Here is a 72,089-nt window from a genome sequence, read left to right as displayed (position 1 = left end):
AGTCGTATTGGACCCTTACCAATCAAGGTGTTCGCGCATATGATGGTACACGACGAAAGGTAGTGGGACTCGTTAACCTAACAATAGCCACAGGGCCAATTGAGCGAAAGGTTAACTTCCAAATAGTGGACATTGAAGCTTCCTTCAATATACTTCTGGGAAGACCTTGGATTCACGCTTCCAAAGCAGTAACATCCACCCTTCACGAAAAGATCAAAATTCCACTAAATGGCAAAGTGGTGACGATCACTTTGTCGCCCATCAAAGCAATAATAAAAAAGAAGTCAAATAATCAAATCCTTGCGGATCCAGTATAAGAACTTGGGGGCTTTCAAAGCATAAGTGTCATAGAAAGTGAGTTGGCACCCCTGTACTACGATCCCTACTCCAACTTGGTGGTCAACCACATACTCAAATCCCAGGGATACTTCCCGGGAATGCCTTTGAACCCTGCCCGAAGAAACACCTTCGCACCATACAAGGAAGGCAACTCAAAAAGAATGTCGCTTGGACTAGGATACAAACCCACTAAAGAGGAAGTTCTCGAGATGCTCGCTCAAGTTCAAAGCCGTAAGCACGTAGGAGTCCAAATGCGACCATATCTCCCTACCCTAAATGGATACTTTGTTAGGGAAGGAAGTCAAGAACCCTTTCACGGATTTCCCGAACCTTGGCACTACCTCGGAAGGAAGCTAGCCGGAATCGAGATCTTTCACGATTGCTACTACATTCCTCCAGAAACAGTTCCTACCGTCAAGGCTCGTCAAGCACCTTGCTTACACGAACAAGCTGTTAGTCTACTATTTGGAGAAGATCGATTTGTTAGAGCCGCGCAGGATGAGATCATTACCATGATACTTCAAGACGATCACTTCAACCCTACCGCGTTAATCACATAAACAAACGCGAACCAGCAGAAAGGATGGAGAAAATCAATCAAGTGGACCAACAATCAAGGAAGGCTCTTCAAGCTCACCACTGGAGAAGGGAGATTTTCAAGGGAGAACCAGAAGACGATGAATTCGAGTCAGAGTCAGAGTCGGAGTCTAGAGAAGTTACTAGGAAGTCCCCTCCTGTCGTCGCCCCCACTCCCTTTGTTTCTCCTAGCTTAGCCTCAAATAGTAACGGTAGTTCGGGAAATGTCCCAACAACTGTCCCTTTACCGCCGCTAACCACAGATCAGATGGCTTCCTTGTTTCAACTTTTCTCAAACTTTAATATGAATAAATCAGGTTCTGCTTACTCTTTGTGTTATCTTGAATGCAATTATGTTTACGATGATACAAAGGATGACCCAGACCCAGACTCAATTGAGATACCTCCCTACATAGCCAAGGAAATACTACAAGAGGGGGAAGGGGGACCAGTAATAGAGAACACCGAACCCATCAATGTAGGAATCGAACTAGAACCCCAAGAACTTAGGATATGGACTACCTTGAGCCCTACCGAAAGGGCCAGTTTCATAGACCTCATAAACGAATTCAAAGACGTTTTCGCTTGGTCCTACAAAGACATGCCAGGGATCGACAGGGATATCGCCGAACATAGAATCCCAATTAAGCTAGGTTTCAAGCCCGTGAAACAGAAGCTTCGTCGAATGAGGACAGAATGGGCTCTCAAGATTAAGGAAGAAGTCGATAAGCAATTCAAAGCCGGGTTCATCAAAGTTTCCGAGTACTCGACCGGTAGCCAACATAGTACCCGTACCCAAAAAGGATGGGAGAATCCGTGTTTGTGTTGATTTTAGAGACTTAAACAAAGCAAGTCCTAAAGATGACTTTCCTCTACCACATATCGACATATTGGTGGACAATACCACAGATCACGCGTTACTATCCTTCATGGATGGGTACGCGGGATACAACCAAATCAAGATGGCCATAGAAGACATGCATAAGACCGCCTTTGTCACTCAATGGGGAACCTATTGCTATACGGTCATGCCGTTTGGGTTAATCAACGCCGGAGCTACATATCAACGCACCGCAACTACACTCCTACATGACATGATGCATAAAGAAGTTGAGGTATACGTAGACGACATGATTGTCAAGTCCAAGGATAGAGAGGGGCATATTGCGAACCTTCGCAAATTCTTCTCAAGGCTACGAATGTTCAACATGAGGCTCAATCCTCAGAAGTGCGCATTCGGAGTAACATCTGGCAAGCTCCTGGGATACGTCGTCAGCCAACGAGGTATAGGAATAGAACCTTCCAAGATCAAAGCTCTGATCGAAATGCACAACCTCAAACGGAAAAAGAAGTCAGAGGATTCCTGGGAAAACTGCAATATATAAGTCGATTCATATCAAAACTCACCATGATCTGTGAACCTATCTTCAAAAAGCTCAAGAAAACAGATCACACCATGTGGGATGATGACTGTCAAAGGCATTCGACCGAATCAATGAGATATTACCTAAACCACCAGTGCTCATGCCACCTCAACGAGACCAACCTCTTGGTTTATATCTCACAGTAACCGAAACAGCCATGGGCGCCATGCTAGCTCAAACCGTAGGAAAGGAAGAAAGGGCTATCTACTATTTTAGTAAGAATTTCCTGGAGTACGAGTGCAAATACTCACAACTCAAAAAGACATGCCTCGCTTTTGTGTGGGCAACGAAGAAGCTACGTCATTACATGCTTAGCTACTCCGTCAAAATATACTCCAAAATGGATCCTGTCAAATACCTCTTCGAGAAACCCGTCCTCAACGGACGCCTAGCAAGATGGACCTTGATGCTCTCAGAGTTCGATCTCAAATACGTGCCTCTGAAAGTTATAAAAGGGTGCGCCGTTCTTTGAATTCTTTGCAGAAAATCCCATCAATGATGCACAAACAATAGATACTTGGTCATTTTCAGACGAGGATATACTCCAAACCGATGTAGACTCCTGGGACCTTTACTTTGATGGAGCATCAAACTTAAGAGGATTTGGAATAGGAGTGTTGCTCATTTCTCCTGAAGGCGAGCATACACCGATCTCTGTCAAACTCGACTTCGAGGTGACAAACAATGCTGCAGAATACGAAGCTTGTCTCATTGGACTACAAGCGGCAGTGAGCTTAGGCATTAAAAACTTCCGAGTGCATGGGGATTCGTCCCTGATCATCAATCAAGTTACGGGATATTGGAAAATCCGAAGCGAAAGCCTAGCGCCTTATCAAGCCAGAATAGACCAAGTTGCCCAATTCTTTGATCACGTGACCTATCTACACCTACCTCGGGAAGAAAATCAATTTGCAGCTGCTCTTGCAAAACTTGCATCTTTGATAAATATGCCAGGTGACACGGTGGAAATGCCTTTATGTATCGAACGACGATCAGAGCAAGCTTACGTCCACCAAATCACCGGTACAAAAGGCATTTCCACCGTGTCATAGAGGCATTTCCTAAATTTCAAGCTTGGTTCCAAGCAATCCTAAATTTCAAGCTCAACGGTACCTATCCACCAGATATGGACAAAAGGGGACAACGTGCTATACACCTACTAGCTTCCCAATATGTTCTCATGCAAGGAGAGTTATATAAAAGAACACCTCTTGGTGTAATCCTACGTTGCCTTGATCATTCACAGGCACGGAAAGTGATGGAAGAGGTCCATGATGGAGAATGCGGTCCTCACATGAGTGGGCCCTTGATGGCAAAGAAAATCACACGTTTGGGGTATTATTGGACCACAATGGAATCCGATTGCATCAAATACGTAAGACATTGCCACAACTGCCAAATCTTCGGGAATGTACAGCATGTCCCTCCTTCATTGCTCTATACGATGACATCTCCTTGGCCATTTTCTGCCTGGGGAATTGATATAATCGGGAAGATAACTCCAGTCGGAACAGGAGGTCTCTGTTTCATCCTAGTGGCAATTGACTACTTCACGAAATGGGCAGAAGCGGCTTCCTACACTAGTCTCACGGCTAAAAATGTAGCAAAGTTCATACAAAACAACATCATCTGTCGATGCCCACATGAGATCATTAGTGATAACGGATCACATTTCCAAGCTGAGACTGAGCAATTGCTAGCCAAGTACAAAATTAGGCATCACCACTCTTCGCCATATAGACCACAGACTAATGGCGCGGTAGAGGCGGCAAACAAGAACGTTGTCACAATTCTTAAGAAAATGATTGACAACTATCGAGATTGGCCAAGCAAGATACCCGTTGCTTTGTGGGGATATCGTACATCTGTTAGGACGCCCACTGGGGCCACCCCTTTCTATTTGACCTACGGCATGGAAGCTGTACAACCAGTCGAGTTAGAAATACCATCACTGCGTATCTTACTCAAAAGTCAAATCCCAGAAGCCGATTGGAAGAGGGATAGATATGAAGAACTCATCCTCCTGGATGAACGTAGGCTACGCGCATTACATAATGTACAAACATATCAAGCATGTATCAAATGAGCCTTCAACAAAAGGGTCAAGCCAAGGAACATCAAGGAAGGAGACTTAGTACTCAAGTCGATTAGAGCTCTTCTACCTGTCGACCCACGAGGAAAATTCAAACCTAATTGGGCTGGGCCATTTCTAGTCAAGTCCATACTTCCAGGGGTGCGGTTAGAATCACAGACCTAGATGGGAATGAATTTGCCAACCCGACGAACCTTGACCAACTAAAGCGGTATTATGCCTAGAATAGGAACAAAAACGCGCCTCGCGTAACCTCATGTGTCGCTCTTGTGGCACTAAATAAATGGCCCCTGGCCAAGCTAAAATAAGCTAATGTCACCATGCTCTTGCATTTTGACAAGTTGTCATCCTCATATCATCAAATAAACTAAATTGCACCTCAAGAGTAAGTAAAAAGCTCATGCTTATCTTCTAAGTTCATTACAAGCTCTTGCTTAGAACAATTATTCTTTTACATTTACTCGAACTACGCACAAGGGTTTGATTTCATTTTTTTAATGAATACGTAGGCAATCCTTCGCAGGATACAACCCATTAATTTCAAAATGTAAATAGAAGGACATTTGCAGTTGCCTTTGGAATTCGACAAGAATAATAAATAGAAAATCACAACGGTTTCATAACCAATTAACCTCCTTTATTTCATTCATTTTCTAATAATAATAATAGTACGTTACATAAAAACAATGCTAAAGATAAACAAAAAACAAAAAAATAAAATAGGCTACGATTCTAAAAACCCCACCTTCTTATTACAATCATAATAATAAATAATAATAAAGACTTGGGCTATTCCTCCATTTTCCCTTTGCCCTTGTCATTTTTGTCATATTTCTTGTCACGACCTTGGGGCGGACGCTCCTGCGCCACTTCGGACCTAATCACCAACGGTCTTTCTCGTGGTCTAGTCTTCCCATTCTTGTCAATCACTTTGTCCACGGCAGGAGAGGTCTTCGGTTTCTTCGAAGGATGAACAACTCGAAACCCGACTTCTTCCTCTCCCTCAGTCAGATGCTTCTCTTTCTCCTTTTCCACCTCGCGCACCTTGTAGTCAACAGGCTCGCGCTTCCTCAATCTCCCACGCTCCCCCGGAGTAGTAGCTTTCCTCTACCGCAGATAGGAGTCCGACACCCATAAGGCACTAATAGAAGAGTTCAAGAACCATACGTTTCTTTGAGCCCATTTAATGGCCCACTCCCTTCGACTCTCAGTAGTAAGCGCCACAGCAGTTTGCGGGACGGTGTCAAGCTTCGGGATTGTCTGGTTCAGTCCAACCTGTCTCATCAGCCTCTTCGGGAAGATGCATACCATGAATTCCAAGCCAGGAATGCGCACAGATCGGGTAGGATCCAAGTAAGATACTCCAGTGACAGATTTGAGATGCCACCATGGTACGATCCATCTAATCAAGGGACCATCATCACTCTTTAATTTGTTTTCTCAATAATTGCAGACTCGAGTGAAGTCCACCATGTAGAGCCTAGTCCTCACAGCAATTGAGCGAGCATGATAAGCTAAACCTACCAAAAAGCAGGTGTTAAAAAAAACAAAAAAAAACAAAAAAAAAACAAAAAAAAAACAAAAAAAAAAACGAAAAAAAAAGAAGAAAACAATAACAAAAAAGAAAAAGAGAAGAATTCCTTTATTATTTTACCTGCAAAATAATGGGACTTCCCAAATAAGGTAGGTCACGATTGGCTTTCCTGTTATCCAAACCCAATAGGATCTCTCCTAAACATAAACAGGCTGGGCTCCTGCGCAGTTCCATTTGCTCAACTAGGCTCAAGAAACGGGGATCACCTCTCAAATCCTCATCAACGTGCCCTTGAAGGACATATACATGTAAAAAGCAAAATCTGAATGCCCTTCGCCTAGCAACATAAGAGATGGTGGGGTCGGCCTTGTTAATGAATCGGTCAATAAAGTCCAACATTCGCACTCCTTTCGAGGTCACTAGACGGTCCACCTCAATTCTTGTCAACCCAAGCAAGTCTCTAAATTTGTTCTTATACCCTTGTGAAGTAGAAGGAATAGCAGGCAAGTGTTCTGGGTCCCACCCACTGATCGCAGCAATTTCCTCAGGAAATGGGCAAATGTCACCTCCAGGGAAGGCAAAAACGTGATAATTCGGGTCCCAATAATCAAGACAAGCATCTAGGAATGGTTTGACCACCTTGATAAGCTTCAAACTCAACAATGATCCAAGATTATAAGCACCCATGTCATACTTCTCCAGACTAGAGAACTCATTCGTCCACTCTTTTAGACGAATTTCAAGAGTATTCATGATGAAGGATTGTTTTGAGAATTTTATGTAATAAGACGAAGGAAGAGACGGAAGAATTGTGTGAATAAAACCTCTATCGACGTTTCTATTTATACTAAAATCTGTTTCCTAAAATCCGCCAGGACGGATACACAGGGGAACAGGCGCAGCACCTGCTGCACCTCTTCAAAGGGACGCAGCTTCTGCTGCGCCTCTTCCTCAACAACGTCTCTATGATTTTCCGCGTTGGATCTTTCCTAAATTCCTTAGCGAATAATTTCCTATTCCTACGGGTTATTATTTTGGTAAATACGTCAAAGTTACCATAGTTCGTGTTTCCTAATTCCACGGGCAGGGATTTTGAGGCAATATAAGCATTTTCGTCATTTTAGCACACTTATATATTTCTTTCTATTTTTTCTTTTTCGGGGAATCATTTTTCCAATTTAATGTAATTTATTTCAAACGTATATATTTGTTTTCTCTTTTGGGGAATCATTCCACTCCCGTCCTACATTACATTTCTAACTTATAGGTTTCTATTTGATCATTTTTTTTGGGGGTAACCCTCCCTACCATCCGGTCATTTCCGGCAAATTTTTTGCATTTTGCATTTTTGCACTTTTGCACTTTTGAGTCATTCGTTTTGCGCTAATTTAGGGCAAAAAATACAAATGTACGTTTTACGTGAATTTCTATGTAAATTTCGGCAGCATGACGGCGTAAACCGTCATCTACTAAACCTAATCAAAGCTAACCTGCAGGTACAAACAACGCAACCCAGCAGCAAAGGCACTCAGGCCATCGTATATACAACCAAAAGAGGGATATGTACAACAAACTGGGGGCTCGAGCCCCCAGCAAAATCCAAAATGTCCAAAATGTAGGTCCTAAAATGTACAAATGTGCAAGATACAACCAACAACAAACAAAACAAACAACAACAAAAACTAATGCCGGTCGCCGCCCAACTCCGCAACCCTCGCCTCGAGAGCAGCAACCTCGGCGTCACGAACCTCGAGCTCCCTCAGCAGGCGAGCCGTCTCCTCCCGAGACTGAGCCAGCTCTCGCTCCAGCTCGCGCTCCCTCTACAAGCACAACAATTGGCTCATGTCAATCATTTCAAGCAATCATAAGAAAGGTTAGAAAGTTCAAAAATGAAATAGACGAAAGGTTCATACCTGACGACCTCGACCGCCGACAAGTTCCTCTATGACAGTAGCTCGCAGCCGGTTGGCTACCCACCATAACGCCACAAACCGAGAGGGCGCAACCTGCATTTTCAAATAAGAAGTTCTCAATAATTGGATAAGTTCAATCAAATGTGTTCTTACACAAAAATCATAAAAATTAGAGGCTCACCCTCCGAATCAGATGCTGCCACTCGTCAAAGCCAGCATCCGTCACAGGCACGTCAAAGTCACGCAGCTCGGAGATCGTCGTCCTCCCGGTCGCGTCAGTGTACTCGAGGGTCTCGGGGTACTCTGGGGGCTCGATGCCCGCCGCGTCAACCTCCTGCAAAGACAAAGGATTGCCATTAAATCGATGACCATCCATCATGCTTTCGAAATGGTCATAAGGAGAGTAAATGCTCACCACAACCGGCCAGTACGCCAACCTCCCGTAGAGGAACGCCGAGTAGTCCTCACCAGGAAGCAGAAGTGCATCGCCACCAACGCCTGCCAAGTCAGCCTTCATCTCAACCTCAGAAGGCTCCCTGAACATCGTCCTAGGAGGGTCGATGAGAACCGTCAAGACATCCCGAGAACACTGACGAGCCAAGCGCTCGCCCAAATACCACACAGGACCCATGGACGTCCTCAGCAGCGACCGGCTCGAGCTCCTGAGTCGAAGAACCTCAGCCACGAAAGGAGGAGCGTCAGCGTACTCCGCCGAAGGCCTGGGCACCCACTGGGAAAAGACAAGCAAGAAATCATTCTTATGATCGGTTAAAAAGTAATAAAGAAGTAAAACGAATATAAGTGAGATGCTCACGCTGTCCAGCTGAAGAGCGTTCACGTCCCGCCGGTAAACACCATGAGAGGAACACTTGCTCCTCGTGCGACACATCACCCAATCCCTCACAACGGGATAGGCCTTCTCCAGCGGCTCCGTCCTCTTGGGCGAGAGGCTCGGAAAGTAGGAGTACACCCACGATTGTGAAACAAGATAGTCAATAACGATCTTTCGTAATTCGATAAGGAAAAGAAGTGATTTTAGTCTGAATAAACGTTCATACCTCCAACACTAGTCTAGGACCGACAGCACCAGGAGAAGTCCCCTTCTCCATCAACTCCGGACGAACCATGGCCCTCATGAAGCGGATGCGGACCACGAAACCAGCAGTGACCCAGTCCCAACGTCCTAGGGAGCTCAGGTCAGAAAGAAAGGGAAGAAGCTTCATCGACAGCCTCTCTCCCTTATCTCCGAGGTAGATCGAAGACAAGAACCACCAGAGCCACAAGCGGGCCCTCTACTCACCTGTACAGGGAGGAGGAGACGTCTCCCTCCCATCAATCACCACCGACGTCGGGGTAGTCCCCGCAAAGTAGTCTCGGACGTAAGAACTAGGCATCAAACCAGGCACTGCAGCAGCCTTCGGCGCCAAGTTCCAGCCGACCAACCTCCTAGCCTCGGCCGAGTCCACCCTCATGGCAGTCTCCGGCCACTCCACCGCCTCGGTCCCACATGGCAGACCAGAGTTCATGCCGTAATCCTCCAACATGACTCCTACCTCACTAAAAGGCATGTGAAAAGTGGAAGTCGTGTCCCAAAATCGGTCCAAGAAAGCGCGGACCAGACTAAGGTTAGCCCGCAGCTTCCTCTTCGCGATATCCCTCCAAGCCTGCACCAGGGCGCCAAATGCTCCCCGCTCGATCATGGCTCGCTTCTTGATGTGACCATAATTAGCGCATATTTAGTCCCCGAATTAGCCTTGTTCCCATGCTTTTTAGTGCATATTTGGGTCATTTATTGTCTTTAGTTCTTTGTTTTGCATATTCTTTGAGGTTTTGTGTCCTTGGTAGGAAAGGAGTGCAAATGTTGCATTTTCATGGCAAAATGAGACTAAATTCATTAAATTCAATGACCAAGCATCAAGGAGAGACAAGATTAGAAGGCCTTTGTACATATTATAGTAGATGGGCAATGGCGCGAAAGGATCCTTGCATCCCCGAGGAAATCCCCAAGGATTTTATGAAGGAAAGGAAGAAAAGAAGAAAGAAGTGAAGTTGTCCAGCAATCCGTGCAGATTGACTGGAAGACGCCCGTCCTCCACCTCCACAATCCGGCCGTCTTCTCCCAAAGACGCCCGGGCAGCAAGCCCAGAAGACGCCCGGATTCCCTTGAAGACGAAGGTGCAGAGACCGCTGAATCCGGCCGTCCCGTACCTAAGACGCACGGATTCCAAGACAGCAAGATTTCGTTTCTTCAAGCTTCAATGAAAGACGCCCATCCTTCGAAAAATACCGGCGTTTCCCTGCTCAAATCATAAAAGTGTAATTACTAGTTTAGCCCTTAGTTAACCCTAATGCATCCACCTAATTTCCACTATAAATACCCCATTAGTCTAATTAGAAGAGCATGTTCTTCTTATCAATTCTTAGAGTAGTTAATATCAATCAAATCTCTCTTTAGTTTTGTAATCAACAATTAATCAAGTTTTAATACAAGTTTTATTTCCTTAATCTCTCTTTTGTTCATCCTTTATTTTGGGTAATTGAAGATTATTTGGGTTATTATTGGGAGATTAACAACCTCTCAATCAAGCATCAAGTACTTCTTTTATTCTTTGCTTTGTTATTGGAATCATTAGTAGGTATAATTCTCTTAATCCATTTTTAATTATTGTTAATTACTTTCATTTATTCATCATGTTTTACTTTGTTGGTATGATTGACAACCTTGCTAGCATGATCAACATGATAATGAGTGAGTAGTGACCTAGCTAGGGTTAATGGGTAATTAGGGGAAACCAACATGGGGAATGATTCATGCTTAAATTAATATGCTTTCATGGTTTATTTGCTTGCTTGTTTTGATCTCAACTCATGCACATATTATGTTTGATGAAATGCGAGCCTATGAATCCTTGCATTTTTTACCCATCACCTACCTTTTCAATGAGACTTGTAAGACATAAACCAACTCGAGTCTCATTAGACCATGCATGTTGTTGAGTAGGGAAGACTAAGTCGACTTGTAGGTGTTGTACAATCTAATCGATTCGGCTCCGGGACCCAAACTTTCCTAGGATTGTAAGATATAACCCAACTCAATCCATCACAACAATAATTGCTTGCTTATAATTTGAGAACATGTTTGTATGATCAATTCCCATGATTCCCCTATGACCCCATGATACCCTAGTGCTTTTTATCAATTGTTCACAACCCTTTTAGTTCATCTTGCTTGTTTATTTTCATTGCTATTTAGTTTAGTGACCTTCTACATCAACCCAAATTGTGACACCCCTAAGACACCACTAGTTTCAATAGAAATCTCATCTCAATTCCCGTCCCTTGGGATCCGACCTTTACTTGCCTCTTTACTAATTGTAGAGTTGTTTGTGAAGTTATAAATTGTGTTTTGGTCTAGGTGCTTCCAACGACAATTGTTCCGAAAAATAGAATATAGCTCCGAAATAGTCCCGACCAAAAAATGGCGCCGTTGCCGGGGACGGTGTTATCTTGATTTAGATTTTCTTATATTGTTATTAGTTGTGTCTTTATTTGCCGTGAGGAAGTAAAACTCCTCAAGGTTTGTTCTAATTGTTTTCGAGTTGTTTGATATTTTGCATGTCTAGAAGGTCACAAGGTGATTTGTTACCTTTTGATCGTGAAATTGAAAGAACTTTGACAACCAATAGAAGACTTGCTAGGAGAAATTTGAGAGGTATTAGTGAGGTTGTAGATATTCAACCAAACATTGAGTTCATCAACCCTTTTGCAAGAGAAGGTGGGGAGAACCCAACACAAAATACCACACAAAATCAACCCACAATGCCTAAGTTTTGATCACATTCCGTACCCACCGAGGAGAACCTACCCAATGGTACTCCCACACCACAACATTTGACCGGAAATTTTATTGCCAAATCCGCCTTTTATCCAATTAGCCGAAAGGAGCCAATTTGGGGGGATGCCTAGTGAAGACCCTCATTCTCATATGGAAACCTTTTGTGACTATTGTGATGCGATTTCTCAAACCGGTGTAACTCAAGACCAAATTCGATGGGTCTTATTTCCTTTTTCTCTAATTGGCACCGCGAAACAATGGTTGAAGGGCCTTGATAAGGCCACTCTCGAAATTGATTCTTGGAAGAAGTTGGCTCTTGCTTTCTATAAAAAATTCTACCCTCCGAAAAAGACTAACATGCTAAGAGCTCAAATTACGGGTTTTAAGCAAAGGGATGAAGAATCTTTGTATGAAGCTTGGGAGCGGTTCAAGAGAATTTGTCGCTCATGCCCTCATCATGGACTTAGCGAGTGGTTCTTGGTACAGCAATTTTGGAACGGTCTATATGAAGATTCAAGGAACATTCTCAACATGGGATCGAATGGAATGTTCACCGAAGTTGATGACAATCAAACTTGGAACAAAATTGAGGAAATGGCGGTCCATAACTCACAATATAGTAGACCTCGCAAGGCTACTAGAGGAGGAAAGCATGAAGTGGACTCCGTTACTCAATTGGGTGCTCAACTTAGTGCTCACATTGATACAATCAATTTGAAGTTTGAAAAATCTACGGCTAGACTTGAAGAAGCCTCAAAATCACCAAAGCATCATGTTAATGCCATGACGGCATCTTCATCAATCCCAAGTGGGATATGTGAGAATTGTGGAACTTTGGGACATGACCAAAGTGAATGTAGGGGACCAAATGAACAAGTGAATGCTTTCCAAGCATACAAGAGTGGTACCCCTTATTCCAACTATTACAATGAGAACACCAAATTCCATCCAAATCTCTCATACAAAAGCCAAAATGTTCAAAACCCTCAAACAACATACACCCCCACCTCCCATGAGAAACCAAAATCAAAGACCCTTTTACAACCAAAACCAAGGTTACCAAAATCAAAATCCATACAATCACCAAAATGACCAAGGTTTTGATGTTCAAAAAGCCGTCCTTCAAATGCAAAAGAATCAACAAGAATTTTTCACTCAAATGCAAAAAGATAGTCAAGCAAAGGAAACCACCATCAACAACATCCTAGCTCACACCAAGATGTTGGAAACCAAATTGACTCAACTAGCATATTCAAGCTCACAAAGACAAAAGGGCCAATTACCACCTCAAAGTAATCCCGCAAGACATGAAACGGTTAGTGCCATTCACTTGAGAAGTGGTACAAGGTATGAAGCACCGAAGAAGCAAGTTGAGGATGAGGTTGTGGAAGCTAGTGATAAGGAAGAAATTGTGCAAAACTCCAAGGATGGAGAACCATCAAAAGAAGAAATTTCAAAGAAAAATGAAGACAAGGTCAAGGAGAAGGAGCCCATTGTGATTAGACTTCCTTTTCCAAGTCGTCAAGCTAAGCCCAAATTTGATGACCAACTTGGAAAGTTTATGGAAATTGTGAAGAATTTGGAAGTCTCAATTCCTTTCACGGAATTAATCAATCACGTGTCGGCCTATGCGAAATACATGAAAGACATCCTCACGAAGAAGAAGTCGACCCGGAAGCTTGAGACTATCGCCTTCACTAAGGTGAGTAGTTCAATACTTCAAGGGAGTTCACCTCCAAAACTCAAGGATCCGGGAAGCTTCTCAATACCGTGTACCATTGGCGACACCACGATCAACAAAGCCTTATGTGATCTAGGGGCTAGTGTGAGTGTTATGCCGTACTCGGTAAGTAAAAGGTTGGGGATGGGAGAGCTTAAATGCACCAATATCACACTCCAAATGGCCGATAGATCGACGAAGACACCATTAGGGATATGGGAAGATGTTACCGTACGAATTGGGAAGTTTTTCATCCCGGTGGACTTTGTCATTGTTGATATGGAAGAAGATTCCAACATTCCAATCATTCTAGGAAGACCTTTCTTACACACCGCGGGTGCGGTGATTGATGTGAAACATGGAGAGCTCACTCTAGAAGTGGGAGATGAGAGTATAACTTTCAATCTTGACAAGACTATGAGAGCTCCCCGTTTACATGAACCATGTTTCATGATTGATCATTATAGCCGGAAGGATGATAGGAAGAAGTCGGAACTCCAATGGAAGAAGAAAATTGAAGATGCTCCATTCAAAGAGCAAGTGAATTGTGATAAAGAGAGCTTGCAAAGCTCATCAAAGTCAAGCAATGAAGAAGATGGCCTTATTGTCCAAGAAAAGAAAATGGGAGAGTTGTCTCCATCAAATCAAGAGATTTTTAATGACCAACTTAATGAAGTTTGTGGTCTTTGGGACGACGAATTTGAAGGGATTTTCAATCCCTACATTGGTAATGCCATCGATCAAGACCGACAACAAGGGCCAAGGTCTATTGAAGACCTTTATCATGACAATGAACAAGCTTTTGATTACTTTTTCAAGGTGTTGAGCAACATCAACAACACCTTGGATATGCCCCCTTGACATCTCATCAAGAATGAGAGTTTGGTGGAGTCCTCCCTAAACCACCATTTGTAAATATTTATAACTCCCTAACTCGCATTTCAATTCTTATATTGCATTTTTGTTATTTTTGGATTTTATACTTTGATTAAGATAATTATCATGTTTGAGAGAAGTGAGGGAGGGACTAATAATTTCGATTAATGTGTAGTGCTTTAGCTTAGTGTGGGGATAGCAATTGCCTAGGCTATCCATGCCTTAGTAGTGCCCCCACGATGAAGAACACGAGACTTTGAAGAATGGAAAAATGACAAGGGATATGCAAGGTACACGGATGGAACTGAATCCGGGTAAAAGGGGTCGAACCCGAGCGGTTTCAGGAGAATCCGCCCGTCTTCAGGAATCCGGGCATATTGGGCAGAAGTCGCCCGTCCTTCTAAGCTGAACTTTTGAAATTTTGTGATTGTAAGCAAATCCGGGCGTCCTGCAATAGAATCCGCCCATCTTCAGAAAGACGCCCGTCCTAAAGGGAAGATGCCCGTCGTTTTGGCTGGGGAAAACAAGAAAAATCCCTGGAAAGGAATCCGCCCATTTTCTCTTAAAGACGCCCGTCCCGCATTTTCAAATCCGCCCGTCTTTGTTCAAATCCGCCCGTCTTTAGGCAAGAATTCTGAAACCCAGAACAGACAGAATCCAGGCGTCTCGAAGGAAATCCGCCCGTCTTCCCCCTGCATTTCAAATTTTTTGGGTTTATTATAATCCCCCTCCCACATTCATTTCTTCATTTGTTCATTCAAAACACTACCCATAAACCCCATAACTCCAAAACCCTCATCCTCTCCATCACAAAAACAAGATTCCTCAACAAAATTCATCAAAATCAAATCAAAACATCCTTTTAACAACAAATCAATCACTCCTCTTTCAACAAAAATCAAAACCAAGCACAAAATCTTCAAACCTTTGAGTCGATTTTTGAATCCATAAAGGCAAAGCCTTTCATCTTTAAATCGATTTGCGTGCACTAGAAATTGAAGATTTTTCACTCTTTTCTTGGTTTATTCATCAATGGCAAAGACAAAGGGAGCAACAAAAGCAACAAAGGCAAAGGCACCAAAGGCAAAGGCACTCTCATCAAGACAAAAGAGTCTTCAAGCAAAGAAAGCATTGGCTATGGTGGTAGCTAGCCCAAACATGGAAATGCAACAACAACAACCTCCCATGGAAGCAACAACATCTTCTACTCCGGAAATTGCCCAACTTTCGAATTATCCGGAGGTAATTTTCATTTCCAAATCCCCATAGAGACACTTTTGCCAAGTTTACTAGTAAATCATTTCTATCCACCAAGTTTATTTGTGAAGATGCCTTAGATAAGTTGGGTGTCCTTGAGCAAACTAGAGCCTTAAAGCCATGGGGTTGGAGAAATTGTTTGAATCAAAAGAATTGACATACCCCTCCCTTACCTTAGAATTTTAGAGTTCTTTTAAAGTTAACAAGGTTGAGACTATGGAAAGCATCGAGTTTTGCCTAGCTAATGTTAGTAGGCGCATCTCCTTTGAGGAAATGGGCAAAGCTTTGGGTCTTAGCGATTCACCGAGTTATTTTAAGAATGTTGGCAAGTACGACCCCGACCCTCTTTGGGAGCCGATTTCCGGAAGGAAATTCGAGAGCTTTCATGCTAGTCGCGCTCTATTAGTCCACCATCCGGGCATTAGAGTGTGGCACAAGGTTGTAGGGAACACCGTCATTGCAAGAAAAGACACCAACCATTTCACCAAACTCGATTTTGTTCTTCTTGAATCGGCTTTGAACATTGGAAGGGAATTCACCAAGCCTTTCAACTCTCTAAGGCTTTTGGTGGATAGATGGCTAAACATTGATTGTGGGAAGCAAGGCACTACCGTTATTGTTAATGGAGGTCTAGTCACTATCTTAGCTAAATACTTTGATCCGAACTTCAACAAAGATAACAAGTATGTGGCAAAGAAGGGTGGTCATCTCATTGATATTGATACCATGATGAACAAATACAAGTGGGTTTCTCATAACCCTTTTGACACCAAGTATGGATGGCTCACTAGTGAGGCTAGATGTTTCACTTTGCCTTCGAAGATTTATCGTTTAAGTGTCCACCGGACCAACTATTTACTTCCCCTATCAAAAGAGTTCGAATACATTATCCGACAACAAAAGGGTGAAATTGAAATGACCTCCTCTTCCATTGTCACACCACCCTATCCTTTCGAGTACCAAGAGTTCAAGCCCAAAGGTGTTGAAGCAAGCAATGATTATATGACTCTTCTTATGCAAGAGATGCACAAGCAAGCCTTCAAAGATCGGAAAGATGCTTAATTAGCCCAATATCCACCTCTCCTTCACTTAGCTAGGCAAGGACTACTTGACCCTTCATGTCCTTTGCCTAGTTGGGCGGATAGGGAAGTCTTCTTTCCGAGTGCATCTAGGGGTGAGTTTTCGGGTGACGATGAGGTTGTCGGTGATGCGGTTGATGATAACATTGATGAAGAAGCTAGTGAAGAAGGAGAAGAGGATGATGAGCAAGGTGAACAAGAAAGTGAAGAAGAAAGTGGTGATGAGTCCACTTCTAGTGAGGAAGATGATAATAGTGATGATATGATGGAAGATTAGCAAGCTTTGGAGGCTCCTACCCTCTTGAGGTTTGTCTATTTCTCTCTTTGTTTTATTTATTTATCTTGATCATTGTTGGAGTAGTCCTAGCACCATAGAGGACGACCACCTCGGCCCCATTGAGGTGTTCTCATTTTATTGTTCCCAACTTTTGAAAATCCAAAATGACAAAATTAGTTTCATGCATTGCATCGTGTGTGCATGAACTACACCCAACCTTAGGACATTAGCAATAATATCTAGCTCGGTTTGGGGAAGTACATGCATACACAACGGGAGGTAATCTAAATTATCCTCTCCATCATAAACAAAAAAAAACATGCATCATGTAGTGTAGATTTGTGTAGCTTGCATTTAGTGTAGAAATCATGCATCGTGTTTGCATAACTTCCCATCATTTTGGCCATTGAGGACAATGCCCATATTAGTGTGGGGATGGGGAATTCTAACTTAACTCTTATTCAAAAATCCAAAAAAATTGAAAAATTTCGAAAAACCATAAAAATTTGAAAATTGAAAAACCAAAAAACAAGTTCATTTCCTTTATAGTGTAGTCATGTATATATTATTGTATATATTGTGTTTGTTCTATCCTTGTTCACATTGATCGACTATGCCACATCCGAGACATGAGGATCATGAAGACCGCATGGTATGATCTTTCCAATCTCATTTTTCCTCTTTATGTTAATGACTATGTGGCTTTATTTTGATTGATGCGGTATAACAATGTGAACTTAGGACTTGCATTTAGTTTATATGTCATATTAGTTGGTAGAATCACTTGCATTAGGATGTATATAATTGTGACACCCCCATTTATTCGGGAGCCTTTAGCTAGACATTCCCAAGTAAATGAGAGCGTTACCATCTCGGTTTCCCGAGGTAGTGTATAACAAAGTACAACAACCAAAGTACTTTAAATTAAAACTTTAACGATTACATGTTTATTACAAATCATCCAACTAAAACTTAGTATAAAAATAAATACATCTCGCAGCGGAAATAAATAAAGTGATATAACTATATATGTGATCTAGACTTCTTCTAAGGTTCCAAGTCGAGCTCTCTTCCCAATGCTCCCAAGTCAGCTAACTCAAAACCTGCTATTTAAATCTGCTCCCCATTTAACCGGAAATATTAAATGGTTCACCACAGGATGCCATCAATTAAAGCAGGCATCAATTTTATTTTTGACACAGAAGCAAACACGTCAACCAATGGTTGAGTAGGAATAACCAACAACAAGTCAAAGTAAAATGATATGATAAATAATACAAATACAACTGAGCTCATCACCCGAAACACCCATTCATCCCGCCAATCCCTGGCCCGGGGTATTCATCATTCCAACCGAAGTTGAAGTATTCACCATCCCAACCAAAGTTGAGGTATTCACCATCCCAGTATAAAACTGAGGTATCCAACAATTACGATATATAGCAATAATAAAGAACCCATCTCAACACGAGGCTGAGGTATCCAATCCAAACAAATTTCCAATATAAATAATTAAACGATAAACAATCCGACAACATATAATCCACATCCATTAATTCACCGGAGTCCACAATACTTTTATAATTTCCACAAACCAACAAAGATAAGACGAGTTGAGTAGTTATCCTACCTGGCAAGCAATTCCAATTACGCAGCTCAAGCAATCCAATAAATAAAGCAATCCGATTCGATTATAATTCTTCACAACCGTCACCTAATCAAAATATTATAATTCAATTCAATTATTTATTACTTCAAATTACTATTTATAAATTTATATTTATTATTCAAATTTATTATTTATTATTATGATTAAAGGTCTACGGTACTTAAAAACCCGATTCAATTATAACCCGAGTTACCCAAAATAATTAATTAAAAACCCGTCACAAAACAACCACACATCACCCCATACATGGTTTATAAACCGTGACCAACACCCCTCACAAAACTCACCAAACCCGACACCACAAGCCACCACAGCCACCACCCAGCCTCGACACCATCAGCCTGCAACCCCACGCACCCAACTCACCCTAAACCACCAGCTAAACCACCACCAACAACCCACAAACCCACGCCCTATCACACGACACCAACCGCAACACCACCTGACACCCCCACAAAACCCGTCCCAAAACACCACCTACCGCCCCCTATGCTGCCGCCTACAGCCACCAACCAACTCACCAATCCACCCTCGACAACAACCACCCAAAACCACCCCAACCCATACCTCCTACAACCACCAAAACCCCCTCGAAAACCGCCTGCTTAGAACACGGGTTAATCCCCTGTTTTCGCCACCACCGCCATAAACCGCCACCTGCCACCATTCCGCCACCACCAAAAGGACCGACCACCTTCCCCCATCACAACCCCTCTATACCCAGGTCAAGTCGAGGTCAATTAGGGGTTCAATTACTCATTCTAATCACCCACAACCAACCCGTATAACCCCCCTGACCAGCCACCTTTAGCAGCCCTAAACACCACCCTAGCAAGGTCCACGTCGGTCAAATAAGCTCAGGTCAGAATCTCGGCAGTGCAAGGTTGCTCTAGGTCCAAATTTCGAGTCCTATGGTGGTCTATACAAGTCATACGGTTGTCTTAAAGATGCTCACATGAAACGAATATAAATTGATTTAAGACGGATACTTACCTCGAGTTGATTAATTGGTTTATGTTAATTCCTTCCTCTTCCGTCTCCTAAAGCTTCTTCTTTTTAATTGTGAATTATTTCTCAGATTTGAGGTGGTATTTATAGTGTAAGATTTAGAGAATACGAGGCCAATTAGGAAACCATGTAACTTTCCTTATTCTAATTAGTAGTAGGAATTGTCATTATAATTAAATCATTATTATTTATCATATACTATTAATCCTATCACAATTATAATTTCCTCATATAATATTTACTATTTTATTATCATTATCATAATTATAATTACCTTTATATAATATTATTCCCATATTATTTATTATTAATTCCCGATTACACTCGTACCAACTAAATAGATTTCGGTCCAAACAACAATGGCACACGGCCCAATGTCAAATATTAGCTAACCCAATTCCCGACTTGCATTATTAATTTATTATGTAATTAACATCTTATTATAATTACTATTAGAAATGTCTTTTAATTAATTACTAAATTACATAAATTATCTTCACAATTTATTACCAAAATACGGAGTATTACAGTCTTCCCCCCTTAAAATGAACTTCGTCCCGAAGTTCGCCCACAACTCCCATCATCCAACATTACCATTCAACACCATCATCCATTTACGATTATCATCCATACCAATCGCATCACAATATATCACAACAACAACTCAAAACATTCGTAGTATTACATTCCTTCCCCCTAAAATTTAACTTCGTCCTCGAAGTTCGAAATATCAAACAATGGAACAACCAAATCATTATTATAATATAAAACGTGAAACACACATTTTAATATAAAACAACTTTTATTTCCAACACTAATTAATGGTTAACTGAATACAAAACAAAATATTTGATTCACTTCCGAGTAGCAAAAACACAACTTCAACTAACTTTATTTAAACTCCTGGCGAATACATTGCCAAATAAATAATACACAATCACAAAAGCTAAGCATAAGTGTTTAGTTACTTTTCTTAATTCAAATGACCCTTCTAAGTCTATTCCCAAGACGAGCCCATTTGTGCTTCCTAGGTTTAGGATCAGGTGTATACTTTTGTTTAACGAAAATCACATCATCTTCCATCTCATAGTCTGAGGCTCTCTGCTGTCGAGGTTGAAGTCTATCATTATCATCATCATAAGGTCCAGTCCACATAATATCTACCTCTTCCTCCTCCTCCTCATCATCATCATCGCTAATCTCTATCACCTCACAAGTTTCACTCTCCTTTTCCCCAAGGAACATACAGGACTCCCCCTCTTCATCACTACTCCCAATAGCATGATCAAATTGTTCAGGTCCACGGTTGATACTATGGTTATCAGCCCAACATACATATACTAGGTATCTTAATCTGGCTAAAACGACATCATAGGTGAGATGTGAAGGATAGATAGGTCCATAATAATGACTATAATTCTCATGCATCCTGTAGTTATCATACTCAGTCATGTAATCTTCTCTTACTTTCCCTAAAGGTCCAGAGAAAGGTAAAGTGTTAACCAAAGTGTAGGCTCTAAGATGAGTGTCACTTAGGTACTTCGAATCCACTAAAGCTCCATAAACATCCATTTGAGATTCCAAGGCTTTGCAATGCTCGTTCAAATCTGAGTTTGGGTACATGAATATGTTCTCTGGGTGCAAATAAGGATCCATCCTAAGAAATATAAGGGAATCAAGTTAGGTTACGGAATTCACATGCTAGTGTTGTGCTATATGGAATGCATATGGGTATTAGATGCATGCTTGGTATGCATGAAGATGCTATAAATATGTTAACTACTGGTTTGGTATGACGGTCACCTAATCTATTGAGGTACTACCCACCCTTCCTTCGCCATTGATTTATTATTTGTTCATTTTAGTTTCTATCATTCATTCAAATCTCTATCAACATCATCTAACTTAAACATAAAGGCATAATTGGCTTAGGGCAACACGTTCCGCATATCACTAGACATATTATTCTACTCCACATAGTTGATAACATCAAAATATAGAAAGTATATGAACCATGAGAAAAGAATCAGATCAAAACTCCAAATGATTAATTTATAATGCATTTTTTTCAAGTTATACGGTCGAAACAGAAATTTAACAGGAACTTGTCAGAATCTTAGGTCAACTTGTAAAAATCACCATAAATTGTCAATATATTTTCTTAAAACGTGGCTTACCAATTTAGAAACATACATGAGTCTAATAACCAGTGGCGTTGGAATTATAACAAATAATTAAGTAGTTTTTAAATGGCAAATTTTACAAAAACATGGCGCGAAAACATCACTGTACGGGAATATTTCGACTACTGTCCACTAAAATATTTATTTCTCCTAAACCGTATATTATTTGAACATGAGACCAGTGGCATATGAAAGCTAACTCATAAAGATATTACTCATAAATTTTGCATACGAGAATTTTAAACAGGTAGTAAATGGCAGCCAAAACAATCAAGGGTAAAATTTCGAGAAATCAACCAAAATCGCATTCTTCACAATTTCATGTAATTCTTTCAACACTTCACATATTAATCATACTCACACCTCCCACATACATACCAACATACCTTCCCCATATCAACATGCTCATATCAATACTTAAAAGAAATCATCCGCAATCATTAACAAAACAGTCATTCAAACAAGACAAACAAATTTCTAAAGGAAATATACTATATTCATTTTAAACTACCCCACACTGAAATGTCTCTCAAGGTTCCCGGTTCAAAGCTGAGAGGGCCATGGTACGAATTAAGGCGCGCTTCTTAACCGCACTAAGAGGGGCTCCTAACAGTTTCTACCCGGGGTTCATTTTATTTAGACACATCCTATGTTCATTATTATTCATTGGTTAGGCCTGAGGATCGTTTCGCTCTGATACCACTTTGTGACACCCCCATTTATTCGGGAGCCTTTAGCTAGACATTCCCAAGTAAATGAGAGCGTTACCATCTCGGTTTCCCGAGGTAGTGTATAACAAAGTACAACAACCAAAGTACTTTAAATTAAAACTTTAACGATTACATGTTTATTACAAATCATCCAACTAAAACTTAGTATAAAAATAAATACATCTCGCAGCGGAAATAAATAAAGTGATATAACTATATATGTGATCTAGACTTCTTCTAAGGTTCCAAGTCGAGCTCTCTTCCCAATGCTCCCAAGTCAGCTAACTCAAAACCTGCTATTTAAATCTGCTCTCCATTTAACCGGAAATATTAAATGGTTCACCACAGGATGCCATCAATTAAAGCAGGCATCAATTTTATTTTTGACACAGAAGCAAACACGTCAACCAATGGTTGAGTAGGAATAACCAACAACAAGTCAAAGTAAAATGATATGATAAATAATACAAATACAACTGAGCTCATCACCCGAAACACCCATTCATCCCGCCAATCCCTGGCCCGGGGTATTCATCATTCCAACCGAAGTTGAAGTATTCACCATCCCAACCAAAGTTGAGGTATTCACCATCCCAGTATAAAACTGAGGTATCCAACAATTACGATATATAGCAATAACAGTAACCCATCTCAACACGAGGCTGAGGTATCCAATCCAAACAAATTTCCAATATAAATAATTAAACGATAAACAATCCGACAACATATAATCCACATCCATTAATTCACCGGAGTCCACAATACTTTTATAATTTCCACAAACCAACAAAGATAAGACGAGTTGAGTAGTTATCCTACCTGGCAAGCAATTCCAATTACGCAGCTCAAGCAATCCAATAAATAAAGCAATCCGATTCGATTATAAGTCTTCACAACCGTCACCTAATCAAAATATTATAATTCAATTCAATTATTTATTACTTCAAATTACTATTTATAAATTTATATTTATTATTCAAATTTATTATTTATTATTATGATTAAAGGTCTACGGTACTTAAAAACCCGATTCAATTATAACCCGAGTTACCCAAAATAATTAATTAAAAACCCGTCACAAAACAACCACACATCACCCCATACATGGTTTATAAACCGTGACCAACACCCCTCACAAAACTCACCAAACCCGACACCACAAGCCACCACAGCCACCACCCAGCCTCGACACCATCAGCCTGCAACCCCACGCACCCAACTCACCCTAAACCACCAGCTAAACCACCACCAACAACCCACAAACCCACGCCCTATCACACGACACCAACCGCAACACCACCTGACACCCCCACAAAACCCGTCCCAAAACACCACCTACCGCCCCCTATGCTGCCGCCTACAGCCACCAACCAACTCACCAATCCACCCTCGACAACAACCACCCAAAACCACCCCAACCCATACCTCCTACAACCACCAAAACCCCCTCGAAAACCGCCTGCTTAGAACACGGGTTAATCCCCTGTTTTCGCCACCACCGCCATAAACCGCCACCTGCCACCATTCCGCCACCACCAAAAGGACCGACCACCTTCCCCCATCACAACCCCTCTATACCCAGGTCAAGTCGAGGTCAATTAGGGGTTCAATTACTCATTCTAATCACCCACAACCAACCCGTATAACCCCCCTGACCAGCCACCTTTAGCAGCCCTAAACACCACCCTAGCAAGGTCCACGTCGGTCAAATAAGCTCAGGTCAGAATCTCGGCAGTGCAAGGTTGCTCTAGGTCCAAATTTCGAGTCCTATGGTGGTCTATACAAGTCATACGGTTGTCTTAAAGATGCTCACATGAAACGAATATAAATTGATTTAAGACGGATACTTACCTCGAGTTGATTAATTGGTTTATGTTAATTCCTTCCTCTTCCGTCTCCTAAAGCTTCTTCTTTTTAATTGTGAATTATTTCTCAGATTTGAGGTGGTATTTATAGTGTAAGATTTAGAGAATACGAGGCCAATTAGGAAACCATGTAACTTTCCTTATTCTAATTAGTAGTAGGAATTGTCATTATAATTAAATCATTATTATTTATCATATACTATTAATCCTATCACAATTATAATTTCCTCATATAATATTTACTATTTTATTATCATTATCATAATTATAATTACCTTTATATAATATTATTCCCATATTATTTATTATTAATTCCCGATTACACTCGTACCAACTAAATAGATTTCGGTCCAAACAACAATGGCACACGGCCCAATGTCAAATATTAGCTAACCCAATTCCCGACTTGCATTATTAATTTATTATGTAATTAACATCTTATTATAATTACTATTAGAAATGTCTTTTAATTAATTACTAAATTACATAAATTATCTTCACAATTTATTACCAAAATACGGAGTATTACAATAATAGTTGCATCATGGCATATAGTTGCATTTAGATGAAATATTTCGAAAAGTGCCTAATTGGGAACTTTGACAAGAGCAACTAAGCCATTACAAATACTTTTTCAACTTAAGACTTCGCCTACTAGAATGGTTGTAAAACACCCTAGATTGTGTCATACTAGTGTCTTTCGACCCATGACCCAAAGCCTAGTCAAGGGTTTGCATGTGAGTCACCTATTCCAACCCCGTGATGCGATGTGGACTTGGTTAACTTGTCTAGGTGACCTTGATTGACCTTGTGGTATGGCAACCCAAAAATACTTTTTATCAATAAGTTTGAAGTGCTCATTTCAAAGATTTTGTATGTGGAAACGTTTTATTGCCAAGGAAACCTCAAATGTTATGAAATGTTGAAATGTTGAGAATTTTAGTTGTTTTGATGGAGGCGTACCACTTCGATGTGCTTTGGAGAGGGATCCATTGAATTGGGCCCCCACACGGTTGTGAATTCGACCGCCCAGAGACAGAGTGACTATCACCCCGAAAAGCTATTGTCTAGAGGTTAACCGGTTGCCTCATAAGCGATTGGCGAAAGGAAAGGACATTAGCACGGAAGGGACAAACCCCATCTCTAATTTTTGAAATGTGAAAGTTGAATGAGGTCAATTTTTGAATACTAGTCATATCCACCCTTGTTTATAAAGATTTGAGCATTTCATTCCCAAAAAGCCTTTTTGTCAAGCCACTTTGTCGAGCTTGGGACGATCCATGACCTTTACTTTTGTAGAGAACTCGAGACTTGTCATGTCATATGCTACTAGCATCATGGGGATCATCATTCCATAACCATCCGATCGCTCTTGACGAAAGCATTTGGAAATTAAGGACGAAAGTAGTCTAGTTTAAAACCATTTGGAGGTGATTTAGTGCCATCCTCTTAGCCTTAGTAATTTGTTGAACTAGTATTTGTGGCGGATTATATGCTCTTAAATTTGTTCTCTTTTAGTTGCCTCCGCCACTTGATGAGGAAGTGGCTATTCCTTTTGTAGATGCATCCATTACTTGATTTTTTGTGCTTAATGTTTGGATGTGTCGCCATTATGGCAAGACCCACCTTGCCTTGCAAGAAGGCATCCTACCTCATGGTTGTCTTGTTGTGAGTTGAAGGGGCAGAGTGAGACTCGCTAATTGTCTCATGTCGGCTATGTTATTAGGTTAGTTTAAATAATGGTCCTAGTCTTTGTCACCTCTTTACTCGGGACGAGCAAAGGTTCGGTTTGGGGATATTTGATGTGACCATAATTAGCGCATAGTTAGTCCCCGAATTAGCCTTGTTCCCATGCTTTTTAGTGCATATTTGGGTCATTTATTGTCTTTAGTTCTTTGTTTTGCATATTCTTTGAGGTTTTGTGTCCTTGGTTGGAAAGGAGTGCAAACCTTGCATTTTCATGGCAAAATGAGACTAAATTGATTAAATTCAATGACCAACCATCAAGGAGAGACAAGATTAGAAGGCCTTTGTACATATTATAGTAGATGGGCAATGGCGCGAAAGGATCCTTGCATCCCCGAGGAAATCCCCAAGGATTTTATGAAGGAAAGGAAGAAAAGAAGAAAGAAGTGAAGCTGTCCAGCAATCCGTGCGGATTGACTGGAAGACGCCCGTCCTCCACCTCTATAATCCGGTCGTCTTCTCCCAAAGATGCCCGGGCAGCAAGCCCAGAAGATGCCCGGATTCCCTTGAAGACGCCCGTGCAGAGACCGCTGAATCCGGCCGTCCCGTACCTAAGATGCACGGATTCCAAGACAGCAAGATTTCGTTTCTTCAAGCTTCAATGAAAGACGCCCATCCTTCGAAAAATACCGGCGTTTCCCTGCTCAAATCTCAAAAGTGTAATTACTAGTTTAGCCCTTAGTTAACCCTAATGCATCCACCTAATTTCCACTATAAATACCCCATTAGTCTAATTAGAAGAGCATGTTCTTCTTATCAATTCTTAGAGTAGTTAATATCAATCAAATCTCTCTTTAGTTTTGTAATCAACAACTAATCAAGTTTTAATACAAGTTTTATTTCCTTAATCTATCTTTTGTTCATCCTTTATTTTGGGTAATTGAAGATTATTTGGGTTATTATTGGGAGGTTGACAACCTCTCAATCAAGCATCAAGTACTTCTTTTATTCTTTGCTTTGTTATTGGAATCATTAGTAGGTATAATTCTCTTAATCCCTTTTTAATTATTGTTAATTACTTTCATTTATTCATCATGTTTTACTTTGTTGGTATGATTGACAACCTTGCTAGCATGATCAACATGATAATGAGTGAGTAGTGACCTAGCTAGGGTTAATGGGTAATTAGGGTAAACCAACATGGGGAATGATTCATGCTTAAATTAATATGCTTTCATGGTTTATTTGCTTGCTTGTTTTGATATCAACTCATGCACATATTATGTTTGATGAAATGCGAGCCTATGAATCCTTGCATTTTTTACCCATCACCTACCTTTTTAATGAGACTTGTAAGACATAAACCAACTCGAGTCTCATTAGACCATGCATGTTGTTGAGTAGGGAAGACTAAGTCGACTTGTAGGTGTTGTACAATCTAATCGATTCGGCTCCGGGACCCAAACTTTCCTAGGATTGTAAGATATAACCCAACTCAATCCATCACAACAATAATTGCTTGCTTATAATTTGAGAACATGTTTGTATGATCAATTCCCATGATTCCCCTATGACCCCATGATACCCTAGTGCTTTTTATCAATTGTTCACAACCCTTTTAGTTCATCTTGCTTGTTTATTTTCATTGCTATTTAGTTTAGTGACCTTCTACATCAACCCAAATTGTGACACCCCTAAGACACCACTAGTTTCAATAGAAATCTCATCTCAATTCCCGTCCCTTGGGATCCGACCTTTACTTGCCTCTTTACTAATTGTAGAGTTGTTTGTGAAGTTATAAATTGTGTTTTGGTCTAGGTGCTTCCAACGACAATTGTTCCGAAAAATAGAATATAGCTCCGAAATAGTCCCGACCACTCCTCCGCCGACAACCTCTCGTAGCACGTCATCGCCGTTGTGTAGCCCGAGAACAATCTAATGTTCCCGGCCTCCTATTGTGATTTGAAACAAAAGCTATCTTTAGTTTGAATGAAATTGGAAAAGATATGAATAAATGAAACAAAAGAAGATGAGTGATGAGTGATGAATTCAAGATTACCAAGCTCTTCACCGTCCTATAGGACAGGTGATCCTCCGCAGCCCAAAGCAAGTGCCTGCTGTCCCAGGTCTCAGCCCACGCAGGTGCTACCCTCAGCTGACGACCACCTCGCCAAACGTTGGCCTACCTCGGGGCCTCCTCCTCCTCCTCCTCCTCCTCGAGGACCTCGTCCTCAGCAACCTCAGCGGCTGCCCTAATAGCAGTGAAAGCCTTCTCGAGAGCACAAGAAGCATCAACGGCTGTGTCTATATCCATGGGAGCTCTCCCAGAAGTAGAAGCCTCGTCACCTGCAACGTGAAAGTAATTTTAGGCCGCGTCAAGTGACGACGAACCTTGATTAGGGGATTTTCGAGTTTTAGAAGCCCCGAAGTCGCTCTTTTCTCGCCATCTTTGGCCGTATTCCCATAAACCCGATCACTCATGTGATAATTTGGGTTAAGCAAAGCCTAATTTGAAGCCTAGTCATGGGTTCGAGTCGAAATTTCGACAGCATTTCGTTATAACGACGATTATGCCCTAGAAAAGTGTCCTGAAAAAGCCATCACAAAACAAAATTCCGAGATGGTAGGAAGTTTACCCCTCATCCAAGTATTCCAAATATCAAGTTTCATCGCAAACGGGCATTCCTAAGGCTATGTTCGAAGCAATTTACGGTTTAGCTGTGAAACCGTCACAATTTCACTCAAATGCCCAAAACTCAACGAAAATTCAAAACAAATACATGGTTATGATCCTTATACTACCAATTAGTCATTTACAAGGTCAATTTTGCAACGCAAGATCATTTGGGGGAAAAGCCCCAAATTTTCGACATTTTAGGGTTGAAAACCTTAAATTTTGTCGATCCAATTCGTCCATTATAGAAGATTAATGCAAGAATGATATACATACCTCAATTAGTCATGAAAAATGCAAGCTTTTGGATCAAATTTTGGCGGAAATGGTTGAGATTTGAGAGAGAAATTGATGATTTGTGTTTCGAAATAATGAAATGAAACCCCTGTTTCATCGCGCTTTTACGCAGGAAAGACACCCCTAGGAATAGACGCAGCAGGTGCTGCGCCTCTTTCAAGAGACGCAGCTCTTGCTGCGCCTCTTCCTCAACTTCCCTTCATACGAATTTTCAAAAATTCGTTATGAGTTCGTTATTTGTGGGCCCATCTTTGGTGCGCCTCTTCCTCGATGCCATTTAATCTTTTCTGGTCCGTTTGACGATTATTCTTCGCTCAGACCCGCATTTCTAAGCCAACTGCAGACTATCGTACATTTATTTATTCCAAGACCTTGCTTGTCACTACGAGCAAGTATTCTCTGACAGATGTTTCGACACGCCTTCATTATATTCCCCCAGCGAGAGTAAGCGGATAGGCAATCCCTCTCGAGACATGGAGATCAATTCCCGATAAGGTTTTCCCCAACGAGAGTTCACGACATACAATCGTCCTTCTCAAGTTCTTCTGAAGTTTGTTTGAAGACGACCCAAGCAGATTTCTCCCAGCAGTTCCCGCCTGTGTCCTGCTACTCACAATATTTCTTGTTTCCCCCGAAGTGCGATGAAGGTGTCGTTCTCCAGAAGTTCCCAGACCGGCAGAGTTCTTACACTCGAGCCTTAGTTACCTCTTAGGTTGAAATTATATTTGGCCTCCTCCTCATCGATGCTTTACTTTAGGGTCCCACACCCTAGAGCATAATCCTTATATATCTTTTAGGTCTTACCCTTAGCTCCTATGCTTACCTTTAGCTCCTATGCTTACCTTTAGCTCCTATGCTTACCCCTTAGCTCCTATGCACCTCCGGAAGCATCTCGAGAAAGAAGTCTCAGGTATGGTCTCTTCTTATGGCTGGCGAGCTTCCTTACGAAGTCTAATGGACTTTAAACGACCCTCCTCGATAGTCGACAGACTCTAAAATGTTCCCGACGACAGGTCCTTGGCTCAGACCTCTTGAGCCGCCTCGCGTCGCCATAGTCGTCGGGTTGTAATCTTCGATTGACCTAATGGCTATACTTTGACTTTCGCCTTGTCGAAGCCTCAGTCAAAGTGGGGGCTCTGTAGATACCTCATTTCTGCACCTCCCGCAAACCACCCGGTGATGATTGGGCCGCATGTTTGGTACGCGGAATGATTTACGACAGTTCGTAAGTTTATTGTCAAGTGATTGCTCAAACATTTATGTCTACCTCTTAATTGTCATCTACGTGCCGATACGGTCGTTTTGACAGTAATTAGAGTACATTTGGAGTCCGGGCCTAAAACCGTCTTCATTTTCTGATAACCGCTAAATCCCGAGTAAGAATGTTCTGGATTGTTCCGGATATTTCTATTCCATATTTCACAATCTTTTAATCTTTGGTAAAGAATTTCCCGTAATATTCACACAAAATATTAAGGAAAATAAGATTAATCCGTTATTCCATAAATTAAACATGGAAATCTTTCTTCCGCAGGAGGAAACCACTTGGGAACAGACGCGGCGATTCTTTGCGCCTCTTCCAAGAGACGCAGTGCCTGCTGCGCCTCTTCCCAAGTCCTTTTCTGCGTATTTTTCGTATCTTTTCATATCTTTTCGAGATTCACTTCCAAAGTCTCTCCGAAAACCCTAATTCCTTCACGTGATTAGTATAAATAGGAGCCTTCGCTCCTCATATTTCTCACGCGAGTGTCCGCCCTTCTCTTCTCCCTTTGCATTCTAGACCACGTTCTTAGTTTTTGGCGTCTACGTGCTTGAACTTTCGACCACTTAAGCTCAAATCCTTCTGAGTACCAGCCTCGTTTGCATTACCGACCAATTTGACCAACTCCACCATAATCAACTTAATTAATCTGTTCGTTTTCCTCTTACGAGGGCACTTCCGTTACATTCTAGTCGAGCATCACTAAAACATAAACTTAGTTCATCTCGTTTCCTCAAACATGTAAGTCTGAGGGTGTAAATCCTTCTTTATTTATTGTTATTTACTTTTTGTAATCATCATGTAAGGTTTATGTCGAAAGTACTTCTAAAACCGATTTGTAAAACCATGTTTAAAACCTTTTTTTACGGCTTATCAGGAGACAGACGTCGAGAAAGGACGCAGCAACTGCTGCGCCTCTTCGTGAGGCTGCCGCAGTTCCTGCTTCCTTTCTTCTTCCTTCGTCCTCTGTTAGTTTCGTTTCTTTGTTTTCTTTCGTTATTTTAAAAGCGGTTTTAAACGAGGTTTTTAAACGGTTTTAAGCTCGATTTTAAGACGATTTTAAGCTCGATTTTTGAACGGGTTTTAACACGAGTTTTGAGGTAGCTTTGGCACGTCCCCCCATCCCTAGGTCCTGGGTTCGACTCCCCATGCACCCACCATTCCCCCTCCTTTTTCCACGACCCAAACCCGCAACCAACACCCTCTTCCCCTGTTTTTCCCGAGCCTAACCCGCAACCATACACGACCCAAACACCAGTCCACCTAGCCCAACACCACACCTATCACCTAGGCCACTATACCAACATCTATCCTAACCCAAAACACATGCCCAAACCCGCATCAAAACCCAACCAAAAACCCCCAACTCGTGCCCTGTTTTGCCACGTCAAAACAGGGACTTCCCGAGTCCTTTTCGAGCCCTCATCCAAGCTAACTCCCTTCCCTATCTTTCCTTACTTACTCCCCAAGCAAAGGAAGATATTTTGGTCATCTAAACAGCTATAAAATCTTCCCAAACAACCGAAATAATCTCCATTGTTTATCCTTTCCAAAACCAAACTATATCCTTTCATACTCCATATTTCATCCAAACTCCCTTTCCCCTTCCACAAGCCAACTTCATACCAGCCAAATAACCTAACCCTAGCACCCCATCTTGTTTTACTATATAAATACACACACACACACACACACACACACACACACACACACACACACACACACACACACACACACACACACACACACACACACACACACACCAAGAAAAAGGAGACGAAAAACAAAATACTCATACACGGTTTTGGAAGCCATCGAAACCCTAGAAAACTACCATCAATCTCACGTAAAAAAGCAACCCTAAACTCCTTTCATACTCAGAAACAAAGTACAAAGTTCACACAAGAGATTAGACGAACATTAGAGCATCGATTTGCTCTCTTATTCGTGTTCTCTCGCGTTCTAGACAGCACTTGTTCTCATTCATTTTGAGTCGTTTTAAAACCATTTTTACCTTTGTTTTCTAAATTTCGAATATTTGGAGTCTAAGGATTCTATAACATCTTTCGGATTTAAATTTGAGTAAGAAACGAAGTCACAATCTTCGTTTTAAAGTCGCTGCACAAAGTGCTTTTTACGCGAGAAATTGTTTTTTTTTCGAAATTGTTTTCGTTAAATTGTTTTGATTTTTGTTTTACGATCGTCGAAGACACGCCTTCTAAGCAACACTTGCATACGAGATCCCGAGTGGTGTCCAAGTTTACATGTAAGTTGAGGGTGCATAAAATCCCGTCTCTTTCCTTCCTCTTTTGTCTCGTGTATGTCACGGCCAAGTTTTACGATCATTGTTAAATCACAACTTGACCAAATTAATATGTTGAAAGCATGTTAAATGAATTAGACATTCATAGGTCATACAAAACCCGACATAGGATTTTAAATGAATTTCTTTAAAGAATTTAAATGAATTCAACTTTTCTTATGACGATTTCTCGGTAGTTGAATTGCGCATGCTTAGCATCCGATTCATTGCACTCGATGACTAGAATATTCAATATTGACCATTCGTTTTGGCTGTATGTATGGTCGTGTGTGTCTCGGCCTTTGTGCCAATTTTGGTTCGGTTTGTTTTGTTTTATTTAATTACTGCGATTTTATTTCAATTGTTATTGTAATTTAATCGTTGTAATTATTGTAATTTATTTCAAATAAACTTTAAAATATGGGTCAAGTTAGTCCTTTATTTTAAGTCAAAATGATTTTACAAAACCTTTGTTTTAGTTGGTTAAATTGAAGTATTTACTCAATTAAATCGAAGTGAGTGCGCAAAGCTATGATGAGGCCAAGGACGAGGTCCTTGTGAGCCATGGCCTCACCATATGGCACGAATTCCAAGGCCTTAGTAGGCTAGTTTGTGTCATGTGTCGTATGTCATGTATAGAAATTGTATTTAGATCGAGTTGTATCTTTAATTCAATTGTTTGCAAATCGAGTTGATGAGAATCGTCTGGGTTGTAATAGCTAGTTCCCCAATGGCTCCCCCCACTCCCGTCCAATCCATGTTTGTGAATGCTTGTTAGCATAGTTCAAATCAACCTCACATGCTAAATCACTTGGACAAAGTACATTAGATGCATTAAATGATTAGAAACCAAGATCACATGATAGGTTTAAAATGGTGTATTGCACTCTCATACAACAAATCATAGTCTTGTCCAATTAGCCATCATAGTCTCAAGTAGAGGCCGTTATTGCAACGGGCGGGGGTGGGTGTTTTATTAACGAACTTCCCATCATGTAATTTCAACAACGAACTCAAATCTCATTTTCAAAATGGTTCTCAAATTTCCTTAAATTTGGTGGCGACTTCAAACAATTTTCAACCCCGTGGATTATACAATCAAATCCCCACATCCACACTATGGAAAGATATAACTAAGTTCTACAGAAAGAGGTGAGACAAACCGTGCATAATTTATATTTTTTTTCACAATAATGAACCTTTATATGGAAATAGACGGTCCATATAGAGGATAAGCAACGTTAACCAATAGCAAAGCTTACAGACCAATATAAATGAGAAGCACTTAAACTACAAATGTTACAGTTAGAATTAAATTCAAACTATCTAAGGCAAATTTTTATGAGCAAATTAACTGTTTGTTTTACCACGTCTTCATGAGTCACCTATTTGAAGCATGGCTATGTAGTGCTTATAGATTCTATTTATAAGATCTACCACTACAAACATTTTTTAGTTGAATTAGTCAGTGTTACGCTAGCTAGAAAGAGTTTTACTATAACATAAACCTTAATTGAGAAGGAGACAAGCTAAGCTGGTTACATGGGCACTAAAGGTATTGTCGTTATTGTTTGATCGGCGTAGTTGGCCATCTACCATTTTTTTTGATCACGAACGAGATCTAAAAGCAGCTTTAAGAATATCTACCCAGACTTTTACCATTTGGTGTTCATTTTTCACATTAATAATACAATTGAGGCCTAAGAAATAAATCATGCAAATACTTGGTTATAAGGATAGTACTTAGGGACGCATTGTATGTATTAGTTAAATACTTAGAGGACACTCGGTGGTCTAATATTGATAGGTTTGCGAAATGCTTTAGTAATCAGGTTTATCATTTTAGCAACACGTCTACTTCTAGAATTAAGTCGCTTATGTTGTCCTAAAGACTTGGTTACTAAACTTGTATTGGATAGACTTTGGACACTGACTAATACTATGATGGACAAGAAACACATTGATATTAAAATGACATTGAAAACTCTATTATACTTGTCTCAAACTCGTAGATATAGATTGGGAAAGGCGACAACTTGTAATTTCTTCGACATCAAACACTCTTGCGTACTCACCCGACCATAAAAACTAGTTTAATTTCGACTTTAATGTAACTATTTAATTTGATATTACTATTTTTCAGTGTAGAATTTCTTGATATTTATTTAATTAATTTTATAATTGTTACGAGTATTTAGTAGTTTATTTATCGACATTTTATCCACGTTTCGATCGTAGGATATTTTAGAGGGTTCTTCTTTGATCCAGATGATGGTGATGGTTATTGTGGAGTTTAGGTTATATCACACGCTAAAAATTGGGAATGACAACAATTGGCTTAGAATGCTCTATTTACGTGTCAAGGAATTAAGAAACCAAATTATATTCATCAATATATATAATAGTAATGGTTAACAAGTGATTTTAATATTGAGAAAACAAAATCTTGTATTCATTATCGTATTTCAAGGTTGGCTAGTTATATACGAGTAATTATATTCTTAACTAGTGTGTTGCCCGTGCGTTGCAAGGATTCTAAAATAATTAACTAAATGTATGATGTGTACGATCGTTTTAGCCTTTATTGTGTACATGGGACTGTAGAACAATTTTAATGCTTCATAATTTGATTAACGATCATAATTGCTTCAACATGTGATTTTATTAACTAAATTAATTCACACTTGGATAGCACATGTTTTTCCTTTATATAGTAGTTTGAGATATTTTGGTAAAACAAAACAAAAACGACAATCCATTTATATATTAATTCACTTAATATTTCATGTGTTACATACAATATGTACATGTCTTCTCTCTTTTGATCTTTGTATTTAAAGTATGATAAATGACTAATATAAATGCAAGACACCCATATGCCTCTTTGATCCCTTTTTTTGACCTCTTCTACCCACCTCAGCCACGTGTTTGATGTCCTTTGTTATTGTCAATAACTCGTGGAACGTTTCTGACAATGAGTTTAATTTGTGCTTAACAGGCTAAATCGCACCCCTATCGAAGATAACCTAACTGGCCTAAACTAATGCAGTAGAGGAAGTCGGGATCGTATCCACAGGGAGACAATTGTGTTCTATTTGCTAATTATAGTTTGTCTAAGTAACAATTTTGGGGGTTGTTTGTTTTGTTTTAACTAAACTATGAATAATGAAGGCAAGATGTAAAGATTAAAATGAAAGAGTTTAAAAGATATAGAGAGAAAGAGCTAGGACTTTTGGTTCACCACGGTCTACAACGGCCTAAAATAGGGTCAAAGATCAGCATAAATACGGTCTGAAGGGTAGTGAAAAGGTCATTCTGGTCCGCTATTCGCCTTAGAATACTACTAATTTGCTTTCGCTCTATTTAAGGCACTCTATTGTTCGTAGCAAGTCTTTAACCCTTCCAATCTCTCAATCCAGATCAAGGTTAAACAATATGGTCAATTAATCACATGCATTTAATTAATCAAACCGCAATTAAGTGCTACAATTAACAATTCAAACGCAGTAAATACGCTAGACCTAATAACCTAACAAAATACCGTCACACAACCGTGGTTCCCCTAAATCCCAGCATAGGAAAATTAGCTACGCATAATTAAGTTAAAGAAAATAACGATAATAAATATAACGATAGAATACATGACGGTAGGATATGAACAATAATTAAAACTAAAATATAAAACAATAAAAGATAAGGACAAGAATTAAAGTAAGAGAAATTAAAGTAGAACAAAGAGGAATTGATTACCGAATTAAAGAAGAAAAATTACAAGTCTAAGATCCGGAATTCTCGAATAAAAGCAACGTGTAACAGTGTTTTTAGCAAAAGTCAAGATAACCTAATGAAGTTCTGAGTTCCCCTTAAATAATAATAAGGGAAAATTATTAATCATGCAACTAATGGGCCGAAATAAAACTAAACGAACACAGCATGTTCTGAAAACCAGTCCATCGACCAAAATATCAGTCGATCGACTGAATACAAACTCAGCAATATATAGTCGATCAACTAAACAACATAGTCGATCGACTTTTTCTACAACACAACTTCCTCCGACGTACTTCATTGCATACTCACGCATCTCGAGGCAGTAACTTCCGAGCTTCAACTCTTCCAATATCCAAAATGCAACACTGGGGACAGGTTTTGGCTTAGTTTACACTCGTCTTTGGTCTAAACCTGCATAAAATGCAAAGTAATCCAAAGTAAACCATTCTTGGAGGGATAGTAGCTATTTGCTACGTAAAAAGCATAGAAATACGTGCTAAAATTGTAGTAAAAGTGCGTAAATAAAGTACGCATCAAACCTCCCCAAACCAAACCCTTGCTTGTCCCCAAGCAAGCAAAGACTAACACGCAACAAAGGAACTAATGGAGCGATGAAAAGACTCAGAGCTAACTATGCTTTTGTCATGCCCAAACCAATTTAATGCAACTTAGCCAAAACCAAAGTACGAAATCAATTGCAAACAAGTTAAACCAATGATAAAGCTACTGAACCGTCGACCTTGCAAGACTTGTATTTATCGGACTCTCACGGGTCTCTCATCACTCATTTAAAGCACAAGGTAAGTATATTATAAGATAGAAAGAAAAATAAGCCACTATAACATGAAACTGATCTCTACCAACCGTACATATGCATTCCAACCAAACAAGACCAAGACACATGCCGAGGACTTACATATAGTGTGAGGTGAGGTAATTGGGTAAAAAGGGGCAAAACAGATTTGGATAAGTGGAGGTAAAGCCAAGCTAGTACAACCGTAATCAAATAATACTCATTCCGCTTTGTATACCCAACTTAGAAAATAATAACAACCATGCCAATGCGGCATAAACTTACCCACACCATCAAAACACGACTCCCCATAATATATAAAGACCAACATGGGAGTAAAGACCGACACAATTACCTTCTATTTTTTTTTTTTTTGGTTTCAGCCTTTTTTTGAAGAACTTTTTTTTTCTTTTTTTTTCCATCTCATTCCAACCCTCTTCTCATTCTCAAATGCAATACCAAACTGACGAACAACGCATACCCACAATTAACAAATAAACTAGCTTGACTAAGGTAGGCTAATTTTAGGGTTGTAGTTAATAAATGGGTCAAAATAGGTCAATTTAACTAGTGAAGTTCAAGGGTAAAAAGGCGAGAAAAGGGGATTTGCCTCTCCACATGTGTCACTGCCACAACCCGAATGCATAGAGGTATTAAGAGACAAATGTCATGCTTATGCAATTTGATATTACATGCCTTATAAGGAGTACTACTCTCATCCTAGAATGAAACTGATCATGAATATCATCAGTTTATTAAGCTCTATACCTCAGAAATTTTGAGTAGGTTGCCGATATTATGTCAAGTCTATTCGTTCAGTAAATTTAATCAAAAACTCGTAGATTATGCAATGATTGTACAAGAATGGCACTGGCAATGTAAGGCTTGGACAAAAAAAAATTAAAATCATAGACGCGGTTTCATCATTGTTATCTAACCGTTCCGACTCGAACTAATATGCAAAAGAAAACATGTTTGTATTTTTTTACAGATTTTTCAATTTTTTTTGTTATTTTTTTTTTAAATGAAAGAACAATGCATACGGACATGCAAGAAATATGCAAACATAAATGCAATAAAAATGCAAATGGATGCAAACAGACAGATGCATACCCTCCCCAAACCAAATCAACAAGGCCCTCATTGTGATCAGCAAACCACCAGCAGCGTCAAAATATAAGGGAAGAGGGGTACGCAAGACGAGATGAAAATAAGTAAAGCAGAAAAGGAAGAGAAACTCACAAAATAGGGCGCGCAAAAGACCTCCCTAAACCAGCCAACAACAAGAGGAGGTTGTAGCCAGCAGTTACTAGTCGTCGCCTGCAAGGTAGTCAGCGTCGTCCTCCTCCCTCTCGCGGAAGCGCGAAGCAAGCCCAACACGATACCTCTCCTCCATCTCATTTGTGTCCTCCTCCTCTGTAGTAGCAGTGCCAGCAACGGGAGGGTACCCGTCCTCCGGCTAATGGTAGTAAGATGGATATGGCCACCCAGCTGGTGGCAACCATCCAAAACGGGCGTAGTCGTCGTACACAGGAAACCCGGCCAAAGCCGGGTTTTGCTCCATCCTAGCTGTACGACTGCACATATCATGTAAAAGGTAATCACGCCCTCCTGGTCCATGACCAGTAAGGGCTCAAAAGGAGGGGGACAAATAAAGTGAGCCGGGTATACCGGCTGAGGTTCAGTCCCCGTCTCAGTAGTAGAGGGTGCAATGCCTAGAGAAGCACGAGGGAAAACACGGGGACGCCAGAAGGCTGAAACACCTTCCTAGTGGACCGTGAAGGCTACCTAAAGCGAGAAATGGACTTCTCGGGCAACGAGTAAAGAAGATGGTAGACGGTAAAAGGAGGTCGGACTGCTCTATTTCTAACATGGGACATAGGGATAAGAGGCGGGAGTGTGTCACAAGCTAAAGGGACTGACAAGTACGTGGAGATCTTCCACGTACAATCATCAGTCAGCCAGTGTAGATGTTTCATGTATGACACGGTAAGTAGACACAAACTATCAATGTCTGGCTCCGCGTGTCCGATGGGCAGCATGCCCCGGGGGAAATCAGGAAAGAGACGGCGAAGTATATGTGTAACTAACCCCCCCCCCCCCCTCGCGCAGTGAATGGAGGACAAGGCTCTGGTTGCGACATTAGTAAATCGCTGAGCAACTAGATAAGCAATATTAAGAACATATTGAGTTCCACTATCAATGTTCAAATAACCAGCTAAAATGGACAACTCCTCAGCATTCACATTATTGGACTCTTTCCAAGCAAAAAGTGTACTGCCTATAAGGCGGAGACAGACACGAATAGGTGGATGGCGAACAAATTTACCCCGCTTCCTACCCTCAAAATGGTCAGCAATGGCGGCCCACATGGGCTCAACTAACTTTCGAGGGGCAGTGTATGGTCCCTCACTATGTATACCAAGGTGAGCGTCGAACTCAGCTAAAGTCGTACGAAAATCTCGATTAAACAGGCAAACGTGAACGCAATCAGAATTTGCGTCCTGGTCATAGTCCCCACCATAAATTTGAAAGCTACTAAAGAATTCAAGGGTGGGTGTCTGATAAGTGTATTCCCTCATACTGACCAAACTAGACATACCCGTTCCATTCAATATTTCAACAACGGGTTCATAAATACCCAAAGACATTAGACCGTCGCGGTCTAGAAAACGGGTTGGAACTAAAGGATGTTCCAAAAGAGCACTAAACCGGTTCCTTTGCGCTTCAGACGAGAAAATTACCTCGGGGTAATCGCGAAGGCCTTCAATAGGTGGAATAGGCGTATACGGGATAAGTGCAGTACCCATTTGAGCGTGTGACAGCTGGCTGCCGTGGCTGTTGCTCGACGTGTACGCCGCCGTCTCGCGTCGTGATGACTGTCCTGCAGTCCGTCTTCTCTTTCCTCCCATTCTTTAACTAGCACACAAATTAAACAAGAAATTACCTTTAATAACCAACAAAGAATCCCCCAAATCGACCAAAAACCTAACCCTAATTTTCGAAATTAACTAATTCGACATAAAAAGGGTAGATTAAGCATGATAGACACGATTTGGACACTAAAATCAGAAATCCTCAAATTTATAAACCCTAATTTTGAAAAAAAAGTTGATTGATAAAAGGGTATAAACATTGAAACAAAAGGGGAAAAGAGATTAGACAAGGAGAAACTTACTTGTGTGAAGTAGAAAGACGGAAATAAGGAGGAAATTGCACCAAAAAACAAGGAAGCAAAATGAAAAAGAGAGGACGAAGAAGACGGGATTGTCGTGGTCATTGCTTTGCTCTTCTCTCAATTTTTTTTTTCTTTTGTTTGGTTTAAATCAATGTGTATATATATATATAAAAGAGGCTTTTTTCAGGTAACAAGAGAGTCTCCAAGTTTTATAAAACACTAAATAAAAAAAAATATCTTTAGAATATATATTTTCTTATTGGGATAAAGTTTTTTTTAGTATATATATCTTCTTATTAAGATAAAGTTTTACTAATAATTATTTGTCAACAAGAATTGAGAAGTTAACAATGTTTCAATTTCCTCTATTTGAAAACACCTAGGATTTTTGTATTATTTAAACCTACATACAAACCTGGAAAACAAATTTCACAAATATACTAAATAATATATTTCAATTTGTAAATTGATATGTTTATGCATATCACGTTTTTGTTTTGTCTTTGGTAATATGGGTTAGTTTCTCATGTTGTTCTATTATACTCTATTGAGTTCTTAACCAAGTTAGTATTTTTGTAACAACTATTTTCCATGTTTTTCAGGTCGATAATGGAGTATATATTTATATTATTCATGCCATCAAAAATTTGACGTTACATTGTGATCTGTGACCATTCTTATAATGGTCTATTATTTTTATATTTATTATTGTTTGGTATTTATCACACAAGCTATGAAATTAATTGTATTATTTTTCTTTTTACAGGTTTGTTGATATCTATCGTGGGAAATTTCGTTTATTATACGATAAGGGAGTATATATTTATGTATTCATGCCATCAAAAATTTGACGTTACATTGCACCAAAAAACATTGACGGTATATTGTGATCTGCGACCATTCTTATAATGATCTATTTTTTTTAATATTTATTATTGTTTGGTATTTATCACACAAGCTATGAAATTGATCGTATTATATTTCTTTTTATAGGTTTGTTGATATCTATCGTGGGAAATAAAGTAAGGTAAGTTCTCAAGTATTTCAATACAAATTTTTCATTATAAAGTTTTATTTCTTTTAGTTTTCTTCATTCTAATGCAGGCTGAACCAAGGGTTTTTATTTGAGATTGGGAAGCAACTATACTTACACACGAGGAATATTGATTTATTTTCCAATAAGAAAAATCATACTCAGTATAATCATGTTTATTGACAAATTGGACTTGAACTCATTATATTAGCCAACATACTTTGTACTATATTATGTTATTGAAACCATAGGTTCTCTTTTATCAATTTCGGGACATAACACCTGATGAGTAACACCACTCAGATCAATTATGAAGTCAGTCTCGGATTCATTATTTCTTTGTTATCGTTGTTGGCAGCATTTATTTATCAATTATTATAGTAATGATATTTATCTATGTTCTTAGCGGTTTTTCAATGTTGTTTTGATTTAAGGTGTTTTTGCTCTTTTAGAATGTTATATTTGTTCGACAAATTTAGCACCCAAATTAGATGCTTTAATGTTAAAAACTCATGCCCATAAGTAGTCAACCTTTCTTATACGTGTTCTTTTATCCAGAATTCCACCATTATTAATTAATGGTAACTTTTGACGTCGAACTTCCGTATTCATGCAAGTACTCATGCCTACAAGTAAACCTAGCAAACGAGTTCAGTCGAGTCGGGCGCATGTCAGGTCAAGTTGGATCAGGACATTTAGAATTTTTAAGAGTTTGGATCAGGTGAGATGCAGTCAAGTGTGTTGTTATCGAGTTATTTAGGATGGTCATGTCAAGCCTATGCTAAAATCATTAGCCTTACACAATACCGATATATTACAAAAAATTATTAACCTAAAACTAAGAGGTAAGAAAAACAATATATCAAAAATTTCCTAACTAATATCAGAAAGGGGAATGGAGGGAGTATATAATATAATAATAGTACTATGAGATAGTATTATAAAAAGACTAATTAATATTAAAAACTTTATGGAATAAAATTTCTCGCAAAATCCATTTTACTTAGTTTTAAACGCAATAGTTACTTAAAACTAAATAGTTATTAGTTTTCCAATATAATAATGCTTAAAAGTATGATGAATAGTTATTATATTGTTTTCCATGTAATTATTTCGTAATTGTGACCACTGTTTAAAATAGTATTAAAAGTTCCATAACAATTAGAGGTGAGTCAATATTGTAACCCGTGCAAGCACGGGCACAAAATCTAGTGAAGTAATAAGAAAGACTCCCTTTCGATGTTTAAAACAGGCTGCAGGTTTAATTTTAGTCGATCGACCGATTACTTTAGTCGATCGACTTTTCCAGAAAATACACTTTTGTAATTTGGTCGATCGACCAAAAACTCCAATCGATCGACTTTTTCCTATAATCTACACATTTAAATTTGGTCGATCGACTAATATTTCCAGTCGATCGACTTTTTCTCTATATGCACGCAACGTAAATTCCTCCTTTTCGTGGGTGAATGTCGTAAATTTGACCGCCTTGAAATAATATCTGAAAATCCGCACACAATTTCCAACAAAAAGGCAGAATACGCACACAAATATTTCAAAAGGACACGGTGACAAATCCTAAACTAAAAAGCAATTAAAGAAAGCACACACTAATTAAAGAGTTCATAAACTAAATTACAAAATGTATACAATCCAGGTTGCCACCCGGTCAGCGCTGGTTTTTAAGGTCCCGCTCGACCATTGTTACCTCAATTCTCAGGCTCAAAAATAGGGTCGAAGTATAGCAACTCGACCACTCCAACAAAGTTATTGGTCTCATAGTAATGCTTTACTTGGTGACCATTTACCTTAAACCTGGCTCCCGCAGAGTTTTCTAGCTCAACTAACTCAAATTTAGAAACAGACGTTACCGTATAAAGGCCACTCCACCTGGAATTCCGCTTACCAAGGAATAGACGAAGTCAGACATTGAACAGTAGCACCTTCTCCCCAACCTGAAACTCGCGCGGTATGATTCGCTTGTCATGCCATCTCTTGGTCTTGTCCTTATAGATACGGGTACTGTCATAGGCATTCAGCCTAAATTACTCTAGCTCATCTAACTGCAACAAACGTTTCTCACCACACAGTTTAGAATCAAAATTAAGTTCACAAATTGCCTACCATGCTTTATGCTCTAACTCCACAGGCAAATAACAAGACTTACTATAGACTAAACGATACAGTGATGCACCAATCAGTGTCTTAAATGCAGTCCTATATGCCCATAAATTATCATCCAATTTCATGCTCCAATCTTTGCGTGATTTAGACACAACTTTACCTAAAATTTCTTTAAGTTCCCGATTGGAAACTTCCACCTGGCCACTAGTTTGAGGATGATACCCCCAAACCTCTACGATGTTCTACACCATATTTGGACAGACGATCAGTAAGTTGTTTTTCTTTAAAATGCATACCTCCATCACCGATGACAACTCGAGGGACACCAAAGCGAGGGAATATTACCTTTTTGAAAAGTCGGATAACAGTCTTTGCATCACAATGGACCGAAGCAATGACCTATACCCACTTGGACACGTAATCAACAGCTACTAGAATATACATGTTGCCTTTTTTAGACGGGAATAGTCCTTGGTAGTCGATGCCCCAGACATCGAAAACCCCAACCTCTAAAATGAGAACTTGAGGCATCTCCTGTCTTCTAGAAATATTTCCCGTCCGTTGACATGCATCACAAGCTTCAACAAAATCTTTAGCATCTTTAAACATGGATGGCCAATAAAAACCAGATTAAAGTACCTTAACCATGGTTCTAGAGGGACCGTGGTGACCACCATAGGAGGAGGAATGGCATGCCTCAAGGATATCTTTAGCCTCCCACTGCGGTATACACAGTCTGTAAAGACCATCAGCACATTCCTTAAACAGATAAGGATCATCCCGGAAGTACTGCTTCACGTCATGAAGGAACCGCTTCCTCTACTGATATGACAAGTCATGAGGCAATAAATTACCTACAATAAAATTGGCATAATCAGCATACCAAGGAGTTTCAGCACTAGAAATAGCCAACAAAATATCATCAGGGAAAGAGTCATGATTAGGTAAATAATCTCCTGATACGGTCGTTTCTGTACCAAAAATAAATACCTAAATATAACTAACAGAAGCTAGCGATAAGTAGGGTCGATCTCCACAGGGAGGCGGTCACTATTCACTTGTCTACTTCGGTCTGTCTAATGTCACAATTGGGGGTTTTGATTGTTTTGACTAAACTAAATAGATTAAGGCAAGAGAAAATAATGAATAAAAACGGGGGTAAATCAGATAAAGGAGAGAAATATGCTAGGAATCGGTCCACCGTGGCAACTACACTATCGGGTCAACTGAGTCGATTAAATTATTGATAAGAAGAGCGAGGTCATCACCTTTCGGTCCTTAAACCTACGATTATACCCTTTCGGTCTCTAATCGCCCTAGGGTCTCCCTAACTTAGCTTTCGCCCTAATTAGGTATCACCTATTGTAATTAAGCAAGCCTTCCCTTCCAATCTTTCGATCCAGGTCGGGGGTAACTAATTAATCGGTCTCCTGCATGCATTCATTCAACCTAATCACAATTATATTGCTTAATACAATTCTTGTCGCAAAACTAGTCTAATCATGTCGAACCTAACATATTGCTACCACGGTTTTCCTAGTCCTAACATATTAAAGGAATTAGCTAGACATAATTAAATAAGAAAGAACAAGAAATAGAGAAGAAGTAATAAACATAAACATAAACATAAATTAAGGAGGAAAAGAAAGGGAAAGAAGTAATTACTGAAATAAATCCGGAAAGAAAGTAAAAGTAGCAAAGTAACAGTGTATTGTGTGTGGGAGAGTTACAAATGACGTCTCCCCTTCCTATTTATAAGAAAAATAGGATTTTATTCAACCTAATAACGGATTTAAGCGAAAAGCCCAAGCCCGTAAGAGAAACCACTCGATCGAGTGATTTAAAACCACTCGATCGAGTAAACTAAAGCTTAAACCACTCGATCGAGTAGAAAATATACTCGATCGAGTAAATCAATAAATGCAACTACTCGATCGAGTAGAAAAATGACTCGATCGAACAAAATTCTACTCGATCGAGTACTTTCCAGCAACAGTTTCCTGCTTTGCGCACTGAACTTCAAACGGCTGCCATTTCTTTGTTACTTGGGCAAACAAGGTGCTTTGGGTGGCGTTGGAAATCTAAGAGGACAAGCTTTCATCTCCAATTCGAATCATCTGAATATCAGTTGTTGAACTCGAGATATGTCTCTCAAAAGTAGGCACTAGCAATTTGAAGATCTTCCTTTCTCGCCTAGCTATCTTTCTTCTTTGCGCATCTCAAAATAGCTACATTCCCGCTCCAAATTCACTCTTCCTCCAAATGCATGCTAAACGGATGGTAAAAGGCTTGATTTCACTACTTTCTAGTCCATTCCTGCAAATAAGACAAAATAACCCAAAGTAGCATATTCGGGGCATTTCGTAGCATAAAGCTACGATAAAAGCGTAGAAATACGTGCATAAATAGGCTAAAAAGACTATATAAAATGCACGTATCAAATCTCCCCAAACCAAACCATTACTCGTCCTCGAGTAAACTAAAGGCAAACTAATGGAATGGAAAAGATAACTCAGTGCTAGCTACAAATGCCCACTTAAACCAATTTAATGCAAGCAACTAACACTTATAGCAAACAGTCAAATGCAAACGAGTTATAAGATGTTTATAATAAAGCTGAACCGTCGACCTTACAAGACCTTTTAATAATGGACTCTCACGGGTCACTCTTCTCTCATGAAGCAAAGGGTGAACATATATATGTAAGAGAGAAAAAAAATAGTCGCTCACCTAGACTACGACCCACATAAACATGCATGCAACTAATATGATAGACAATTCTAGTTACCGTACACACATTCCAACCAAACAAGGTCCTGTCACAGCCGAGGGCTTACAAAAATATGGTAAAGTGAGGCATTGGGTAAGAAAAGGCAAAACATTTATGGGAATGTGGAGGTATAGGTGATCAAGCTAGTACCTAAACAGAACCATATAACAAAATTCATTTCCAACTCAATTATGAATTAAGCACATGCCCTTCATTTGGCATAAAACTCACCAAATCGAATTGAAAATACTCCTCAATAAATGTAAATAAAGCATAGGAGTGAAATCGTCTCATCAAACAAACTCCTTTTTTTTCTTTTCTTTCTAAATCACGGTTTCTTTTCTTCCTTTTTTTTCGATTCTTTTTTTTTCTTTTTCACGTTTTTTTTTTTCCTTTTCATCAACCTCCTTTTCTTCATAAATTACCAACTCCAAATCAGAGGATACAAACCAAACTCGGCACGATAAACAATATACCCAAAACATACACTGACTAGCTTGACAAGGCAGGCTAAATTTGGGATGTAGTTAAGGGTCAATAGGCAAATTTGGCTAATGTGGAGTTAAATGGGTAAAAATGAAAGAAAGGGAAAATTGTAAGCACCTCCCTGCATGTGACTGATACGTGCATTTTATATAGTCTTTTTAGCCTATTTTATGCGCGTATTTCTATGCTTTTATCGTGGTTTTATGCTACGAAATGCCCCGAATATGCTACTTTGGTGTATTTTGTCCTTTTTGTAGGAATAATCGCGGAAGTAGCGAAACCATGCTCTATTCCGTCCATTTTGCATGCATTTGGAGGAAGAGATAATTTGGAGCGGGAAATATTGCTGTCTTGGGATGCGTGAAGGTGTTTCGGGAGCTAAAAGGACAAGTCAAAGTCAAATTAACGAGAATTGTAGTCATTGAAGTCAATTATCACTCGATCAAGTGCTATTCTAGTCGATCGAGTGGCTTAGGTTGAATAATCGATCGATCGAGCTCTAGCCTAAGTCGATCGACCAGTTTCTTTATGCCCTTACTCGATCGAACAGTTTCCTTAGTCGATCGAAATGTTTCTCTGTTGAGTTTGCTCGATCGAGTACTTTCTCTACTCGATCGAGTGTACTTTGCTACGGGTTGGGCTTTTTAGTCTAAATTCCGTCATTAGGTTTAACCTTTACTCCTAATTTCTTATAAATAGGAGTAAGGGTTGTCCTTTGTAATCATCCAGTAATCCAATAATTCTGGGATCACGTTACTTTCCCTATCATTGCTCTCACATTTTTTGCTCTCATTTTCGGATCCTTAATTTCAGTAATTTCTTCTCTCTTTTCTCTCTTTTCTCTCTTTTTATTTTAATGTTTATTATTCCCTCTCCCTATTTATTTATTGTACTTATTTATTCCATGTCTAGCTAAATCCCCCTGGTATGTTAGGATTAGGGAAGCCGTGGTAGCGATGCCTTAACTGTATTAAATAGATTAGTCTTGCGATAGGAATTGTATTGGGCAATTTAATTGTTATCCGGTCGAATGAATGCATGCAGGAGACCATAAATTTAGTTAACCCCGACCTAGATCGAAAGATTGGAAGGGAAGGCTTGCTTAATTACAATAGGGTATTGCGGTGAGGGCGAAAGTTAAGTCATTTTACACTCTAGGGCGGTTTAAGGACCGAAAGGTGACGACCATAGCTCTTCTTATCAATAGTCTAATCGCCTTAATATTCCCGATATAATAGATCGATAGCTGCCACGGTGGACCGACTCTTAGCATACTTCTTTCTCTTCTTTGTTAATTCTTTTCCCTTGCCTTAGTTTGTAGTTTAGTTAAAATCAATTCAACCCCCAATAGTGACATTTAGACAGATAAATAGACAAATAGATAGTACACCGCCTCCCTGTGGAGATCGACCCTACTTACCGCTGACTTCTGTTAGTAGTACTTAGGTATTTATTTTTGGTGTAGAAACGACCGCATCAAATTTTGGCGCCGTTGCCGGGGAGGCAATCTATTTATTTATTTGTTTAATTTTATCTGTTTTAGCCTCGGGGATTTTTCCCTTGAGGCTGTTTTTTAATCTTTTGTTTAGTCTTTGTTTTGATAGGCCTTACAGTACTACCTAGACAGTTCTAGGTGAAAGACAGATCAAAGGAAGGCTTGAGTACCTTTGACCCACCACCGATGTCCCATTTTATGGAACAGACGGTGATTTACTGACGGAGATGTGGTTCTGCTGAGCACAATGCAGCCGTAGTTGTGCCGCCACATCCGCCCTATCAATGGCCACCGCAACAAGATTCCCCGATATACAAGAAGAAGACTTTGCGGAGAGCTGAAATTCTTGATGGAGGAACTTGCATTCCAAGTGCAAGAATATGTCTCGCGATTTGATGAGCTCGAGTCTGCAGTTGCTCAATTAGCGGTGAGATGGAGAGAGAAGAGATCGCGGAGTGATATATTTGATGAGAATGCTTGTATCACAAATGCAAGAGAGTGATAGATATATGGACGCTCGAATCCCGAATCTGAGTCACAAATAGCTCGGTTAAAAGGCGAGATGCAAGAAGAAGAGGTTTATCTTCTTGAGAGCGGTTTTTCTCCTAAGGAAACCGTCTTTGCCCAATGATGAGGATGACTTCTATGACTCGGACGACGAGTTCCTATCATATTTCACTACCCCACGCGAAGATTTCAGCGCTACAGACAGAGGAATCACTCGATCGAGTGACAATTATTGGTCGATCGAGTGACTTTCCGAAAGAACTTGCTCGATCGAGTGATATCACTGCTCGATCGAGTGGATTTCAGGAGGACAGTTCTCGATCGAGTGATTCTCGCCACTCGATCGAGTGAATTGCGGGAAGAGATTGGTCGATCGAGTAGTAACTCGCTCGATCGACTGGTTGTTAAATCATTGGGAGTGTAATTCGTCATTTGGGCTTGATTTAGATGACGACTTTGATGATGACAACGGTTATGGTGAGTCTCCCTTATTCAAAGCCGAGCCGGATGCGCTTGAGGCCGAGATTTACGGGGCGGATTCGGATTCCAGGAGGGCGACAAAAGGACAAAATTGAGTCGGTAATTACTCCTAGCACGGAAGAGGTAATGAATTCTTTTATCTATGATTCCGTCATTAAGAGTGATCAACCCGAGGTAGTAAACGGTAATTTTATTATTATTTGTAAATTGCCTCGTCTTATTCATGCTTCCTTTTTCAAACCAATACCCCCTCATATGTGGACGCATAAATTAGCAATTTCTCACCATCCTTGTCATTTTAAAATTGTTAATCTAATTTGGAGCCCTAAATCATTGACAATTGCTCCCGCGCTCCTTTATTTGGTGGATAAATTTAGGAGCGCCCATAGGAAATTTGTTAGACTTAAGTGTTTACATAATTTTATTTCCTATTTCTGTATTCCACTATGGTGCTACTTATGCTGTTGTGTAGCACATGCGCAGATGTATGATTTGATGCTTTGCGCTTTTGAGTGTTTTGATCGTGATTAATTAGAAGGCTCGAAGAAAAAGGAGGTCGAGCTGGGACTGATGAAGCTAGCGCTACCCGGGAGGCAACCCGGAGATTTTATTTTGTTTTTATTTCAATTTCAGTTGTAATAAATGGGTTCTTTACCATAAACTATCTCGAAAGCTTGTTTTGTTAGTATGCGGGCTGTTTTAACTTCACTTTGCAGAATTCATCGAGGACCGATCGATCGAGTAGTCACGCTACTCGATCGAACACCTTAGCTGAGAGATCCTCTCGATCGAACAGATATTCCACTCGATCGAGTGCTGCGAAAAGGAAACTACTTGATCGACTGGTGCACCATTCGATCGAGCCGTTTTGGATGCCCACTCACTCGATCGACCACTGTTGGACGTATATCGAGTGCTTTTGACTTGGATTAGCTTCCTGAGACGGTTTTCCGGGCCTTAGCAACCTCCCATTTCATGGTCGGTTTGGGGAGGTCCCCTTATTCGCGCATTTTGTGAGTTTTCCGCTCTTACTCTCTCTTCTTCCTTTAGTTTGCATTTCCTTTCCTTGTTTTGGTACAATGGGGGCATTGTACGGTTTGGTTTGGGGAGGTTATGCATCCATATCTGTGTCTGCATATTGTTTTTACTGCATTTCAGTTATCACGTTTATTTTCTGTATGCATTGCTGTTTATTTCCATAAAATTCAAAAATCCCATAAAAATTGAAAAAATTGTTAAAAATTCAAAAAAATATTCACGTTTATTTTAGCATATAGGTTGAGTCGGAACGGTAGATTTCAATGATGATATTGCACTGCGATTGTCTTTTTGCTTAAGCCTTGTATTGAACTGTTATCTTATTAGCATTGTCTTTTGCATAATCTACGAGTTAATGTTAAATTTAGTGAACATATAGATCGGACTCAAATTTTGGCAACCTACTTATAATTTCTAAGATTTAGAGCCTTATAAACTGGTGTCATTTATGACCAGTTTCATGTAGGATTGTGAGTAGTTACTCCTTGCATATCATGTATCATTAATTCGCACGTATATGAAATTCAATTGCTTTTCGTTGTCATACATTCGGGTTAGTGGTTGGTGTCACATGCAGGGAGGTGCTTACATTTTCCCTTTCCTTCATTTTTACCCATTTAACTCCACATTAGCCAAATTTGCCAGTTGACCCTTTAGCTACATCCAAATTTAGCCTGCCTTGTCAAGCTAGTTTAGATTGTTGTTTTGCGGTATATATTTCATTGTATCAAATTTTGGCGCATATTCTATTGAATCGGAGTTGGTATTTTATGAAGAAAAGGAGGATGATGGAAAAAGAAAAAAAATGACGTGAAAAAAAGAAAAAAAAAGGAATTCGAAAAAAAAAGAAAAAGAAAAAAAAATTCGGAAAAAAGAAGAAGAAACCGAAAAATAAAGAAAGAAATAGAAAAAGAAAAAAATCGAAAAAAAAGTTGTTGTTTGAAAGGATCGGTTTCTGCTCCTATGTTTTACTTATATCATTTGAGGAGTTAGTCCAGTTTGGTTTGGTGAGTTTTATGCCAATTGAAGGGCATTGTGCTTAATTCATAATTGAGTTGGAAATGGATTGGTTTCATATGGTTTTGTTTAGGTACTAGCTTGATCACCTATACCTCCACATTCCCATAAATGTTTTGCCTTTTCTTACCCATTGCCTCACTTTACCATATTTTTGTAAGCCCTCGGCTGTGACAGGACCTTGTTTGGTTGGAATGTATGTGCGGTAGCTAGAATTGTCTATCATATTAGTTGCATGCATGTTTATGTGGGTCGTAGTTTAGGTGAGCGACTATCTTTCTTTCTCTCTTATACATATATATGCTTACCCTTTGCTTCATGAGAGAAAGAGTGACCCGTGAGAGTCCATTATTAAAGGTCTTGCAAGGTCGACGGTTCAGCTTTATTTATAAACATCCTATAACTCGTTTGCATTTGACTGTCTGCTATAAGTGTTAGTTTGCTCGCATTAAATTGGCTTTAGTGGGCATTTGTAGCTAGCTCTGAGTTATCTTTTTCCGTTCCTTTAGTTGCATTTTGAGTTTACTCGAGGACGAGTAAAGGTTTGGTTTGGGGAGATTTGATACGTGCATTTTATATAGTCTTTTTAGCCTATTTTATGCGCGTATTTCTATGCTTTTATCGTGGTTTTATGCTACGAAATGCCCCGAATATGCTACTTTGGTGTATTTTGTCCTTTTTGTAGGAATAATCGCGGAAGTAGCGAAACCATGCTCTATTCCGTCCATTTTGCATGCATTTGGAGGAAGAGATAATTTGGAGCGGGAAATATTGCTGTCTTGGGATGCGTGAAGGTGTTTCGGGAGCTAAAAGGACAAGTCAAAGTCAAATTAACGAAATTGTAGGCTGCTGAAGTCAATTATCACTCGATCAAGTGCTATTCTAGTCGATCGAGTGGCTTAGGTTGAATAATCAGTCGATCGAGCTCTAGCCTAAGTCGATCGACCAGTTTCTTTATGCCCTTACTCGATCGAACAGTTTCCTTAGTCGATCGAGCTGTTTCCTGGCTGAGTTTGCTCGATCGAGTACTTTCTCTACTCGATCGAGTGTACTTTGCTACGGGTTGGGCTTTTTAGTCTAAATTCCGTCATTAGGTTTAACCTTTACTCCTAATTTCTTATAAATAGGAGTAAGGGTTGTCCTTTGTAATCATCCAAAGAATCCAATAATTCTGGGATCACGTTACTTTCCCTATCATTGCTATCACATTTTTTTGCTCTCATTTTCGGGATCCTTAATTTCAGTAATTTCTTCTCTCTTTTCTCTCTTTTCTCTCTTTTTATTTTAATGTTTATTATTCCCTCTCCCTATTTATTTATTGTACTTATTTATTCCATGTCTAGCTAAATCCCCCTGGTATGTTAGGATTAGGGAAGCCGTGGTAGCGATGCCTTAACTGTATTAAATAGATTAGTCTTGCGATAGGAATTGTATTGGGCAATTTAATTGTTATCCGGTCGAATGAATGCATGCAGGAGACCATAAATTTAGTTAACCCCGACCTAGATCGAAAGATTGGAAGGGAAGGCTTGCTTAATTACAATAGGGTATTGCAGTGAGGGCGAAAGTTAAGCTGTTTACACTCTAGGGCGGTTTAAGGACCGAAAGGTGACGACCATAGCTCTTCTTATCAATAGTCTAATCGCCTTAATATTCCTGATATAATAGATCTGATAGCTGCCACGGTGGACCGACTCTTAGCATACTTCTTTCTCTTACTGTTAATTCTTTTCCCTTGCCTTAGTTTGTAGTTTAGTTAAAATCAATTCAACCCCCAATAGTGACATTTAGACAGATAAATAGACAAATAGATAGTACACCGCCTCCCTGTGGAGATCGACCCTACTTGCCGCTGACTTCTGTTAGTAGTACTTAGGTATTTTATTTTTGGTGTAGAAACGACCGCATCAGTGACACCAACCACTAACCCGATTGTATGAAGGAAAAAAGCAATTGAATTTCATATACGTGCAAATTAATGAACATGTTATGCAAGGAGTAACTACTCACAATCCTACATGAAACTGGTCACAAATGACACCAGTTTATAAGGCTCTAAATCTTAGAAATTATAAGTAGGTTGCCAAAATTTCAGGTCAAGTCTATTCGTTCAGCTAAATTCAACATAAACTCGTAGATATGCAATAAGACAAGGCTAAAGATATTAGTTTATTGCAAGGCTTAAGCAAAAGGACAAATAATAGTGCAATTTCATCATTGGAATCCATCGTTCTGACTCAACCTATATGCTAAAATAAATGTGAAATATTTTTGAATTTTTAACAATTTATTCAATTTTTTTGAGATATTAAATTTTATATGTAAATAAAAAAAACAATGCAATACATAAATTAAACGTGATAATATAAATGCAATTAAAGACAAGATGCAGACACAGATATGGATGCATAACCTCCCCAAACCAAACCGTACAATGCCCCCATTGTACCAAAACATGGAAAGGAAATGCAAACTAAAAGAGAAAGAGAGTAAATACGGAAAGCTCACAAGATTGCGCAAATAAGGGACCTCCCCAAACCAGCCAGCAACGTGGGAGGTCGCTAAATAGCCCGGAACATCGTCGCAAGAAGCTAATCCAAGCAATGGTCGTCCAAAACAGCTCGATCGAGAGGAATAGTGGTCGATCGAGTAGCTTTTTTTTTTTTTTTTTGCAAGTACTCGATCGAGTAAAATAATCACTCGATCGAGTAATTTCAGCAGCAAAAGCTCTCGATCGAGTACAAAAAGTACTCGATCGAGTGATCCTTAGTATATTCCTGCAAAAGACGCAATAAAAACAGCCCGCAAAACTAACAAAGCAAGCATACTGATATAGTCTATGGTACGAAGACCATTTATTACAACTAAAACTGAAATAAAATGCAATGTAATTAAAAATAAATCTCCGGGTTGCCTCCCGGGTAGCGCTAGTTTCAGACAGGTCCCAGCTCGACCTTCTTTTCTTCGAGCCTCTCTAATCAGTCACAATCAAAACAGCTCAAAGCGCACAGCATGAGATCGTACATCTGCGCATGTGCTACACAAAAATGTAAGTAGCACCACGGTGGAATACAAGCATAGGAAATAAAAGTATATAAACATTTAAGTCTAACAAATTTCCTATGAGAGCTCCTAAATTTGTCCACAAAATAAAGGAACTCGGGAACAATTAATGATAATCTAGGGCTCCATTTCAGATTAACAATTTTGTGATGATAAGGACGGTGAAAAGGCATTAAATTGATTGACCAACTGGGTAAGGGTAAAGCATCAGAATGCGAAGCGAAAGTCAAATGAGGCAATGTACTATTTAAACAAACAATAATAAAACTATGTTTACTACCTCGGGTTGGTCGCTCTCAATGACGGAATCATTGACAAAGGAAGATATTACCTCTTCCGTGCTAGGAGCAATTACCGACTCAGCTGCCTCCTCGTCACCCTCCTCAGTGGATTTCAGCCCGTAAATCGCAGCCTCAAGTGCATCCAACTCGACTTTGAATAGGGGAGATTTACCGTATCCATTATCTTCAGCAAAATCGTCATATAGAATGAACCCAAGTGACGTTGCATTGCTCTCCATGGCCAAGATCAAAGGTACTCAAGCCTTCCCTTTGACGATCTTTTACCTAGAATTATCTAGGTAGGACCTATCAAAACAACACTAAAGAAAAAGATGAGAACTGCCTCAAGGAATTAGTCCCTTGAGGCTAAAGACAGACAAAAATAAACAAGCAAATAAAATAGTTGCCTTCTCGGCAACGGCGCCAAAATTTGATACGGTCGTTTCTGTACCAAAAATAAATACCTAAATATAACTAACAGAAGCTAGCGATAAGTAGGGTCGATCTCCACAGGGAGGCGGTCACTATTCACTTGTCTACTTCAGTCTGTCTAATGTCACAATTGGGGGTTTTGATTGTTTTGACTAAACTAAATAGATTAAGGCAAGAGAAATAATGAAGAAAAACGGGGATAAATCAGATAAAGGAGAGAAATATGCTAGGAATCGGTCCACCGTGGCAACTACACTATCGGGTCAACTGAGTCGATTAAATTATTGATAAGAAGAACGAGGTCGTCACCTTTCGGTCCTTAAACCTACGATTATACCCTTTCGGTCTCTAATCGCCCTAGGGTCTCCCTAACTTAGCTTTCTCCCTAATTAGGTATCACCTATTGTAATTAAGCAAGCCTTCCCTTCCAATCTTTCGATCCAGGTCGGGGGTAACTAATTAATCGGTCTCCTGCATGCATTCATTCAACCTAATCACAATTATATTGCTTAATACACTTCTTGTCGCAAAACTAGTCTAATCATGTCGAACCTAACATATTGCTACCACGGTTTCCCTAGTCCTAACATACTAAAGGAATTAGCTAGACATAATTAAATAAGAAAGAACAAGAAATAGAGAAGAAGTAATAAACATAAACATAAACATAAATTAAGGAAGAAAAGAAAGGGAAAGAAGTAATTACTGAAATAAATCCGGAAAGAAAGTAACAGTAGCAAAGTAACAGTGTATTGTGTGTGGGAGAGTTACAAATGACGTCTCCCCTTCCTATTTATAAGAAAAATAGGATTTTATTCAACCTAATGACGGATTTAAGCTAAAAGCCCAAGCCCGTAAGAGAAACCACTCGATCGAGTGATTTAAAACCACTTGATCGAGTAAACTAAAGCTTAAACCACTCGATCGAGTAGAAAATCTACTCGATCGAGTAAATAAATAAATTCAACTACTCGATCGAGTAGAAAAAGGACTCGATCGAACAAAATTCTACTCGATCGAGTACTTTCCAGCAACAGTTTTCTGCTTTGCGCACTGAACTTCAAACGGCTGCCATTTCTTTGTTACTTGGGCAAACAGGGTGATTCCGGTGGCATTGGAAAGCTAAGAGGACAAGCTTTCATCTCCAATTATAATCACCTGAATATCAATTGTAGAACTCGAGATATCGCTCTCAAAAGTAGGCACTAGCAATTTGAAGTTCTTCCTTTGCTCGCCTAGCTATCTTTCTTCTTTGCGCATCTCAAAATAGCTACATTCCCGCTCCAAATTCACTCTTCCTCCAAATGCATGCTAAACGGACGGTAAAAGGCTTGATTTCACTACTTTCTGGTCCATTCCTGCAAATAAGACAAAATAACCCAAAGTAGCATATTCGGGGCATTTCGTAGCATAAAGCAACGATAAAAGCGTAGAAATACGTGCATAAATAGGCTAAAAAGACTATATAAAATTCACGTATCATCTCCCCCCTTCTTGCAATGGTAGGCGCGTTAAATGATCAGCTACAAAATTCTCAGCACCTTTCTTGTTTTTAATCTCCAAATCAAACTCCTGAAGAAGGAGTATCCATTGCAATAATCTTGATTTGGCCTCTTTCTTAGTAAATAGGTACCTTAGCGCTGCATGGTCAGAAAATACAGTAACTTTCGAAACTAATAAACAAGATGTAAATTTATCCAGCGCGTATACCACAACAAACAGCTCCTTCTCTGTAGTTGCATATTTCACTTGAGCCTCATCCAGAGTTCAGCTCGGATAGTAAATAGCACTCAAAGCTTTGTATTTCCGCTGGCCTAGCATCGCGCCAACTGCATAATCACTAGCATCGCACATGATCTCAAAAGGCAGCTCCCAGTCTAGAGGTTGAATAATCGGTGCTATAACCAAAGCCTGCTTTAACCTATTAAAAGCAGTAAGACAGTCATCAGTAAAATTAAATGGGGCATCCTTAAGAAACAATTGTGTAAGTGGTGTAGCAATTTTAGAAAAGTCCTTAATAAATCGGCGATAAAAACCAGCATAACCAAGGAAACTCCTAACTCCCTTATCACTAACGGGAGGAGGCAATTGCTCAATGACTTGCACCTTTGCTTTATCAACCTGGATACGCTTATCAGATACTAAGTTCCTAAGGACAATACCCTCGTTAACCATGAAATGGCACTTCTTCCAATTCAGCACTAAATTAACCTCGATACATCGCTACAAAACTTTCTCAAGGTTGGTCAAACAATCATCAAAACCATTACTATATACGCTGAAATCATCCTTAAATACCTCTATAATTGACTCTATATACTCATAAAATATCCCTATCATGCACCTTTGAAAGGTAGCTGGGGCATTACACAATCCAAATGGCATTCTACGATAACCGAAAACACCATGCGGGCAAGTAAAAGTAGTCTTTTCCTAATCGTCAGGATGGATTGGGATCTGAAAGAAACCTAAACATCCATCTAAATAACAGAAAAATTTATGTGAGGCAAATCTCTCTACCATCTGATCAATAAAAGGAAGGGGGAAGTAATCTTTCTTTGTGGCGGCATTTAATTGTCTATAATCAATGCACATCCGCCAACCCGTTACTAATCTAATTGGTATTGATTTATTTTTCTCATTTTTCACCACTGTAGTCCCTTCTTTCTTTGGGGCTACCTGAACCAGACTTTCCCATTTGGAGTTTCCAACGGTGTAGATAATACTTTCATCAAGTAGCTTCATTACTTCTGCCATAACAATATCCTGCATCTTCAGATTCAACTTTCACTGACCCTGATGGCAAGGCTTATGTCCTTCCTTTAGCTCAATTCTGTGCATACAAATGTCAGGAATCATGCCCTTAAGGTCAGCCAAACTGTATCCTAAAGTTTTCCTATTTTTCTTAAGAACTACCAACAAAGGAGAAAGTTGGTTATCATCAAGTTTAGCATTAACAATAATAGGATATTGCTCGGAATCATCTAAGAACATGTATTTAAGGTGAGAAGGAAGAGGTTTATGCTCTGGTATCTTTACCTCAGCAGCACAAGAGGTTTCCATTATAGCATTTACCGTCTCACCTTTCTCAATAGTAAACTCCTTACCTTTTAAAGCAGCTTTCATCGTCTTGTAATCAACCTGTACATCCTCTGTAAAATCATCAAGAGCTATCAAAGCTTCTAACGGGTCCCTAAGAAGGGATCTCGTCCAATAATCAAACATAGATTCATCTAAAATGTCTATAGCATAACATATATCCTCTATATATAGGCCTAGCCAGCGTGCTAGCCAAATTAAATATCACCTTATCATCCCCTACCTCGAGAGTCAAGCGTCCCTGTTTGACATCAATAATAGCCCATGCTATATGCAAAAATGGTCTACCCAAGATTATAGGAATCTGAGTATCTTCAGCCATATCTAACACAATGAAATCAACAGGTATGAAAAATTTACCTATCTTAACAGGGGCATCCTCTAATACACCTAGAGGTCGCTTAACTGTCCGGTCAGTCATCTGTAGGGTCACGTTGGTAACTTTAAGATGCCCTATATTCAGTTTCTCGCAAACCGAATAGGGCATGACACTGACACTGCCACCCAAATCACATAAAGCTTTATCTATTAAATGAATGCATATGGTACAAGGAATGGAAAAACTACCTGCATCCTTCAATTAGGGTGGAGACTTGCTTTGTAGGAGTGCACTACACTATTCTGTAAAAGCAATGGTCTCCACTTCGTTAAAGCTCCTTTTACGAGTCAGAATATCTTTCATAAATTTAGCGTAGGAGGGTACCTGGGTAATTAGCTCGGTAAAAGGTACAGTTACCTGAAGATTTACGAACTCCAAGAATTTACCGAATTATTGCTCGACCTTTGTATTCTATAGGCGCCTCGGAAAAAGAACCTTGATAACAGTTGGCGGGTCAGCAGCTTTACTCTTCCCTTTATCATAATTAGACGTCTTATCAGTATTAAGAGGCGTCCCATCATCAATGGGTAACGGATCAGCAGTTCCGTTAGTTGAAAAAGTCGATCGACTAACAGAAACGGTCGATCGACTATCCAGCTCAGTCGATCGAATTTTTCCAATTTCCTCGTTATTCACAACTGCAGATTTAGTCGATCGACCATCAATTTCTGTCGATCAACTTTTTTCAGGCGTTACAGCATCTTCGTCAGTGAACTTTCCTCCCGTATCCACATCTAATTCCTCAATTATGAGGTCGTCATTGACCTGGGACATCTCTGGTCCATCGTATGTAAGACCACTTCTTAGCTGTATCGCATTAGCAGTGTCATGCGGCTTTTCAGGTTGAGATGGTAACGTACCCGGTTCTCTACTTGAAGCGGATAATTGGGAAATTTGATTGTCCAACATCTTATTATCTGCCATTAATTGAGTAATTAGGGCCTCTTGATTCTGTGAAGCCGTTATCTGTTGTGGTAGCATGGCCATAATTTCAGACATGTCATTATTTTGAGTTTGTTGAGGGAATTGCATCTGTTGACCTCCTTGATTTTGCCTCTGATAACCACCTTGTGGTTGATTTCCACGATTTTGAGGGATAATATATATGACAAATTCTGACCTTGCGGCGGCGGTGGAGTAGGATTTAGAACATTCTTGCTTCAGTAGGAGAAAATCGGATGCTCCCTAGTCCTCTCATTATAGAAATTTAAGTATGGTGTACCTTGTTTGAAGGATTGAAAAGCATGTACCTGTTCTATCGTACTCATACATTCAGCTACATTATGCCCTGCCATACCACATCATTCAAGGTGTGTCCTGTTGGACCATGGCATGAACCGTCTGCTGGTTTCCCAAATATTAGGATGTCTTCAATTCGCAAATTTGAGCAGTCAATGCCTCTAACTGAGTTGCAACGACTCCATCTGAACTACCCCCTCTTGTATTACCTCTGGGGTTACCATACTCAGCAGTGTGAGTAGCTATCTCATTAATCAATTTCCAAGCACTGGCATCAGTAGTGTTGTTCTGAAACCTCCCATTTGCAAAAGAGTCAATTAATGCTTTATGATCGTCGTAAAGCCCGTTGTAAAACTGATTGCATAAGAACCAGATCTAGAAACCGTGATGAGGAACGGAACGGAATAATCTCTTGAAGCGAACCCATGCCTCATTGAGGTCTTCAGTGGGGCCCTGTTTAAAACTCGTGATTTCACTTCAAAGAGCATTTGTCTTTTGTGGTGGAAAATACCTCTTGTAGAATGCAAGAGCGAGTGTATTCCAGTCAGTAATAGCATTTGTTTCCATGTCTAAATCACGCAACCACTCTGCAGCACCATCTCGCAGAGAAAAAAGAAATAGAACTTGTTTTACTTCGTCCTGCGTTACCCCGGCAGTCAAAGGGATTGAGCAACAGTATGTAACGAACTTCTCCATATATTTGGCAGGATCCTCAATAGCTTCTCCTCCAAACATGTTTCGCTCTACCAGGTTAATATAGGACGGACGGATTTCAAAGGTACCATCATCGGTGGTTGGCAACTTGAATCCCATAGGAATGGATGCAAGGGTGGATTCTGAATAGCTTGCTAGTGTGGCTATGATCGTAGTAGGGGCAGAAGTAGATGTGTCTTTCTCTAAAGATGGATTTTCCGCAATGAAAGCGACGTAGGCGGAGTCAATCGTAATCAAGTCTTCTGCTTGACGGATCTCCTTCCAAAAATTTCGTCTAGCACAGAAAGTCTTTTCTGGTTCAGAGTCGAAGGGTACGAGCTCGGACCTGTGAGACCTGGGCATAAACAAAACACTACAGAAAGAGATGAGAACGGTCTCAAGGAACTTTTGACAGGCTAAATCGCACCCCTATAAAAGATAAACCAAATGGCCTAAACTAATGCAGTAGAGGAAGTCGGGATACTATCCACAGGGACACTTTTGTGTTCTATCTGCTAATTATAGTCTGTTTAAGTAACAATTTGGGGGTTGTTTGTTTTATTTTACCTAAACTATGAGTAATGAAGGCAAGATGTAAAGATTAAAATGAAAGAGTTTAAAAGATATAGAGAGAAACAGCTAGGACTTGTCACCACGATCTACAACGGCCTAAAATAGGGTCAAAGATCAGCATAAATACGGTCTGATGGGTAGTGAAAAGGTCCTTCCGATCCGCTATTCGCCCTAGAATACTACTAATTTGCTTTCGCTCTAATTAAGGCACTCTATTGTTCGTAGCAAGTCTCTACCCCTTCCAATCTCTCGATCCAGGTCAAGGTTAAACAATATGGTCAATTAATCACATGCATTTAATTAATCAAACCGCAATTAAGTGCTACGATTAACAATTCAAACGCGGTAAATACGCTAGACCTAATAGCCTAACAAAATACCGACACACAACCGTGGTTCCCCTAAATCCCAGCATAGAAAAATTAGCTATGCATAATTAAGTTAACGATAATAAATATAACGATAGAACTAAACAGGACGGTAGGATATGAACAACAATTAAACATAAAATATAAAACAATAAAAGAGAAGGACAAGAATTAAAGTAAGAGAAATTAAAGTAGAACAAAGGGGAATTGATAACCGAATTAAAGAAGAAATATTACAAGTCTAAGATCCGGAATTCTCGAATAAAAGCAACGTGTAACAGTGTTTTTAGCAAAATTCAAGATAACCTAATGAAGTTCTGAGTTCCCCTTAAATAATAATAATAATAATAATAATAATAATAATAATAATAATAATAATAATAATAATAAGGGAAAATTATTAGTCACACAACTAACGGGACAAAATAAAACACAACAAACACGGCATGTTCTGAAAACCAGTCGATCGACTAAACAGCACAGTCGATCGACTTTTTCTACAGCACAACTTCCTCCGACGTACTTCCTTGCATACTCACGCACCTTGAGGCAGTAACTTCCGAGCTTCAACTTTTCCAATATCCAAAATGAAACACTGGGGACAGGTTTTGACTTAGTTTACACTCCTCTTTGGTCCAAACCTGCATAAAATGCAAAGTAACCCAAAGTAAACCATTCTTGGAGATATAGTAGCTATTTGCTACATAAAAAGCATAGAAATGCGTGCTAAAATGGCAGTAAAAGTGCATAAATAAAGCACGCATCAGTGCTATTTCTTTCATCATCAAATATTCTTGTTACTCATTTTCCTAACCCCGTTCTGACTTTGTATAGGTCTTGGTGCTCGTTTAAAAATTTCACCTTAAGCCTCTCATGTTCTAAAGAGTGCTCTTACGTACCCTCACCTTTTGACATGGCAAAACTAACCCGATCTGAATAACTCGGACCAAATAACCAGACCTGAACCCTACCCACACCGGAATTGAGGACACAAACCTGGCCAAGTTGACCCCAACATTATATACCCACATATATACCCAACCCGAATGTTTATTATCACAAACTGAGCGATATCCTCAAATAACTTAAAAACAGCTTACTTGGAGATGGACTAAATCCAAAATGGCCCGACTCGACCCGATCTGGCTCAAATTATTACAAACCCGAACCCGATTTGACCTAACCCGAATCCGACCCGATTGACGTGTTTTCCAGGTTTAGATCACCTTACTTTCTTTTCTTGGCCAACTTTAAATGGTTACGATATACTCGTACTTTGCACTGTATTTCACTTTTCTTGTGGCTTGCTTAATGGGGTATACTCCCACATAATGCTACCCTCTACTATGGGGTTTGCCTATATCGCCATCTTGTGACATGTGTCACCATCATTCTAAGATCATCATTCACTTTATATGGGATTGTCTCTCATTTCATAATGTTTAGGTTTTTTCGAAACCTTAATCACCCCAGGCCGTCTAGATTTACTCTGATCTTTTCTCTCTAATCATAGCCTTTAGTCAACTCAGTGTTAGATTCTTTTGACATGCAGTAGATTTTTTGCACTCATTCTCATTGCCTTCTTGGTCTCTTGTCAACACTCTTGAAGCCTGCCTTCAAACACTTGTCAACCCAATCCATGTCTTTCTTTCTACTTCCTCCATTACACTTTTATTGTCCTCTTTTTTACCAAGTTTATTCCAAATTAACTGTCCTCTTTCTAAATTTGTTATGTTAAAATGAGTGGAGTACCACTATCACCTTTAATCTTTTAACTATCACTCCTTCTATCATAATGGCATTGTCTCATCCATTCTTCTCAACTAAAGGGTTAGAGTAGTAATTTTACATCTATTTCTTTAATTTTTTTAAAGTAGAATGTAGGAAAACAATAGTAGAATGAGGGAAGCACTACTACAAATCCAGGTAACTACAACGCCCCTTTAACAACATTTATGCAGGAAAATGACAATAGACGTTGTAGAATGTATGGCGCGATTTTTACTAAACTTAATTACAACGGGTATGGTTATATAACCGTTGTTATAAGTTTTAACAACGGGTCAAATTTGCACAACCGTTGTTAATAATTTGGCGCAAAATTGGCGCAAAGTTAGTGAAAAGTAATCACAACGGGTATTTTTAAACCCGTTGTTAAAACTTATTTGACAACGGTTGTTGATTTACAACCGTTGTTAAAACTTATTTAACAACGGTTGTTGTTTAACAACCGTTGTCAATACTTTCCATACTATAAACCACACAAACACGATCACCTACGACCACAAAACACATACATAACCTAACACAAACACAAACACGGATAAACACAAACACAAACACAAACACAAAAAACACACTTTCTCATCGTCTCTTTCTCTCTTTCTCATCGTCGCTTTATCATCTCACTTTGTCCTTTGTTGGTTTCATCGTCTCTTACTTTCTCTAATTATCAGGTAAATCTCGCCGTCAATGTTGGTTTCATCGTCTTTCATCGTCATTGTTTTTTTTTTTAATTATTTCATTTGCATGTATATATGATGGGTTTTTATCGATCATTATTATGTTATTATTCGCTTAATTAGCTCGTAAAACAAATTAAATAAAATAAAACAAAGAAGAAGCAAGATGATAGAGAGGAATGCATGATAAACTTAATTAATAATTCATTATTATATATATATATATATATATATATATATATATATATATATATATATATATATATATATATATATATATATACATAAATTAAAAAAAGAATTACATTTCTAAAAATGCAATTCTTATATTTTCATAGAGAGTCTTATTCTCTTCTATGATATCCCTCCTCTCCTCCTTAGCTATTTGGAGGTTTCGTTCGGCGTGATTGCTATATCGTCATATAGCCGCAACAATCTATTTGCTCTGTCAAGCCATTTCTTTTGGCGTCCTTGAGTGCGGCTTGAGCATCCACAAGATAGCTCCTAAAACTGTCCTCGATGTGGAGCAACCGGCGGATGAAGCTGTTGTTGTTCTCGGTCATAGTCAGAGTTTTAAGGATGTAATCGTTCATTTTGTTGATGAACTTTAGAGTTGTTTGAAAGATTAATTAGGGTTTGGAGATTGTTTTAGCAATTAGGGTTTGAAGATAGTGAGATAATGGAATGGTGGTTGAGATAATGTATGTATTTATACTAAGTAATGTGTCCTTTGAGTTGTTTTTTAATTAATATAATATATGCATGTTTAGGAAGTTGTGCCATAATCATCATATCTCCCTGATTCAAATCTTATGTAAACCCTTCTCATTCCATATATTGTCCATTCATATGCACAGTACAGGGATGGCAGTAATAATGCATGCATCGGAATTATAACGGGCCCTGTAATTATGCATGCATCTAGTAATATTTAATTTAATTTTTTTTTATTTTGTAAAAACAAACAACAACGGTTATGTAGAAACAACCCGTTGTCTTTAGTTATAACAATGGTTCTTTGTAAAGTAACCGTTGTTATAACTTTCCCACCAAAATTGAGTCACACTTTCCACAACGGGTTTTGATACTTAAAACCGTTGTTAATAGTTTTAACAACGGGTTGCTTAAGAAAACCAACCGTTGTTAAAACCTTTTACAACGGACGCTTTAACAACGTCCGCTATTTTATATAACAACGGTTTTTAGCCGTTGTTATAGCCTGTATCTATAGTAGTGAAGTATTATTAAATTAAATTACAGTTTTAAAAACAGTGAAGTGTGTTTTATAAATGGCGGATGGGTATAATTAAGTAGGCATTATCTTAAAGAAATTGTTGTTATAGTGTTTGAGTTGATATTAATAGTATATTTTATATTATTTTAAGTTTTCATTCCACTAAAACTCATAAAAGTTTATAGTATCTAACATTTTGATTTTTAATTATAGCTTCATAATTAGTCTTCTTATATAAAAGAATTGATCATCAAATGAAAAAAATAACATATTCATATCAGAACGCTATTATAATCACAAAAGTATGCTTCTGCAATTCAAAAGGATATCAGGCAATAAAAATATACACTAATAATAATGGAAAGTTTAGATAGAAGGGAAGGGCATGTGAAATACTTTTATGTGTATAATCACAATCCAATTATAATTCTTTGTTAGGCTGATTTCATGTAGAGATTGCTTATCCACTTGCATAGAATTTATTTTATTATTAATATTAGTACTGTTATTAATCTCAAATTTTGTTATTTAAAATGAAAGTGTTTTACAAAAGTTCAAAACTATCACGTCGCTCAAAGAAAGTAACCGGACTAAGTTTTATTTTGTCATTTACAAAGTTAAATATAATACAATACTTAATAATATGATTTATATACTATTTTATTTATGACGACATATAGCACTTTGATTCTATTATAACTAAAATTCATATTCTCACTTATTTAAGTTTATAAATATTGATTTTTTTTTTACATTGCATGTTTTATATACTTTATACCTATTTTCAATTTCAATATCAAGCTATATATTTTAATGTGTAAAATTGTTTTATTTTGTGCGTCAAGTGGTAAAAACACCAAAAATGTTTATTGTGAAGTATTGAAGATTTCGATTTCTAACTCTTGCAAATAAAATAAACAAACTTGGGATGAACATTTCGTCAACTAGCCTTCGATACTATTGAAGGAGATTGTTCCATCTATAGTACTCGACACTTGAGATGAAAATGACATTAAATTCATTTTAATCTTTTCATGTTTGAAGTATGTTCCGAGCAGTTTTAATTTTATAGCACGACTTTCTTTTGTAAAGTTATATATACGAAGTTCACTTTAATTAATAATTTTAATATGACGTTTTATATTCATAATCTTTTTTTAGAATATGCAACTAAATACTCAGTCAAAATTACATAATATATTGAAATATTACTAATTTTATTTCATGATCCCTTACTAACTTATTGCAAAAAAAAATGTCAAATATGTCATTGTTAAGACCTTCTAACTCGACCCGTGACCCGTATAGGCCCACTCTTATTTACTCCCTTCATCTCAATTACATTATCCCAATTTTTATTTTTATTTTTGAAATTACATTCTCTCAATTTTTTAATTAAATCCTAAACTAATTGTTGACTTTCCTAAATAAATATATACTCCATAATAAATAAAGAGTTAAGATATTATATTAATTCTATGTAAGTACTCCCCATGTCTTAGTTTTTTTTTCTTGAGGCCATTCAGAACTAAATCTTGAATTTCCTTAAAATATATACTCCACAGGGAAAAAAAAAATTTTAGATACCAAATACCGTTTATTTAAGTAAACGCCCCTGCCATTTATTGTCATCATTAAACGATAGTTTTTGACATTTATATATCGTCACGTTTCTACACCAAGTAATCTTATCATCCGTCTTTGCCTTATCTTTTCTCTTGTGTCGAAGTTCTTTCCTAATTTGAATAGGCAATACTATCGAAGGAGATTGCTCCATCTACCAGTACTCGACACTTAAGATGAAAATAACATTAAATTCATTTTAATCTTTTCATGTTTGAAATATGTTCTGAGCAATTTTAATATGACATTTTCATATTCATAAGCCTTTTTATAGAATATGCAACTAAATACTTAGTCAAAATTACAATAATATATTGAGATAGTACTAATTTTATTACATAATCCCCTACTAACTTATTGCAAAAATTATATGTCAAATATGTCATTGTTAAGACCTTTTAACTTGACCCGTAACTTGTGTAACCCCACTTTTATTTACTCCCTTCACCTTAATTAGATAATCCCAATTTTTTTTTTTTTGAAATACATTATCTCAATTTTTTAATTAATCCTAAACTAATTGTTGACTTTTCTAAATATATTTACTCCATAGTAACTAAAAATTCAAGATATTATATTACGTCTATGTAAGTACTTGTCTTAGTGATTTTTTTTTTTTATAGTTTATTCAAAACTAATTGTTACATTTACTAAATATATTACTCAATAGTAAAAAAAATAGTTTATACATATCAAATAACATGTATATAAGTTTACCCCCGTCATTTATTGCCATCGTTAAACGATAGTTTTTGACATTTATCGTTAAACTAATCTTATCATCCGTCTTTCCCTTATCTTTTCGCTTGTGTCATTTAATAGGAAAATTGTATAATTTTAATTCTCTAATTCTAATAGAAAATTTTTAAATAATTAATTATTTCCTAATTTTAATTGGAAAATCATAAATAATTGAGTAAATAAATAATTTTAATTTTCTAATTCTAATAGGAAAAATTGTAATTAATTAATTATTTTATAATTCTAATAGACACATTTTAAATAACTAAATAATTTTATATTAAGTGTTTATAGGAAAAATTATAATTAATTAATTATTTTCTAACTCTAATAGAAAAATTGTTAATAACTAAATAATTTTATATTAAGTGTTTTAAAAAAGTTGGAGACTACCACGTCTCTCGAAAAAAACCTCAAATATATTTATATTGATTAAGTGCTTAATAATTGTTATGAAAATTTGAGTTTATTTCATGATAAAATGTTTTAAGAGTAATATTTTGAATTAAGAAGAAGTAATTAATACACTAGAGTTATATTTAAACTTAGTAACTTCATTTTATAATAAATATTATTCATTCCTTAAATTGAAAATTTTACGAAACATTTAAGTCAATTAGTAACTTCATACACTAATCAAAAACTGTTGTATAAAAAAACAACATAATGTTTTTTTTTTGTAAAGAAAAAAATAACATAAAGTTAGTGACTCATAAGTTACATCACGTTACTTAAATAAATAGTTGCATCCAATTTGATTTAATATTTCATAATCATTTTCAAAACAAGGAAAACAATGTCTGAAGAGATAAATTTTCCAGCAAATGAAGCTCTAGCTACATTACTCAGACCGGCATTTGGCTTTATAGATGCCATGGCGCTTAAATGTGTCGTAAAACTTGGCATTCCCGACATCATCCACTCTCATGGTCGTCCGATAAGCTTAACTCAAATCGCCACCCAGTTAGAGTCAAACTCTCCTGGTCATAGGTGTCTGGCACGTGTAATGCACGTAATGTCTCGTAGGGGCATCTTCGCCTCAACTAGTAGTCTTGAAAATGAAATTCTTTATGACTTGACTCCTTCCTCTAGGCTAATCTTAAAGGATAGTAGTAACAATCCAAGCTATGCTCCTATAATTTTAATGTTGAATGACCCTGAGTTATTAGCTCCCCTACACTATCTTAGTTTTACCGTTACAGATGGAGGAGTGGCATTTGAGAAGGCACATAATTGCTCAATTTGGGAATATTTAGCTGAAAAGGAAGATGTTAATAAAATATTCCATGACGGATTAGCTTGCACGGCCAAAATTGCGTTTAGGGTTATCGCGACTGAGTATAAAGATGTGTTTGCATCGGTACAATCTGTTGTCGACGTGGGTGGTGGGACTGGAACGACGGCTCATGAGATAGTCAAGGCACATCCTCATATTAAAGCCATAAATTTTGATCTACCTCATGTTATTGCCATTGCACCGAAGTATGATGGTGTTACTCATGTTGTAGGGGATATGTTTAAGGCCATACCTAATGGTGATGTTGTCATCTTGAAGGTACGATAAATTACACATAGTAACTATATATGAAAAACGATTTATTTAATTCGTGTTATTTAGGTGGTTAATCGAATAAACTTGGATCGTATCTAATACAATTTGTTACAGTTTTTTTTTTCCTTTTTTGTCTGGGTAAATTTTGAATATAATTTAAATGTATAAATTTATAAGTATGCAATTAATAATGTGCCTGCTAACAATGCAGTCAATCCTACACGATTGGGACGATGATGATTGTGTGAAGATATTGAAAAATTGTCGAAAGGCAGTACCTGAAAAGACTGGAAAGATCATAATATTTGAACAATTAGTACAACAAGAAGGGGAAGGCCCAATTGATGATATAGTATATGCATCGGATTTATTGATGATCGCACATACCGGTGGAGGCAAGGAGAGAACCGAGGCACAATGCGAAACTCTCCTAAAAATAGCTGGATTTCCACGATATAGGTTCATTGGTAATCCTGGTTTGCCTTCTATTATTGAAGCCTATGTAGAATAAATAATGTGATGTAGGATTTGGAAGCTTTCCTTTGAAAATAAAAACTACAAGTTTTAACAAATGAGTTAGAGATTTGGACAAGTCGTGTTTAATAAGATAAGAGCAACCTATATTGACGATTGATGTTTGACTTACCACTAAAGTTGTATTCTCTGCCTTTTGTACTTTGTTTTATTTTCTTGTTTTGATAGGTCAATGGTAACAAACTTTGACCACAATTAACTTCAAATATAAAAGTTATAATAAATAAAACTAATAAACTTCACAATTTTCATCAAAATATAATGATTAACAAAAAACAATATGTATACACACTGACACACACGCGCGCGCGCACACACACAAACACATACATGTTGAAAATTACGGTCAAAGTACTTGTTATTTATTTGTACCTGTTGTTTATTAAAGGTTTTATTAATAAATTGTAGGTGTTTATTATATGATTTATTTGCGCAATTGAAACCCTAATCTATCTATCTATAAATATTATAAAAAGACAATCAAAATCACCATATTTCACCAGCTCCATATTTAAGTTCATTTCATCAAGCTACATCACCATCTATTATTTAATAAATGAAAAAGGAGAAAAATTAAATAAATCTATTGCATTAAACACACATTAGAGCACAACAAACAATGAAATTTGGCCTTTTAGAGTAAACTAAACTAATTGTACCAAAAAAAAGGTAAACTAAACTAAACAAAACAATAATAAGTATAAAATCAAATACTAAATTTTAAATTTTGTTGTTTTATTGTTAGAGTAAGTAATACGACAAATAAAAAGCACATTACACCACTCTAACTTTTGTGTTATTTATAAATGTTATCCTTTATTTTGCTATATACCCTCAATTTAAATTAATCGCATACAAAAAAAAAGATTGAAAACGAGGTCTTTAACATATTTTTTCATATATCTTCAAATATTTTAATAACGTAGCAAAATCAATATTGTATATCGTACTACATGGATAATATATAGAGTCTTTCATATAAACTTTTCTAAAGTGACGTTATTCAATAATATAAATAAAATAAACAGAAGTAAAAAAGAAAACAACAAACAAAAAAATTATTGCGGTGAAAAAGTAAATGGAAAAAAATATAAAAAATAAAACGCATCGAACATTACATAAAGGTTTTTTTAAAAAAAACGTACACCCTACCACCAACCCGTCATGCGCCTCCTAGCGACATTATCTTTTACGCTGAGTTTTCCACAACCACAGCGAACGAAAGCAACCCTTAATAAACAAATAAATACTAAAATAAAGGAAAAATAAAAACAGCTATTTGATCATATTTTCTAATAAACGAATCAAAAACATATTGTACTGTCAATTATATGAATCTATATTTAAAAAGAACGATTTTTTCCTAGCATATTATGATGCTACCTCATCACGGTGTAAAATTACTAAACTAACCATTCCACATCATACATCAATTAACTAACTAAATTCCTTGTGATTCGACCAAAGCACCTTTACTAGCACGGTTTCTCCGTTCCTTTTCTTCCTTATCTTACGATCAATGATCTCCTTAGGGGTCTCAATATATGATAGCGCCTCATCCAACTCGATGTGCTCCACTTCTAATACATGAGTCAGGTCGCTCACGTACTTCCTTATTTGTGATACATGGAAGAAATAATGGGTCCAAAGGTACCCATATCATATTGCTTCCTTTTGGGGTCCTTGGTAAGCCTACAATAAAGTCCATAGAGATAGACTGCTACTTCAATTACAGTATTTCCAAGGGTTGCACCTTGCCTTGCGGTCTTTTGTGCTCTCCCTTTACTCGTTGGCAAGTCAAGCATCAAGAGACAAACTCCGCTACTTCCTTTTTCATGCCTTGCCACCAAAATGTCTTCTTGAAGTCCTTATATAACTTGTCACCACCCGGATGCACCGAGTAAGGTGTACTATACGCCTCTTCCATGATCCTTCTCTTAAGGTCGTCGTCGTTAGGAATACACCATCTTCTATCGAATCGAAGACTACCATCCTTGTGTACACTAAACTTTGAGTCCCCCACTTGCCCCATATGCTTCCATGTACTCCCGGGTCTTTGGATCTTCCAGTTGCTTCTCATGGATCTCATTGTACAATTATGGCTCTAAGGTGAAGTCACTCAGAGCATCCTCCTTTTGTATCACATGAATCCCCATCTTGCCCATTTCTTCCTTCAATTTCATCATTGACAAGGCGTTACAAATGGAATATACCGACTTCCTACTCAAGGCATCGACCACCACATTAGCTTTTCCTTCATGGTATACTATTTCCATGTCGTAATCGTCGATCAACTCAATACATCTCCGTTGTCTCATGTTCAACTCCTTTTGTGTGTAGATATATTTCAAAATGTTGTGGTCGGAAAACACCTTGAAAGTAGCTCCATAGAGGTAATGCCTCCAAATTTTCAATGCAAAGACCACGGCACCCAATTCTAAGTCGTGAGTTGGATAATTTTCATCATATGGCTTAAGTTATCGCAAGGCATACACGATAACTTTACCCTATTGCATCAACACATACCCGAACCCGTTATTGGAAGCA

The 72,089-nt window shown here is 38.5% G+C and overlaps 3 protein-coding genes and 2 non-coding genes across 5 annotated transcripts; 2 read left to right on the top strand and 3 right to left on the bottom strand.

The window, feature by feature from the left end:
• Positions 1–12,070: 12,070 nt before the first annotated feature.
• LOC141602742 (small nucleolar RNA R71) lies at positions 12,071–12,177 on the bottom strand. The gene has a single exon (XR_012524654.1). It is a non-coding gene; the product is annotated as a small nucleolar RNA R71 (small nucleolar RNA).
• A 30,884-nt stretch (positions 12,178–43,061) lies between these two features.
• LOC141601075 (uncharacterized) lies at positions 43,062–58,270 on the bottom strand. Its single transcript, XM_074421338.1, has 9 exons — positions 57,841–58,270; positions 57,639–57,795; positions 56,836–56,966; positions 56,587–56,718; positions 44,331–44,447; positions 44,103–44,212; positions 43,822–43,875; positions 43,477–43,718; positions 43,062–43,242 (listed from the first exon to the last, which is right to left on the bottom strand). The coding sequence occupies exons 1-9, from the start codon at positions 58,268–58,270 to the stop codon at positions 43,062–43,064; spliced, it is 1,554 nt and encodes a 517-aa protein (XP_074277439.1).
• A 4-nt stretch (positions 58,271–58,274) lies between these two features.
• LOC141601074 (uncharacterized) lies at positions 58,275–60,818 on the bottom strand. Its single transcript, XM_074421337.1, has 5 exons — positions 60,274–60,818; positions 59,972–60,057; positions 59,774–59,811; positions 59,204–59,681; positions 58,275–58,669 (listed from the first exon to the last, which is right to left on the bottom strand). Exons 1-5 carry the CDS (start codon positions 60,816–60,818, stop codon positions 58,275–58,277), a joined length of 1,542 nt encoding a protein of 513 aa, XP_074277438.1.
• Positions 60,142–60,248, top strand: LOC141603821 (small nucleolar RNA R71). Its single transcript, XR_012525670.1, has one exon. It is a non-coding gene; the product is annotated as a small nucleolar RNA R71 (small nucleolar RNA).
• Positions 60,819–68,252: 7,434 nt separating the features above from the next.
• Positions 68,253–69,519, top strand: LOC141601073 ((R,S)-reticuline 7-O-methyltransferase-like). The gene is made up of 2 exons (XM_074421336.1): positions 68,253–69,011; positions 69,220–69,519. Exons 1-2 carry the CDS (start codon positions 68,253–68,255, stop codon positions 69,517–69,519), a joined length of 1,059 nt encoding a protein of 352 aa, XP_074277437.1.
• The last annotated feature ends 2,570 nt before the right edge of the window (positions 69,520–72,089 follow it).

This window comes from Silene latifolia, chromosome 9, assembly GCF_048544455.1.
Source record: "Silene latifolia isolate original U9 population chromosome 9, ASM4854445v1, whole genome shotgun sequence".
Lineage (NCBI taxonomy): Eukaryota > Viridiplantae > Streptophyta > Magnoliopsida > Caryophyllales > Caryophyllaceae > Silene > Silene latifolia.
This window is presented reverse-complemented; position numbering and strand designations above follow the sequence as displayed.

Bases quoted from the DNA above. Each gene is read 5' to 3' on its own strand.
- LOC141601075 (XM_074421338.1), bottom strand. From the start codon at position 58,270: ATGTTTGATTATTGGACGAGATCCCTTCTTAGGGACCCGTTAGAAGCT. The intron at 56,967-57,638 runs GTGCATTGATTA...TGCTTTTAATAG, and splicing joins TTAGTAACGGGTTGGCGGAT to GTTAAAGCAGGCTTTGGTTA. The intron at 43,876-44,102 runs GTTTTTATTGGC...AAGTGGGTATAG, and splicing joins GGTTAAGGTACTTTAATCTG to GTCATTGCTTCGGTCCATTG.
- LOC141601074 (XM_074421337.1), bottom strand. From the start codon at position 60,818: ATGCCCAGGTCTCACAGGTCCGAGCTCGTACCCTTCGACTCTGAACCA. The intron at 60,058-60,273 runs GTATTTTCCACC...TGCAAATGGGAG, and splicing joins GCTCTTGCATTCTACAAGAG to GTTTCAGAACAACACTACTG. The intron at 58,670-59,203 runs GTTGATCGACAG...TTCATTTAATAG, and splicing joins TGCTGTAACGCCTGAAAAAA to ATAAAGCTTTATGTGATTTG.
- LOC141601073 (XM_074421336.1), top strand. From the start codon at position 68,253: ATGTCTGAAGAGATAAATTTTCCAGCAAATGAAGCTCTAGCTACATTA. The intron at 69,012-69,219 runs GTACGATAAATT...CTAACAATGCAG, and splicing joins GTGATGTTGTCATCTTGAAG to TCAATCCTACACGATTGGGA.